The sequence below is a fragment of the Phoxinus phoxinus genome (genome assembly GCF_949152265.1).
Source record: "Phoxinus phoxinus genome assembly, chromosome: 13".
Classification (NCBI taxonomy): domain Eukaryota; kingdom Metazoa; phylum Chordata; class Actinopteri; order Cypriniformes; family Leuciscidae; genus Phoxinus; species Phoxinus phoxinus.
Genome location: NC_136888.1, coordinates 28,463,458 through 28,535,546, shown reverse-complemented (window position 1 = coordinate 28,535,546; position 72,089 = coordinate 28,463,458). Strand labels below are relative to the sequence as shown.

General features: G+C 37.9%; 1 protein-coding gene across 1 annotated transcript; it reads right to left on the bottom strand.

Moving 5' to 3' along the window:
• Positions 1 to 14,077: 14,077 nt before the first annotated feature.
• Positions 14,078 to 53,238, bottom strand: plekhh1 (pleckstrin homology domain containing, family H (with MyTH4 domain) member 1). The gene is made up of 30 exons (XM_079632995.1): positions 52,926 to 53,238; positions 44,402 to 44,571; positions 36,088 to 36,150; positions 34,867 to 35,016; positions 34,697 to 34,780; positions 34,524 to 34,605; positions 34,296 to 34,439; positions 33,167 to 33,963; positions 32,062 to 32,140; positions 30,265 to 30,356; positions 29,988 to 30,135; positions 29,695 to 29,831; positions 28,941 to 29,051; positions 28,742 to 28,828; positions 27,820 to 27,978; positions 27,006 to 27,086; positions 26,741 to 26,920; positions 25,459 to 25,570; positions 25,143 to 25,255; positions 22,221 to 22,397; positions 22,030 to 22,127; positions 21,164 to 21,341; positions 19,245 to 19,400; positions 19,059 to 19,156; positions 18,809 to 18,950; positions 18,581 to 18,720; positions 17,817 to 17,946; positions 17,575 to 17,658; positions 15,331 to 15,477; positions 14,078 to 14,916 (listed from the first exon to the last, which is right to left on the bottom strand). The coding sequence occupies exons 2-30, from the start codon at positions 44,543 to 44,545 to the stop codon at positions 14,734 to 14,736; spliced, it is 4,296 nt and encodes a 1,431-aa protein (XP_079489121.1). The 5' UTR covers positions 44,546 to 44,571; positions 52,926 to 53,238; the 3' UTR covers positions 14,078 to 14,733.
• Positions 53,239 to 72,089: the final 18,851 nt, after the last annotated feature.

Genomic DNA, 72,089 nt, shown 5'->3' with positions numbered 1-72,089 from the left:
TGGCAGCCCATAGAAGCGTATGCGGGAAAGTTGTTTTGGTTTGACATTCTGATAGAGGACAGTCCCAACATCAAATACACCAATTTTGGTGTTTCTAACTCATTCCCTCTAGCGCCACCACCTGTCCAAAGTTTCAGAAATTTTATGCTAATAACTTTTGAACCGTAAGGCCTATCAACAAAATTATTTTTTCCTCTGATTCCTGAGCTCATGGCGATTCGATTGCACCCTATGACGTCATTTTCCGTCATAATAGTTTTCCCGCCATTTTGAATTTTCCGAAAAACCTACTTTTTCGAACTCCTCCTAGGCCGTTGCTCCGAATTTCACGAAAATTGAACCAGATCAACTCCAGACCATGACGACAAAAAGTTATGGAATTCAAGTTGATTCGAATTACCGTTCTCGAATACCGCGCAAATAAATTTTACGTAGCGCTTGCAAAAACAGACGTAAGGCCGTATCTCCACAACGCTTTATCGGATTCAGACCAAATTTGGTACATGTCATCACAAGCATGACCTGAGGCTACATGCTGCGTTTCGGCGCAGCGCCACCTACTGGTCCGGAGATATGAAGAATTTATATTTTTGCTTATAACTTCTGAACGGTTTGTCCAAAAATCACAAAAGTGGTCTCGTTAGATTCAGGGCATCGTGTTGAGTCGACTGATATCCAATTTTCCCATATCGGCCATTTTGGCTGTCGGCCATTTTGAATTATGTGCTAAAATGCTGTATTTTATGAACGCATGAACGTATCGTTACGAAACTCAGTATGGGTCATCAGTACAACGCCCTAAAAGTACTCAAAAATTTATGAGACAGCGCCACCTTTTGGTCAAAAGTTATAATGAAATTTCCAAAAATGCTAATAACTTTTGAATAAATTTGCCTATAGTAATGACACTGATCTCAATAGATTCCCTGGGTTATGCTGAAAACATAGATACCAATTTTGCCATAGTCAATCAAAGTTCCTGTCCGCCATCTTTATTTTCTTTTAAAACCTACTTTTTCGAACTCCTCCTAGACCGAACGTCCGATTTTCACCAAAATCGGATCGTGTCATCTCCAGACTGTGCCGAGTAAAAGTTATGGATTTCGTGTCGATAGACAAAACCGTTTTCGTATACCGCAGTGGCAAAGTTGAGGCATGATGCCAAAATGACTATTCAGGCTTTATATCTGCAATGCCTTGACATATTGACACCAAACTTTGTATGTGTCATTGTCACTTCACTCTGACCACATCACATCAGTTTCGTAACTGCGCCACCTATTGGTCGAAAGTGATAATCATATTTTTAGTTATTGTATGTGATTTTTCAACCATTTTGCCAAAATTCATCTTCAAATGTCTTTAATTGCTCCTTGCTGCAGTGGGTCTCACACTCCCAGCCACTTTGGCATGTCTTGTCGTCTTGCTTGCGCTTGGCCCCGGTGATTGCTGCTTGCAGCTATATTTATTATTATTATTATTCTGCTTCTTCCGACTGGGCGTCTATGGCAGCCCATAGAAGCGTATGCGGGAAAGTTGTTCCGGTTTGACATTCTGATAGAGGACATTCCCAACAGTAATTGCACCAATTTTGGTGTCTCTAACTCATTCCCTCTAGCGCCACCACCTGTCCAAAGTTTCACTTATATTATGCTAATAACTTTTAAACCGTAAGGCCTATCAACAAAATTCTTTTTTCCTCTGATTCCTGAGCTCACGACGATTCGACTGGACCCTATGACGTCATTTTCCGTCATAAAAATATGGCCGCCATTTTGAATTGTCCAAAAAACCTTCTTTTGCGAACTCGTCCTAGACGGTTTGTCCGATTTGCACCAAAATTGCACCAGATCATCTTCAGGCTGTGGGGACAAAAAGTTATGGAATTCAAGTTGATTCGTCAAACCGTTTTCGATAAACGCGCAAACAAATTTTACGTAGCGCTTGCGAAAACAGACATAAGGCTGTATCTCCGCATCGCTTAATCGTATTCAAACCAAACTTTCTACATGTCATCACAAGCATGACCTGAGGCTACATGCTGCGTTTCGGCGCAGCGCCACCTACTGGTCTGGAGATATGAAAAAAGGCTATTTTTGCTTATAACTTCTGAACGGTTTGTCCAAAAATCACAAAAGTGGTCTCGATAGATTCAGGGCGTCATGTTGAGTTGACTGATATCCAATTTTTCCATATCGGCCATTTTGGCTGTCGGCCATTTTGAATTATGTGCTAAAATGCTGTATTTTATGAACGCATGAACGTATCGTTACGAAACTCAGTATGGGTCATCAGTACAAAGCCCTAAAGGTACTCAAAAGATTATGAGACAGCGCCACCTTTTGGTCAAAAGTTATAATGAAATTTCCAAAAATGCTAATAACTTTTGAATAAATTTGCCTATAGTAATGACACTGATCTCAATAGATTCCTTGGGTTATGCTGAAAACATAGATACCAATTTTGCCATAGTCAGCCAAACTTCCTGTCCGCCATCTTTATTTTCTTTTAAAACCTACTTTTTCGAACTCCTCCTAGACCGAACGTCCGATTTTCACCAAAATCGGATCGTGTCATCTCCAGACTGTGCCGAGTAAAAGTTATGGATTTCGTGTCGATAGACAAAACCGTTTTCGTATACCGCAGTGGCAAAGTTGAGGCATGATGCCAAAATGACTATTCAGGCTTTATATCTGCAATGCCTTGACATATTGACACCAAACTTTGTATGTGTCATTGTCACTTCACTCTGACCACATCACATCAGTTTCGTAACTGCGCCACCTATTGGTCGAAAGTGATAATCATATTTTTAGTTATTGTATGTGATTTTTCAACCATTTTGCCAAAATTCATCTTCAAATGTCTTTAATTGCTCCTTGCTGCAGTGGGTCTCACACTCCCAGCCACTTTGGCATGTCTTGTCGTCTTGCTTGCGCTTGGCCCCGGTGATTGCTGCTTGTTTTTCTTTTTAGGGGCCAAGCACTGAAGGTGCGGGCACCTATTGTATCTGTTCCGGTTCTTTTTCTTCTTCTTTTTCTTTTTCTTCCGACTGGGCGTCTATGGCAGCCTATAGAACCGTTTGCGGGAAACTTATGAAAATTGGCACAGTGATAGAGGACAGCCTGAACTATCAGCATAGCAAATTTGGAGTCTCCAACTCATTCCCTCTAGCGCCACCAACTGTCCAAAGTTTCACTCATATTTATGCTAATAACTTTTGAACCACAAGGGCTAGAAACAATATTCTTTTTTCCTCTGATTCCTGAGCTCACGACGATTCGACTGCACCCTATGACGTCATTTTCCGTCATAATAGTTTTCCCGCCATTTTGAATTTTCCGAAAAACCTACTTTTTCAAACTCCTCCTGGGCCGTTGCTCCGAATTTCACGAAAATTGAACCAGATCATCTCCAGACCATGACGACAAAAAGTTATGGAATTCAAGTTGATTTGTCAAACCGTTCACGAATACCGCGCAATTTAATTTTACGTTGCGCTTGCGAAAACAGACGTAAGGCTGTATCTCCACAACGTTTTATCGGATTCAGACCAAATTTGGTACATGTCATCACAAGCATGACCTGAGGCTACATGCTGCGTTTCGGCGCAGCGCCACCTACTGGTCCGGAGATATGAAGAATTTATGTTTTTGCTTTTAACTTCTGAACGGTTTGTCCAAAAATCACAAAAGTGGTCTCGTTAGGTTCAGGGCGTCATGCTGAGTTGACTGATATCCAATTTTCCCATATCGGCCATTTTGGCTGTCGGCCATTTTGAATTATGTGTTAAAATGCTGTATTTTACGAACGCATGAACGTATCGTTACGAAACTCAGTATGGGTCATCAGTACAAGGCCCTAAAGGTACTCAAAAGATTATGAGACAGCGCCACCTTTTGGTCAAAAGTTATAATGAAATTTCCAAAAATGCTAATAACTTTTGAATAAATTTGCCTATAGTAATGACACTGGTCTCAATAGATTCCTTGGGTTATGCTGAAAACATTGATACCAATTTTTGCCATAGTCAGTCAAACTTCCTGTCCGCCATCTTTTTTTTTTTTTTTTAAAACCTACTTTTTCGAACTCCTCCTAGACCGAACGTCCGATTTTCACCAAAATCGGATCGTGTCATCTCCAGACTGTGCCGAGTAAAAGTTATGGATTTCGTGTCGATAGACGAAACCGTTTTCGTATACCGCAGTGGCAAAGTTGAGGCATGATGCCAAAATGACTATTCAGGCTTTATATCTGCAATGCCTTGACATATTGACACCAAACTTTGTAAGTGTCATTGTCACTTCACTCTGACCACATCACATCAGTTTCGTAATTGCGCCACCTATTGGTCGAAAGTGATAATCATATTTTTAGTTATTGTATGTGATTTTTCAATCATTTTGCCAAAATTCATCTTTAAATGTCTTTAATTGCTCCTTGCTGCAGTTGATCTCTCACTCCCAGCCACTTTGGCACGTCTTGTCGTCTTGCTTGCGCTTGGCCCCGGTGATTGCTGCTTGCAGCTATATTTAGGGGCCAAGCACTGAAGGTGCGGGCACCTATTGTATCTGTTCCCGTACCAAAAATAATTCTTCTTCTTCTTCCGCTCTGGGAGTCTATGGCAGCCCATAGAACCGATCGCGGGAAAGTTGTAATGGTTTGACATTCGGATAGAGGACAGTCCCAACATTAAATACACCAATTTTGGTGTGTCTAAGTCATTCCCTCTAGCGCCACCAACTGTCCAAAGTTTCACTCATGTTTATTCTAATAACTTTTGAACCACAAGGGCTAGAAACAAAATTCTTTTTTTCCTCTGATTCCTGACCTCGTGACGATTCGATTGCACCCAATGACGTCATTTTGCGCCATGAAAAGTTTTCCGCCATTTTGAATTTTCCGAAAAAGCTACTTTTTCGAACTCCTCCTAGGCCGTTGCTCCAATTTCCATGAAAATTGAATCAGATCATCTACAGACCATGCCGACAAAAAGTTATGGAATTCAAGTTGATTCGCTTAGCAATTTTCGAAAAAACCCACAAACAAATTTTACGTAGCGCTTGCGAAAACAGACGTAAGGCTGTATCTCCGCAACGCTTAATCGTATTCAAACCAAACTTCCTACATGTCATCACAAGCGTGACCTGAGGCTACATGCTCCGTTTCGGCGCAGCGCCACCTACTGGTCCGGAGATATGAAAAAAGGCTATTTTTGCTTATAACTTCTGAACGGTTTGTCCAAAAATCATAAAAGTGGTCTCGATAGATTCAGGGCATCATTTTGAGTTGACTGATATCCAATTTGTCCATATCGGCCATTTTGGCTGTCGGCCATTTTGAATTATGTGCTAAAATGCTGTATTTTATGAATGCATGAACGTATCGTTACGAAACTCAGTATGGGTCATCAGTACAACGCCCTAAAGGTACTCAAAAGATTATGAGACAGCGCCACCTTTTGGTCAAAAGTTATAATGAAATTTCCAAAAATGCTAATAACTTTTGAATAAATTTGCCTATAGTAATGACACTGATCTCAATAGATTCCTTGGGTTATGCTGAAAACATAGATACCAATTTTGGTGTAGTCAGTCAAACTTCCTGTCCGCCATCTTTATTTTCTTTTAAAACCTACTTTTTCGAACTCCTCCTAGACCGAACGTCCGATTTTCACCAAAATCGGATCGTGTCATCTCCAGACGGTGCCGAGTAAAAGTTATGGATTTCGTGTCGATAGACGAAACCGTTTTTGTATACCGCAGTGGCAAAATTGAGGCATGATGCCAAAATGACTATTCAGGCTTTATATATGCAATGCCTCGACATATTGACACCAAACTTTGTATGTGTCATTGTCACTTCACTCTGACCACATCACATCAGTTTCGTAACTGCGCCACCTATTGGTCGAAGGTGATAATCATATTTTTAGTTATTGTATGTGATTTTTCAACCATTTTGCCAAAATTCATCTTTAAATGTCTTCAATTGATCCTTGCTGCAGTTGGTCTCACACTCCCAGCCACTTTGGCATGTCTTGTCGTCTTGCTTGCGCTTGGCCCCGTAATGGCTGCTTGCAGCTATATTTCTTTTTCTTTTTCTTCTTCCGACTGGGCGTCTATGGCAGCCTATAGAACCGTTTGCGGGAAACTTATGAAAATTGGCACAGTGATAGAGGACAGCCTGAACTATCACCATAGCAAATTTGGAGTCTCCAACTCATTCCCTCTAGCGCCACCAGCTGTCCAAAGTTTCACTCATGTTTATGCTAATAACTTTTGAACCACAAGGGCTAGAAACAAAATTCTTTTTTCCTCTGATCCCTGAGCTCATGACGATTCGACTGCACTATATGACGTCATTTTCCGTCATAATAGTTTTCCCGCCATTTTGAATTTTCCGAAAAACCTACTTTTTCGAACTCCTCCTAGGCCGTTGCTCCGAATTTCACGAAAAATAAACCAGATCATCTCCAGACCTTGACGACCAAAAGTTATGGAATTCAAGTTGATTCGAATTACCGTTCTCAAATACCGCGCAAATACATTTTACGTAGCGCTTGCAAAAACAGACGTAAGGCCGTATCTCCACAACGCTTTATCAGATTCAGACCAAATTTGGTACATGTCATCACAAGCATGACCTGAGGCTACATGCTGCGTTTCGGCGCAGCGCCACCTACTGGCCCGGAGATATGAATAATTTATGTTTTTGCTTATAACTTCTGAACGGTTTGTCCAAAAATCACAAAAGTGGTCTCGTTAGATTCAGGGCGTCGTGCTGAGTTGACTGATATCCAATTTTTCCATATCGGCCATTTTGGCTGTCGGCCATTTTGAATTATGTGCTAAAATGCTGTATTTTATGAACGCATGAACGAATCGTTACGAAACTCAGTATGAGTCATCAGTACAACGCCCTAAAGGTACTCAAAAATTTATGAGACAGCGCCACCTTTTGGTCAAAAGTTATAATGAAATTTCCAAAAATGCTAATAACTTTTGAATAAATTTGCCTATAGTAATGACACTGATCTCAATAGATTGCTTGGGTTATGCTGAAAACATAGATACCAATTTTGCCATAGTCAGCCAAACTTCCTGTCCGCCATCTTTATTTTCTTTTAAAACCTACTTTTTCGAACTCCTCCTAGACCGAACGTCCGATTTTCACCAAAATCGGATCGTGTCATCTCCAGACCGTGCCGAGTAAAAGTTATGGATTTCGTGTCGATAGACAAAACCGTTTTCGTATACCGCAGTGGCAAAGTTGAGGCATGATGCCAAAATGACTATTCAGGCTTTATATCTGCAATGCCTTGACATATTGACACCAAACTTTGTATGTGTCGTCGTCACTTCACTCTGACCACATCACAACAGTTTTGTAACTGCGCCACCTATTGGTCTAAAGTGATAATCTATTAAATCATATTTTTAAGTTAATGCATGTGATTTTTCAACCATTTTGCCAAAATTCATCTTTAAATGTCTTCAATTGCTCCTTGCTGCAGTTGATCTCTCACTCTCAGCCACTTTGGCACGTCTTGTCGTCTTGCTTGCGCTTGGCCCCGGTGATTGCTGCTTGCAGCTATTTATTCTTCCGTTTCTTCCAACTGGGAGTCTATGGCAGCCTATAGAACCGTTTGCGGGAAACTTATGAAAATTGGCACAGTGATAGAGGACAGCCTGAACTATCACCATAGCAAATTTGGAGTCTCCAACTCATTCCCTCTAGCGCCACCAGCTGTCCAAAGTTTCACTCATATTTATGCTAATAACTTTTGAACCACAAGGGCTAGAAACAAAATTCTTTTTTCCTCTGATTCCTGAGCTCACGACGATTCGATTGCACCCTATGACGTCATTTTCCGTCATAATAGTTTTCCCGCCATTTTGAATTTTCCAAAAAACCTACTTTTTCGAACTCCTCCTAGGCCGTTGCTCCGAATTTCACGAAAATTGAACCAGATCAACTCCAGACCATGACGACAAAAAGTTATGGAATTCAAGTTGATTCGAATTACTGTTCTCGAATACCGCGCAAATAAATTTTACGTAGCGCTTGCAAAAACAGACGTAAGGCCGTATCTCCACAACGCTTTATCGGATTCAGACCAAATTTGGTACAAGTCATCACAAGCATGACCTGAGGCTACATGCTGCGTTTCGGCGCAGCGCCACCTACTGGTCCGGAGATATGAAGAATTTATATTTTTGCTTATAACTTCTGAACGGTTTGTCCAAAAATCACAAAAGTGGTCTCGTTAGATTCAGGGCATCGTGCTGAGTCGACTGATATCCAATTTTCCCATATCGGCCATTTTGGCTGTCGGCCATTTTGAATTATGTGCTAAAATGCTGTATTTTATGAACGCATGAACGTATCGTTACGAAACTCAGTATGGGTCATCAGTACAACGCCCTAAAAGTACTCAAAAATTTATGAGACAGCGCCACCTTTTGGTCAAAAGTTATAATGAAATTTCCAAAAATGCTAATAACTTTTGAATAAATTTGCCTATAGTAATGACACTGATCTCAATAGATTCCTTGGGTTATGCTGAAAACATAGATACCAATTTTGCCATAGTCAATCAAAGTTCCTGTCCGCCATCTTTATTTTCTTTTAAAACCTACTTTTTCGAACTCCTCCTAGACCGAACGTCCGATTTTCACCAAAATCGGATCGTGTCATCTCCAGACTGTGCCGAGTAAAAGTTATGGATTTCGTGTCGATAGACAAAACCGTTTTCGTATACCGCAGTGGCAAAGTTGAGGCATGATGCCAAAATGACTATTCAGGCTTTATATCTGCAATGCCTTGACATATTGACACCAAACTTTGTATGTGTCATTGTCACTTCACTCTGACCACATCACATCAGTTTCGTAACTGCGCCACCTATTGGTCGAAAGTGATAATCATATTTTTAGTTATTGTATGTGATTTTTCAACCATTTTGCCAAAATTCATCTTCAAATGTCTTTAATTGCTCCTTGCTGCAGTGGGTCTCACACTCCCAGCCACTTTGGCATGTCTTGTCGTCTTGCTTGCGCTTGGCCCCGGTGATTGCTGCTTGCAGCTATATTTATTATTATTCTTCCGTTTCTTCTTCTTCTTCCGCCATTGAAGTCTATGGCAGCCCTATGAACCGCTTGCGGGAAAGTTGATTTTATTTGACATTCTGATAGAGGACAGTCCCAACATTAAATACACCAATTTTGGTGTCTCCAACTCATTCCCTCTAGCGCCACCAACAGTCCAAAGTTTCACTCATGTCTATGCTGATAACTTTTGAACCGTAAGGGCTAGAATCAAAATTCTTTTTTCCTCTGATTCCTGAGCTCACGACGATTGGATTGCACCCTATGACGTCATTTTCCGTCATAATAGTTTTCCCGCCATTTTGAATTTTCCAAAAAACCTACTTTTTCGAACTCCTCCTAGGCCGTTGCTCCGAATTTCACGAAAATTGAACCAGATCAACTCCAGACCATGACGACAAAAAGTTATGGAATTCAAGTTGATTCGAATTACCGTTCTCGAATACCGCGCAAATAAATTTTACGTAGCGCTTGCAAAAACAGACGTAAGGCCGTATCTCCACAACGCTTTATCGGATTCAGACCAAATTTGGTACATGTCATCACAAGCATGACCTGAGGCTACATGCTGCGTTTCGGCGCAGCGCCACCTACTGGTCCGGAGATATGAAGAATTTATATTTTTGCTTATAACTTCTGAACGGTTTGTCCAAAAATCACAAAAGTGGTCTCGTTAGATTCAGGGCATCGTGCTGAGTCGACTGATATCCAATTTTCCCATATCGGCCATTTTGGCTGTCGGCCATTTTGAATTATGTGCTAAAATGCTGTATTTTATGAACGCATGAACGTATCGTTACGAAACTCAGTATGGGTCATCAGTACAACGCCCTAAAAGTACTCAAAAATTTATGAGACAGCGCCACCTTTTGGTCAAAAGTTATAATGAAATTTCCAAAAATGCTAATAACTTTTGAATAAATTTGCCTATAGTAATGACACTGATCTCAATAGATTCCTTGGGTTATGCTGAAAACATAGATACCAATTTTGCCATAGTCAATCAAAGTTCCTGTCCGCCATCTTTATTTTCTTTTAAAACCTACTTTTTCGAACTCCTCCTAGACCGAACGTCCGATTTTCACCAAAATCGGATCGTGTCATCTCCAGACTGTGCCGAGTAAAAGTTATGGATTTCGTGTCGATAGACAAAACCGTTTTCGTATACCGCAGCGGCAAAGTTGAGGCATGATGCCAAAATGACTATTCAGGCTTTATATCTGCAATGCCTTGACATATTGACACCAAACTTTGTATGTGTCATTGTCACTTCACTCTGACCACATCACATCAGTTTCGTAACTGCGCCACCTATTGGTCGAAAGTGATAATCATATTTTTAGTTATTGTATGTGATTTTTCAACCATTTTGCCAAAATTCATCTTCAAATGTCTTTAATTGCTCCTTGCTGCAGTGGGTCTCACACTCCCAGCCACTTTGGCATGTCTTGTCGTCTTGCTTGCGCTTGGCCCCGGTGATTGCTGCTTGCAGCTATATTTATAATAATGATTATAGTCCACTGCTTTATAGTTTGTAGTAAAAAACGAAAAATAAGATAAAGAATTTAATGTTATGTTAGCGAGCATAGCCCAGAGTTCATATTGTAAAAGCACAATCAGTCTTTGTTTGCATTAGCCCGATGCATAAACATAACGTTTTTACAAAAAAAAAAAAAAATGCAGTTACGTTACTACGAGGTATTACTCTATTCTTTAGACAACTCCGAAAACAACGACAAACACTTCACATATCTCAATACAATTGTCATTGAAGACCTAGAAGCTAAACGGTGCTTACACAACAAACAAAATAATTATTAAGCATGCTACATAAAATATAAAAGCAAAAATTATTAATAACACTTACAGGTTGTGATGCGGAGGAGGAAGCTGATGCAAACACTTGGAACTGAACCTTCCTTCAATATCAGCCAGCTCGCGAATCCAAGTTTGATTGCATTTAAAAAGCAATCGTCTTCAAAATGACGCGAGCAAAGCTCAAGGCTCGGACTATACTTCTGTGGTATATATGAATTGTAGCCACTTAGTCTTCAAATGCTCCTCCTTGGGCAGATGAAAAAAGTTTGCTTTTGAGAACTTCAGAACACAGCGTCTCGTCGCCATGATATTTTCCCTGGCCTTGGAGCGCAATAAGTGGGCGTATCGTATTCAAATAACTTGACAAGTTGACGTCATCTAGTCAGAGAAAAAGCTTCGGTCTTCTAACGATTCATAAAAATGACTCAGAGTCGACTCTCACTTTTGAAAGACAATAACTTTATATACGGTGCACTTTCATATTTCAAACTTTGCAGGATGTTTTTGTTCACTTAGATCTATGTTACACACTACATGAAAGGTAAATTTCAAAATTCCATAATAGGTGCCCTTTAATCTTTGTGTGAAATATGCCATAATTTCACATATTATATAATATTAAATGAAATACTACTTACAAATGGTTATTTATTAATGTAGATAAATTCATAAATCAATTGTTGATGGACAAGCATGGGTATAGGTTTTCTCTACAATCTAATACAACAGCTTATTGTTTATTAATAGCTTAGGGTTTTCCACATTATAAAGTCATAAAAATAAGCTCTGCAACTAACATGAGGTGCATTGTGGGATTTTTTCAACAGTTCAATTATTTAAATGTATGATATATAAAGTTTTTATTAGATTAATAATATATTTATGTATAACTACACACAATACGTCTTCAAAAATGATTTTAGCACTGACTGATATGCTATGTTATAGCATAGTGTTAACAAAGTAAAGAAAAATCAAATGAATGAAATATTACATCAGATGACATTCAGATATGTCACTGTATTTTGAGTTTTACAGCAGCTTAAAATAGTTTACTTGATGTCTCATAAACTAAAAGCTGTCATTTAAAATGTGAAGAGAAACATAAAAATACATCCTTGAGAAAGTCTGGGGTTCTTCCAAACCATGTAGTGAGCCACACTTTTTTTTCCCCTCCTGCAAAAGGCAACAATGAAAAGCATGCTTTCCCTAATTCACTTAGAGAGTGTGTGGCTGAATAATGAGCATATTACCGTATTAGTTTAGAACATACACATTTTCCCCCTGTTTAATTTTCAAATGTGAATTTATAGCAGGCTATTGGCAGGGAAATGCCATTAGCACTTTGACCTGCCTGGAGTGTGAGAGCAGAGAAAACCCCACCCATGTCTATAAACACGCTGGCCAGCAAATCTGTCATCTTTTGCAGTTATGAATCAGTGTTTTCTGCAATATAGAAACAAGTAAATCTAAACAAACTGTTCTGTACATTTTTCTGAGGCTTTACTGTGATTGCTACGGACACACAGAAAGCCTTTAGCCTAAACTAAAAAGGTTTTCTTGATAAATATAGTTGAATGGAGACATGTTTTTCACATAAGTTATATAAGTTAGTCCACAAGCTTTTCCTTGAAATGAAAATGCAAGAATTAAACATCGTAAAGGAAAGAGCAGCACAATTAACTTTTTATTTGCAACATTCTCTATGCATATAAAATCTAAAGCTCTCACAGCATCACTTCTGAATGTCTGCTGCCACGGTTTTGGCCTTGAATCTTAACAATGACAAAAGTGACATTATTTCTGATTGGCTGCTTGGAACACTAAAGTTTCTAGAAAAGTCTGACTAAAGAAAATAATTTGGTTAGACCAAATGTTTTGTTTTAAATGACAAAATAAATATTCAAAATTCAGAGAAAGTGGTTTGATTCATAGAATAATTCAAGTCATTACAGCTTTTTCAAAACTCATCCCTACACCCTCAAATCTTTCAGAATCTGCCATATTATGGGTACAGTGTGTCTTTACCTACTTTGTTAATGATCCATTTCTGAAACACAATTGATAATTCTTTGCATTTCTTTCTTTTACAATGTAGATGACACTAAAAATGTAGATAATAACACTTGTATTTGTGGCTAAGTTTTATGATTTATGGTGGAAAAAAGAAAATGAAAGAATTTTCTATGGTTAAAAGCATGCAATGTTTTTCACTGTGTCATAACTATGCTACGATTTTAAAATCTAATTTCTAAAAACTGCATATTAAAAATTCACGTGTCATGATATCATCAGTGCTGGGTAGTAACTAATTACATAATTTTTGAAATCTGATTATGTAATCCAGATTAAGTACTTGTAATTCTTTTTAACACGTTTTTATTATTAGAATTTTTATTTTAAAATTATTTATTTTTATTTGACATTTTATGATTTATTTAATTATTATATTTTCAATAAACTCACAAACCCCAGTTTGAGAATCCCTGACGTTATGTAATGTTTAATACACTTCATGTTGTTGATAACAAAAAATTTAATATATTTTCTTTCTCTTTGTATTTTTATATCAAAAATATATAAAAATATATATGTTGGGTCAAAAGTGATCAAAAAGTAGTCCGGTTATATTACCTAAATTGTGTAATGTGATGGATTACGATACTAACTACAATTTTTGTAATGTAATTTGGAGTCAGAAATGAAATACAAATTGGTAAGTAATCTACCCAGCACTGGATATCATTATATAATTATGACCATTCTCAAGCTACAAACTTCACGAAAATATATGATCCTGCACATATTAACGTAATGTTGCGAAATGTGTGGGGTGTGCATACATTTTTTTTCTCTATACAAAAGGCAAGGCTATGGCTAGGATAAGTAAATATGAAATATGTGTGTGCCTTTTTGCAACTACTGTATTACACAAAACTTGTCACTATGTTAAGATGAAAATAGATTGGCTCAGATGAAGCATTATGTTTGGTAGTGCAGTACATGGCACGTGATATGAGAGCATAAACTAAAACTTTTAGCCCAAACTCTGTAACTTGCTGATGATGTCATTTCCTGTTTGGATAAAAGAGAAGAACTCATCAACCCTGTTACACTACCATAGACACACTAACAGTACCATTCTTGAGTTTTGTACCACATAAGACTGTCCTTTTTATACTGGTTAGCTAGTTTCCACATATGTGCTAATATGAGATGATCTGTTTCTACGCATCCTGATGAAGTATTCACTGTATAAACTCGATGGTATAAACTGTATATGACTGATGGTACCATTAATTAATGTACCGTTAAACAGTGGAAATGTCCTGAACAAATATAAACATAAAACTAACTAAACAATAGAAAATTCAAACAAAGACATAGATGAAACAAAATCATGTTACGCACAAATGAAAAAGTCAAACCATGTCTTTAACTGGACGTCCAGTTTAAAAGCTCTAATTCCTTAAAAATGAGCGCCAAAATCTTTTTGCACTCAAGAATAAAATACTCTTGGATCTACTCCGACTCGGTGGGTGATCTTCTCAGGGTGGGTTACTACGAAAACCCACTTCGTGATGTGTTTATTTTTTGTATTTGGACTACGAACAGTGTGCAAGTTGACCGTTTCGCACAATAAATAACTTTTTTCTTCCAGTTTATTGTTTGAACCTTCAAACACAAAAAGTTTGAACTCTATCCCAAATGTAATCATCTAAAGCTTCCCAAAATGCGTTTTTGTTTGTGTATGCGGACCACGCGATAGGTTGCGGATGTGTCCAGACACCTGGAGACTGAGGTTTTAAAGGAGAGTGGGGCCTTTGGTTGTGTATGTCATTGAGGGGAAGTGTCGGCTGTCGATGTCCCAGAGCTTCCGGTCTCTTTGAGGCCCCAGCACTGACCCTTGAGTCTGGTTACCGGCCCCTGGTAAGCTGGAGGTCCAGTAGTTAATATAACTAGCCATGAGGAGCGTCAGTTCCAGGATCTACAGCATTGAAAGAGAGAGAGAAACAGTTTGCACCTCTGATTCTGCTGGTTCATTGACTTTAGTAGATGGATATTTCTATATTTAACTTGCTCTTACTGTATCTAGCCAACAAAGACTTGAAGCACAGAAATGCGAATAAAGATCCTCACTCAGTGGAGCTCATTAGCACTTCCTGTATCATGTAATGCTGTATGAGTGAAACCCCAGATGTAATTCAGATGGGGTGTATGAGTTTTTAAGATCTGTTTTCAAGATCTGATTTTACCCACACACACTTTAGATTCGATTTCTAAGATGGGTAATAAAATGTAATGCTAAAAGCACCACATATATCAGAATTCTGTCTTTACTGGCAGCATTTGGAAATGCCGTTAAACTGCGTTTTCCCTTTTGTAACTTAGCATGTCTTACCTTTGGTTTAGCCAGTGCAAATAAAAGTTTATCCACAGTCTTCTTGCCCAAAGCCTGGTCTTTAATCTGGCTGATGACTAGCATGAAATCTTCCTTGCAGCCTCCGAAGGTGATCACTGACTGGTATGGATATGTGGCGAATGGGTGCTAAAAAAATCAGAGCACACAAAATTGAGAAATTTTGTCTTATTTGACTCTACAAAAACAAACATATACACTACCATTCAAAAGTTTGAGGTATTTTTTTAAGGATTATGTGACACTGAAAATGTAGCTTTGTCATCACAGGAATATATTTTAAAATATAAAACCAACTGTTTAAAATGTAAATATGCATCACAATATTACAGTTTTTACTGATACTGGCTTTCTGTTCCCGTTTTAGTTATTCTTTTATGTGAGCTGCTGAGAATAGTGAATGGATGAAGAGGTAAACCAAAAAAAAAAAAAATAGAAGACATTAAAAATAGAAAATGACAGAGTCTGCCCTGACCCTGTTTATTCTTTCTCAAAACAGCTAGACTTCTCCAAGTGAGAATACAGCCAACTGGGCAAGATATCAGGACTACAGCTTTTGGAAACTTCCTGGTCAATAAACATTTCAAACCAGCACACCTGCCAGTGCGGCTCCCTCGGTGCCAGATAGATCTAATATTATTATTATACAGTTAAAGAAACACAAGAGCAGGATTAAGTAATGCACCGCGCCAAGAGAGGGCGCTAAAGGTCTGAAAAGAAGTGCACTTACAAACGAGGCCCAGAGGTGTGGAAGCAGAAATATGAAGCTCGTATTTTGGTTATAAAGGATTAAATTGTTCTTGTGAGCTGGGACTACGTTTCTAGGTGAATGAACGTCTGGTGGTGCGCTGCCCATGGACATTACTAAAACATTATTATATATTAAGTGGTGGGATATGTTGGAACAGCGAATGTGTATAAATGTTAATTAGGTTATGATAATAAAAGTAAAATTATGTTTTATTGTTTTGATAAATAGCTTTTGTGGAGTATTGGTTGAGATCAGTATTGGAGTATTTGTTTATTTCCAGTGATACACTAGTTCAATCGTGACAACTCTCGGAGTGAATTATTAAACCAGCATGGGATGTTTCCTTTTTATAAGGAACAAAACATACATTAGCCTACATACAAGAGTACATAAAACCAAATATGTCAATGGTAAAAACTAAATAATAATAAAAAAAATTAAAAAAGGCATTTTACATAAAAAACTTATACCTGTCAAACAACTGTGTAGTTTTCCTAGCTTTTGCGTTTTTACTTTTGAATATTGTTTCTAAATATATTTTAACATCAAATGTAAAATGTTCAAAATTTGGTATTTTTCCATTCCATTTTACTTTATGAATATAGTAACGGGCAATTATAACAATTAAATCAAATATAAACAAAATATTTTTATCACCCTCAAGTGAAAAACATTTTTTTTTAACATGACATCAATTTCTTCAAAGTTAACAGGAGTCATAACTTTTCTTTGCAAGTAATTACTAAGTTCTTTCCAAAACACTTGAGTCTTGGGGCACTCCCAAAATAGATGATTAATAGTCTTAGGGGAAATATTACAAAAAGCACACATATCTTCCATGTTTGCATGGGATGTACATACACTGCTGCTGAGCAAATACAACTATTTGTTCAGTTTAGTTAAAATAACACAGAAGCACATGCTGCTGCAAGAGTATATTAAAACCCCTATAGCATATCTCTACAAGTGGCACCAGAGAGGAGGATGAGGAGGAGGGGTAAACAAAATTATGCATAATCATGTAGCAGGGAGATCGAAATGCACAGAATATATGATTACGTAGATTAGGAAGTACATCTGGCTGGCTAATGCCACAGTGTTAGAGGAACCAATGAGTGCTCGGTTAGAGTTTCATGACCGAATCATGTATTCTAAATGTATTTCCTTTTGACTCAGCTATGGGCTTATATATATTTGAAGATATTTACAGATTACATTATAATAACATCACATACCTTGTTACTGTTATATTCTCAAAACAGCATTATAGTTGCACTGCACTTTTGACTTGTAGGTTTCAATTACAAGACCATTACTGTAAGTATGTTTTTCATTTGTTTTTACAACCTGAGGGAGTCTAAATGATTTTCTGTGGTAATTAACAACACACTTAAGAGCTTAAGTTGTAAATGGCCCGTACTATTCCTTTAACGCAGTCTTACTTTCTGAAACTATGAGTATCCACATACACTCACCATTGTGTAGTCCAGGACACTCAGCCCATCCTCATTAACAGCCAGCCACACCGGAGTTTGATCCAATGAAGAGGGAGGCAATGGCTGTGCACCAACAGAGTGGGAGTAAAAGGAGAAATTCTGTCATGTTTTAACAGCGCTCTTGTGAAAAGGTACATCTGAAAACCTTTTTAAGTGGTCGAGGTTGTGACCACAAAATGTTGGCAGTGGTTCTGGAAACTGTAGCCTACATCTGAACTCACCTTGGCACTGAACAGCTTGGCCCCAAACAGAGGCCACTTGCGGGCCACGGTCAGATAGATTCTCACACATTCGGAGGCTGTGCACCCACCCAGGACAGACCACTTAGTGGCCAAACGCTCACCGAGGTCCCTGTGGGACAAAGTTACTATTACATAGAGTGTTTGTATAGAGTGTCATCCAGTGAGCTTTTTTTAAATGAAGAAAAACAGCATATTAATGTCAATAAAGCAAAGTATAATATAATACACATACTGTGTGTGTGTGTGTGTGTGTGTGTGTGTGTGTGTGTGTGTGTGTGTGTGTGTGTGTGTGTGTGTGTGTGTGTGTGTATAATAACATAATATATTCTAACATACTATATTCTATATACTGTATGCATGTAAGTGTATATATATATATATATATATATATATATATATATATATATATATATATATATATATTAGGGCTGTCAAAGTTAACACGTTAATGCATGCAATTCATTTAAAATTGTTAACATGTTTAAGTTAACGCAAAAAAAAAACAGAATTATTACATTTATCATATAAATTATAATTATACTGAAATAACTATTATACTGATTATACTATTATATTAAAATAATTGACATTAATTATATAAATTTTATATTAAATTAAATAGTATACAATTAAATACTAAAGATAAATGATAATACAATACAATATAATACAATACAATATAATATAATAAACATGAATGTGACGTGATTATAATGTACTCAATCAAATAAATGTGAATTTACCTGAGCTGTTCCATGCTGCATTCTTGCTTGTAGCGTTTAGGGTAAAACCGCTCCAGGACCTGCAGAAGGACCTGTTGGGTCTTCGGCTGAGGAGAACCCGCGGGAGACATTGCTGGCCGGTCTAAGTCACCATGCTCGACCTAAAAGATAATTGAGTTGTGTTTGTTACTCACCACTTCAGATACACTCACCCTCAAACAGAAACATGTGATTTAGATCAACACACACCTGTGCCATCAGCGCAGCCACTTCCAAGCCCAGTTCCTTACTGACAGGGAAGTGCCCTTGTTGTACCTCCTCATTTACTTGATAGGCCAGCAGAAGGCGCTCTCGCTCAGTTTCCCCCTTAGCCTGAGCTCGGAAACACAGCCTACGAGGAAGATTGAATACTAACATTATTAAAATATTGGGAAAAACATTCGTAATTGTTCATTTCAATAGATTTTTGGCGAACGAGACAACCGTATTTCAAACGCACCTGCTTTTATAAGTGAGACGGACAATCCGTGTTCCTTCATATTTTCCAGGATGAAGTTCTTTCAGTGCCTGTTCCCACTTAGAGATCACATCACAAATCTGCACCAGAAGATTACAAAAATCAATTTTTGCAGCACAGAAAAAATTTACTTCAGAAAATCTGTAATATTTAATGTTCATATCATACTTTATTGCTGGGCTGCAGGCAGTGCTCCAGGTCTTTGCCTGAGGGGTCGTCGGTGAAGAGAGCAAAGCCTGAAATCTGTGGTTTCCTCATGCCTGCCCTCTGGTTCACTGTGTTCAGGAACTCCTCCACTGTGGTCGAACCATCAAAACCTACAACCTATAGAGGTGGAGAAAGATAATATGGTATGAAGAAGAACATCCTGTATAGTAAAACTTTTTACTGTTATATATTCTATATCATATCAGGGACCTGTTTATCCTTGGAATCAACCATTTTTTGAGACCTGGTTCAATGGACAAGTGGTCAATGCCGAATACAGGTGTAAATGGGGGCTAAAACCTGATCTGATCAGATCACAAGCAACCACATATGGAAGTAGTCAGAAACGCATGTGAGCACATTGCACATGTAGTGTAAATGCTCATCCGTCCTGACTGCAACTTAACTCTTTCCCTACTATTGACAGAATTGTCCTTCATTTATGACAACGCTTCCTGGCCACTGACCGAATTTTCCAGCAATCCGTGTTTTCACTTTTGTAAGGTAGGGGTTGCTATTACCCATCTTCTGAAATAGTCTAGAATCTCTGGATCAAAACACAGGAAGAGAAGAAGCGGAAACAAGCTATAGAAGCATTGCTTATGCACATGCAACAAAAATGGCGATTTTCTTCACTTTTTGTGCAAAATGTTGCTTTTTTTTTATGAAACTAACCTACATTCAAGTGTTGATAAAAAAAGAATGCATGAAGCTAGAATAAAATATCAGGTGTAACAGGTAAAAGTTTGCATAATGTGTTTATTGTCAAATATAATACTTTATACACTAGGCTTTTACGGCTCATATAAGCGGTGTCCCAATTCAGAGACGGCATCTTTCGAAGGCTGCATTTGAAGCGGCGTGATGAGGGCTGTCTCCATTTAAAGACTCCTTCGAATGCGGTTTATAAATGCATCCTTTATTTCCCGGGCCATGAAGGATAGAACGAGTGGATCCTTCGCAGCCTAGCCTATCCCAAGATTCATTGCGCGCCAGTGACGAAAGGATTTTTTTTTAGAGAAAATGCTGAATTTCACTTTTAAATGTAAGTATTGGGTTTAAACTTACTCAAATATCTCATGATACAAATGTGTACATGTATATATTTCAACTTTAAAGCTGTTCAAATGTTGACTTATATCTTACTAAGATGTTATCTTATATAGTGTACTCTTTATTATGTACAGAAATGGACCACGGTATACATATTTAGATTGGTTGTGAACCCTTTTGACTTCAAAAAAGTCCATTACAAACATTCCTGGCACTCGTCAGCGGCAGCTGTCACAGTTGCACCTCGGTTTTATTCAGAGGCCCAAACTGAACAAAAATATGCAATTTGGGGAAGTTGTCATATTTATATGGCAAAAAGTAAAATTCAATTTTGATAGCCTTTAATGTAAATCAATGAGATCATTTATACCGGTACCAGTTTGGCAGACTACTTACATAAAATGCATGTAAATATCAGTTGTCACTCTCTACCTCCCAATAATGTCTTAGTAAGATGATATATAATGCTTAGTTTTATTATCAAAGCTCTGTAGATTCTATTGTGGGGGCAAACATATAATGCAATGCAAATAAACGTTCCCCAAAAGAATTATGTGTCATATTTGATACTAACATTTTAACATGATTATTACAAAAATATAATACAAAAAAATATGTATGGATACTCAAGTAAAAGTTGCTAAAAGGCCTTTTACTTACTAAAAAGTATAAGCTCTAAATCAAAAGGCTTGTAGTAGATGGTGTACAGCAGTTTTTTTCAGCAAAGTTTTGATCATGTTGAGAATTTAGAGGCGTTAGAAATTTGCGTATCAAATAATGTAAGCTTTATTGGGGTAATGTAAGGGCCACTGAAAGTGTTTGTGTACCTCATAAGTGTTGTTCATGAAGTGTACAGGTATGCTGAAGGGTAGAGAGTGATGATAGGGGTTTCTCAACAGAATAGATAGGATTTCCATCCGCGAAGGCTTTGCTTCTCTCTCTCCATTCTGTAAAGTTCTCTCTACTGAGCGCTGGCAGTACACAGCATATTTCCCCACTTCCGTCCTGTGAGTGTACATACACAAACTCAGGTTTTCAAATACAAGTACATTAGACATCACTGCAAAACCCTTATTCTAATCAGTGCATTAGTCTTGTTTTCCAGTACACATAACAAAATGCCCTTCCAATCCAAACGTAATTCTCTAGTTTCATTGTCAGATTTTTCCCACTTGTTATAAGCGTAATAATATTTTTATTTCTGTAATTATGATAAAAATTTAGCTTTGCCATCCAAGGAGTAAATAACAATTTAAAAATATTAAAATAGAAAACAGTCGTTTTAAATTGTAACAACATTTCACAACATTAAGTTTTTTCTGTATTTTTTTTATCAAATAAATACAATCTTGGTGAACATAAAATACTTTCTTTTTAAAAACTTTTTAAAAATCACTTTTGAATGGTAGTATATAGTAGTAAGTCTGATAATACAATTGTGAATCTGATTTACAGATATATAAAATGTAAATTCTTAAAATATATGTGTATATATATATATATATATACATATACATACATTTTAAGAATTTACATTTTATATATCTGTAAAAAATGTAATTATATTGTAACTGTTTACAATCTACTGTATATGTATATTCAGATTTATTAGTATAGTTTACAACTGTATAGTCAGATTTATAACTATATACTTGAATTGATAGGAGGATTTAGGGCCAGTACGGCCAGTGACCTGGGATCTGCGTTCTGCTGCAGGTACTGCCTCAGGTACCACAGGAAATGATGCTGAGGCAGGAAGAGAGCCACACACAATGACAACAGCTGCCAGCACTGAGAAAGAAAGAGAGAGAGAGAGGAGAGATATACAACACTTGATCTGATGATTCAGTGTGAAGTGTGTGTCTGCACAGATGTGACACTGACCTGTGTGAGGGCATAGTTGTGAGGAGTGCGGCAGTTGGTCTGTTTGATCAGCTGACAGTACATTTCATTCTGCAGCTCTGGATGTGTTAGGCACACCTGCAGTGCATTCTGGGCCAGCGAGGTGTGGTAGTCAATTGAGGGAGACTCCACCAGCACATTGATGAAAAGCTGGCAAGACTACCAGGGCCAAAAAAAAAGAAGACTTATTGGTATGTATGTGGGTCAATGACACAACACTCACATTTTGTCCTATTTATTAATTTATACAAAAATACATTACAAAATGTTATTCATAAAAAAAGTACCTAAAAATGTAAAATATAAAAAAAGTACCTAAAAATGTCATATAACTCAATCAGGCAAAGTAAGTTCAGGTTGAAAAATATAATGTGGCGTGACAGCCCCAAAGATTATTTACAAAAAAAGATTTCATATTTCATTTTAAATGTATTTTGATTTATTTCAATTTAGATTGAAATCCTCAAAAAATCCTTGGCCTTCAAATATGTATAAAATGTAAGAAAAAATATGTTATTATTGATATTTTACACCACATTACATTTTAAGAGACGATAGTTTTTTTCTTGAAATTGGTGTAAGTTTTTGAAAACAATATCAAACCAACATGAATACAAAAGAGAACATTAAAAAAAAATAGTTTAAATTTTTTTTTGGTGAAACTCTCCGATATACATTCTACTAACTAGAAGTAACTTTGCAACTAGAAGTAACTATTAGTAGTGTATTAGACTTAATATATACAAACACTTTATTGTGATGCTCCCCCAACAGACATTCTACTGACTATAAGTAACTTTGCAACTACATGTCAACTTATTCTACTAACCCAAACCCTCACACCTAACCCTAACCTAAAAGGCCCAATGAGATAGGGATTTATGGCACTAGTGTCTCTGATGAGAACAGAGCAACCAGCAGATGGCGAACACCTCACACAACACATCACCACACACAGCTGCTACAGTCAGCGCATGCAACAACACGCTTTACTTTCTTATTAACATTCCGTTTCTGTTCTTACAGAAATTCTTACAATGCAAATTAAATCAAGTCAGGATGTAGCTGTCGACCCCCCATTCATTACTTCAGAGTGGGAGGCATTTTCTTTCAGTATCAAATGACTACCTAAATAGTGCCTCTGATCTTCAAAGAGCACCGAGGGCTGCGTATGATGCTAGCTCTCGAGGATACGCCATTGAACCGTCAATAGGGCATAATGTCTGTAAACCTCAGGAGAACAGGGTTCTCAATAGAAAACGGGAGCCTGGGGAGAAACCACGAGCGACTGGAATGAGACTATCTCTCCAAACACTGTCAGCGATCCTCTTTGAACTCAAAATGAAATGTTTAGGCCTGTCCTCAAAATGAGACGTTACAGGGCTAGTGCCATTTCCCACACAAAGTGCTGAGAGCCACTGCTGAGGAGTAACTATACTAACTATATTTTTCTGCATTGTGAATAACAGTAGCAAAACACTTTGTAGAATGTAGCTTTAAAAATGAGTGATCTGAGGTACAATTAAGTGAGTATGTCACATGCACTCTTGCGTATGCCTACTACTAGGAGTTCTGAGGTAAGGATCTTGATTCATCTTTGAGACTCAAGTCTTTTTAATCTATTTAACAAAATGATTCATTCATATATTTACTGATACGTTTAGTGACTCTTTCTGCAGGTTAAGTGCCGTCAAGTGATTTTCTTTTTGTGTTATGAGTCACTGAATCATTCTTTCAACTGAATCATTAAAAAACAAAGTTATTCACAACCAAAAAATCGTATCATTTATTAAAATTTGATAAAATTGATGAAATTAAAATTATTAAAACATCTACAAATCTACTAAGAAAGTGTTTCGCCAACAAGTGACAGCAGAGCAGTTTTCCTGTTTTGTGAAAGGCTGAGCATTAAAATTTGAATTATGATATGGAAAATACAATAATCAAAATACATTAAGAGCAGTGTTGAAACTTTTGAAAAAAAGTTGTAAAAAAATTGTTAAATGAAATAAAGCTGAAATAATATGAAAAATAAATATTAGGTGAAAAACTTAAGCGAACCAAATCAACATTTCAAATTTTGTAAGTTTAAGTACTAAAATTACTCAAACTAAAACTGAACTAAAGGCAATTAAAGCTAAATAAAAATATTAACCACATAACAAAATTACTGAAACAAACTAAAAGTAAAAGTGTATAAATATATAAAAATATATAAATTAAACTCAATCCAAAATAGTATATAAATTATACTAAAATAAGACAGATTATGACATCAAGTCATTTTAATTGTATCAATGGCCATTTTTATACATTCATAATTTTTACACCACTTTTCTCTAATTGTTGTGAATGAGACTCGCATGATGAACTGAACAAACAAAATGCCTTCTCTCGTTTAGTCGGTCAGCAGATGACCATTTATATATAATACTTGGTTCGTTAAATTATTTTTTTAATTGAGAAGGCTTGTTTGAGTCTTGTTCAGACTCAAAATAAGATGAATTGAATTCATTAACATAAACTGAACGAACAAGCTAGTATCTTGTTAAGCTATAGTTTCAAAGCAGCTTCCCCAACATGACTACACCACAGAGAGGTTTTATGTCAATCAGAGCCAAATCCAGCTCTTTATCTCCAGTGCCATAATGAGCACCAGGCCTCCCATCACTGCCTTTGATCCTGCTGTGGGAGTCCACATAGGGACAGGACGGCACCGTTACCTCTCAGGAGAGGAGGATGAGGACAACTTAGAAGTGTTTGAGAGATGGGAGTGATTATTCAAGGGAGATAAAGACAACAAGACGACATCAAGACTTGAGCGTTTGTGTGAATGTGAATAAAGCAGAAAGGAGGATAAAGGACACTGAGAAAGTAAGAGAAGACACCGACGAGAGCGTTCACCTTAAAGAGCTTGAGAGCTTCGGTTTGAAGTGCCTCGGAGGGCAGAGTGGTGAGGGGGTAGCGCAGACCCTCCTTACTGAAGCACAGCACTTCACGTTTCCACTGAGCAGAGTCTGCACACATCAACACACAAACACAGATTGAAAAACAAATGAAAATGGCACAACAGCTGCCATCAGAACCGGTCATAAACACTGTCTGGGGTCTAGATGGAGTCATTCTATCGGTCTATCCCAATTTAAAACCATCCAGTCTGTCGTGTGACTTGAGAAGCGGTGTATGTGTTATAGAAGTAGATATTTAAGTAACCTCTGACCTGGGTCTCCATCGACATCCAACAGCTTGCCAATCAGCTGCTCGTACTCGGTGCCCACCCTCAGGCTGGCACAACTGCCCGCCGCGACTGTCAGGTGGTACAGCCAGGTGTCCTGTGAGAAAGACAGAAAGAACCCGAGGCCCTGTTTACACCTGGTATTAAGATGCGTTTTGGTCGATCGAATTACAACTAGACGAGGGAGACACATTCCCGTTTACACCTGTCTGTTTTGTCCACTTTCAACCACTTCTGTCCTGATTTCTTCGAGGGGAGGGTCTATCTAAATCAGGAATGGCTAGAGAACATTGTGCTTGGTATGTTTTTCGTCTTCAAACCAAACTTGGGTATTCAGCCGACAAAGTTTATATCCCCTCTGGCTAGTGCGCTTCCCATAATATGTATGCATTAGGTCAGTAGGCGGAGAGTAGGCATTTTTTTGTGACTGTTCGAACGCATTCGACCACATGAGCATGAAATTGAAACAGTACTCGTGAAATTGGACATAAACTCCCTCTCAAATCATATTTCCTACTTGTAAACTCTCTTTGAGAGGCAGTATATGTCCAATTTTCTGAGTAATGGCAATAAATTACAATAATTTCCTACTAGGAAACTCATATTTTCCAACTAAGAAAATTCCCAGTAGGAGATTACGAAAAAGCAATCCTATGAAAGCAATCCAGTCGAATGCGTTTTCGACTACCTCTAAAAGTGGTCGAAATTGGGCAAGCTCAAAACTTTTTAGACCCCATTTAAACCAGTATTTAGCATCATCCACTTGTAATTGGATTGATTAAAAAAAAACTTACACTTCAACTTGAAAAACTTAAATGGACATTAAAGGAATAAATTACAGGAATAAATTACATTTTTAGATATATTAAAAATAGAAAACAGCTGTTTTAAGTTGTAATAATATTTCAAAATTTTATTGTTTTACTGTATTTTTTTATCACATCAGTGTAGTCTTGAAAAGAGTGCTTTCAAAAACATTACAAAATCTTAACGAACCCCCCAAAAAATCTTGTTTTATTGATGGTATTAGTTGATAAGTTGATCTCTCAAATGTTGTTTAATGCTGTTATCCTAACATAGTCTTTGTACTGTAGCTTAACAAGCTACAGTAACATTGTTCCCCAACACTTGTAATCACATACCTTCACGGAAAATGTATTTGCATATTAATAAACTAATTTACATATGGCATTCTATTGAACATAATACAAAGCATTAGCGTAAAATTGTGGCAAAATTCAGATTGTGTTTGTGGTGTGAGTGGTACCTTTTCTTGTTTAGTGCCGACAAGCAGGTAAGTAGGGCTTTGCTCTTTGGGATGGACCACTAGCGTAAAGTGAGAGGAGAGGAAGCCCCGCCCCCCTGCTTCATAATCTTCGTCAGAATCACACGATCTGTCCACTTCTTCCACACGCGCTTCTCGAACACGTAGCTGACCCAGTGGGAACTGCAAAAAAAACACATATTTGATAGCAGCATAGCAGCACCCTCAGTTTTTCTGAATTTAAGGAAGCTGCAAGTACTGTATCTACCTTGTCATCCAGGTTACGGTAGTAGTAGAAGACTTTCCCAATCAAAGCACACCAAACAAGCTTTGAATGACCATGTTTCACCTGTAGTCAAATGTAAAACATCATCAGAAAAACGGAGAGAGAAGGAATAAGTGAAAAAAACAATAACAAATGGAAAAACCATGCCATTAACGTACCGATTTGACAGGACATATTGAGAAAAAAAAAAAATCAAAACACAAGCACAGATACATACAGGAAAAAAGCATTAAAGTCACCATGAAAACAAAATGACAATTTTATGGAATATTATTGTATTTATTATAAATATTTTATCCGTGCACATCACTATTATTTGTTCAAAATATCTTGCAGCTCATCTCTTCTCTTCTCTCATGAAGTGTTTACTGGCGCGAGGGCAGGGAAACCTGTCACTCACATGAGATCACAGCAATAGAAAACCACAACCATCTAACCATCCAATTAAGTCCCAAAGGAAGACAAAATCAAGTCCTGCCTTACTTTTTTTCTCATTCAAGAAGCCATTTCACACTCAGATAAACATCGCAATAGAGAAGAAAAGACTATCGCAACTTCTGTTTCATGCTGACTTTAATTACAAGTTGACCTGTCTATCAACACAGATATGCACAGTCTGTGATCAGGGACTCCCTATCAGATACATTCCAGGCCTGATGACCTCAGCTCTGTCCCATCATGCACCAGCCATCCAGGAATCTCCCCACCGCAATCCTCACGTAGATATACTGTTCAAATACTTTTTTTCAATCATTCTCTAACTCAAAACCTCACTTACACTCCTGTGAACTCTTACCTTTGTTAGCCAGCCTCGCACCGTGGCCTTGAATTCTTTATCCATGGAAACTGGTCCACTGGCCTGGACCTTGAGAACATTCTGGAGAACTCTGATCCAGTCCTCCAGGATATTTGGAGAGTCTGCAGCCAAGTAAAAGGTCTTCTTCTCTGTAATTAACTAGACATGAGAAAAAGATTGACAGAGATTTAGCCAACAAAACTGGTTATGGAGGGATACACTGACATTAAAACTCTGTCTGATTCAGATAAGCGGATAATTATTTTAGTGGCCCACAGCTGATATGTCCATCCCTAACTATAACTCTGAGAATCTTCACTCAATAATAAATAAAAAAACTCTGATAATCTTCACTTAATAGAATACCTTTTACTGGAACTTTCATCATGAAATGTCCAGTAAAAGGTATTACAAGCCATTTAACAACAGTAAAAAATATGCCCAACAATGAATTCAACAAGACATGATTATAATATTCAATAAACAACCCTCTACAATTCGAGTCAATCACTCGCATATGCAATCAAATTTCAGTAAATTTGACATGATATGTGAAGATTCTGAATAATCTTGGCCATCATGGAATGTATTGTAATATTTATTCCAATTCATGTGGTAACAGAAAAACACTCCCATATGACCTACCGTAAATTCTACCAGATATTTGACGATTATGATCATCAATTCCTCCGAAATTGTAACAGATGTGATGACACGGATTCAAGTTTGAGGAAATTATAGATGATACCCAATTATTGCTATTATTACGACTTTGAAAATCCAATAATGACAGCAGTTGAGAGCTGTACATTCCCTCAAAACGCAAGCGAAGCTCATGTGATACCCATATCAGGCTGTTTCTGAAAGCCTCAGGCTGACAGATTTGTTAAAGGCTGTTTAGGTGTATCAGTGTGTCTCTCACCTGGAATGTCTGAGCTCCCTCTCCGCGGGCTATATGACACGAGGAGTTCAGCTCCATTTGGCCCTGAGGTTTCCGGATCACGTCACTCTGAGAACAGAGCAAAGGCAGATATCATCAGCGCTGTAACTCTAAACTTCCTTCCCTCACTCTCTCTCTCTCTCTCGAACACCGCCGCAGAGTTGTGGAAAAGTCTACTCACCGGCGACTTGTAGTACAAGATCTCCCCGTTCTTCAGAATGAACCAGCGCCTCTTCCATGCCTTTACCTGACTGCCCATTTTCAGCAAGTAACCTGTCTTTTCTAGAGTCTCCTATATAGAAAGACACATAGAAAGCATTTAACCATGGACAACCGGTCTTCTAACTTAGGATCGAGATGAATGGGAATGCTAACTCAGCTTTCTAGAGGTATTACAGACCTCCTTGGACTAAAACTAAAACATAAGAAAAGATTGCCTAACACACTCACAAATGTCATCTGAAGAACCTATGCACTATAATATACTGTATGAATATGCATTATTACTGAAAGGTTTGGGATCACTTTTTTTTTTTATTTGTTATTAATACTTTTATTCAGAAAGGACACATTTTATTGATAAAAAATGGCAACAACAAAAAAGAATTTATAATGTTAGAAAAGATTTCTAGTTCTAGTTCTTTCACTGGGTCAAGAATCACCATTTTCAACATAAATAATCATTCATAGTTTTCAGTCAAGTGACTGACGCAGAGACCTGGAGGGTAAAGCATCCATAGAACTGAAGCACGGCCTGTAGATATTGATATTGTATCAATTGTGCCGTTTTTGCTATATTTTTGATACATTAAATGCAACCTCAGTGAGCATAAAAGACTTATTTCAAAAGCATACAAAAATCCCACATTTTTGAGCAGTAGCGTAGATGAGAAGACAATATGGAGACGGCTCAAAGGAGGAGTTCGGAGACGTACCTGCCCAACACTCTCACAGGAGTAGGAGGAGGTGCGCTGAACCTTGTGCTCGGGTTCTGAGCAGTCGCTGTCCAGCGAGTACGCATCCGGAGGAATGGCATAGTCACTCTCTGAACTGATGGAGGACATAGAAACACCTGCAGGACAGTTTAACAGTTGATCCTGGGTCAGACTTCGAACAATTTTAAAGCTACACACTATTATTATTCACAAATTACAGGGGAAAACAGTTCAAATGTTAAATAGAAATATTTTGAAGGTCATAAAGTTGGTTGTTTTACAGATTTCCTCACCTCTTTTGACAGCCCGAGGGCTGCCAGGGGTGCTGCCCTTTTTATCTGGCCCCAGTGTGGACGTGTGCAAGCTGGCCAATGAGCTGCTGTCGTCTTCTGAACCGGAGTCATCATCCGGGAGAGGGACGTTGCTGATCTGAGTTGCCTTCTAAGGGCAGAAGAACATTGTGGGAATGATGAGAAAGACAAGTAGATTTGACCTGTTATGTACAATAACACTTTAGCATGACACTGGTAATATAATGACGAGTTAACTATAATATTGATGTAATCTTACCCCTTTAAATGTGGAGTACACAGGCACACTGATGTTCTTGTAAATGAGGTGAGTGAAGGGGCCAGTTGTTGAGTGCTGAGTTTGGGTGGATACTGGAGACACAAACAAACAACACATGGGCACTTACATAAAGTCCGCAAAGTTGTAAAAAATTAATAAGGCCTGGGTGGGCGCTTCCAATATAATTTCATATGGCCATTTAATTTACAGACATCAGTGAAACAGCCAAATATGGTGTTTGTTTGTACATTTAAAGGGATAGTTCACACAAAACAAAAAAAATACTGTCATCATTTACTCAGCCTTGAGTCGTTCCAAACCTGTATAAATCTCTTTGTTCTGCTGAACACAAAGGAACATATTTTGAAGAATGTTTGGAACCAAACAGTTGTGGGGCACCATTGACTTCCATAGTATGGAAAAAAATCTTCCTTTGTGTTCAGCAGAACAAAGAAATGTATAGAGGTTTGGAACAACTTGAGGGTGAGTAAATTATTACAAATTTCATTTTTGGGTGAACCATCTCTTTAAGTTGCTTATTTTTAATTGAATTGTGTTTCTAGCAAGTATACACTACAGTTCAAAAGTTTGGGGCTATGAGTAAGATGTTTTTGGATGTTTTTCTGCATTCATTTGGTAAAAAATTATTACAATTTTAAATTGCTATTTTCTATTATATATTTAAAATATAATCTATTCCTGTGATGGCAAAGCTGGATTTTCATCAGCCATTCAGTCTTCAATGTCACATGATCCTTCAGAAATCATTCTAAACTGATTTGCTGCTCAAGAAACATTTCTTATTATTACCAATGTTGAACAGTATTTATTTGACGGAGGAATTTTCCATTAGAGAAAGAAGAGAGATTTCCAAGGAGAGATTTCCAATGTCTTCACTGTCACTTCTGATCAATTTAATGCATCCTTGCTGAATAACAGTATCCATTTCATTATTAAAAACAACAACAACCTTTTTTTTTTTACTTTTGAACGGTGCAAGATTATTCGTTGTTCCCATAGTACTTTTTGACTAATAAACTTCCAGGAATTTCCTTGTTGTTTTACTTATAAGAATAAAGTATTCATAATGTACATTATATTGCATTATATATTTTGATAAATAATGTTAACCAAAGATAAAATGCATTATAATATTTGGAGATTGCTTTTACATCTGAAATTGTTTTTTTTTTCATTGTGATTTGATGCATTATACTTTCTAAAATCGTAAAAATAAGAACTATAATGTTTTATAACTGTGGATACAATTATTCGTGAGACCATACAATGCATTATAAGGTGCCTTTTGTGGTATGATTTGTCATATACGATTTTCAACAGTAGCTATCAGCATGGAAGGGTTAAATGCAACTGTCACTCCCAAATCTTTACACTGATCAGACATTTGGTTTTATTTCTCAGGCATATACTCAGACTTGTGTCTCAAAGCAGAATACAGCACAGTTCCACGGACGTTTGTTGTAGAGTTGAGGTGAGAGGTGAAATACTCCCTGATGTAATTACACAGCGGTTTTAACCTTTCATCACGGCATATTGAAAAGCAGGGTTTTCATTCTCACCCTCAGAAGATTCTCATTCTCAGCCTCTTAGAAGATTCAAAGCACGGAGATCACACCTGCACAGGTGTGTTCCCGTTAGGTAAGAGGAAGTGACATTAAACAAGTCCTTACCTCTAATTGACAGATCTAAGGGCATGTGTTCATATGGTGCTATAACAATTGCTGGTGACAGACCTAAACTGAGTGATCAGTGATGACTGCTGATTGGTTGACTGACCTCTCCCAAGAGTCTTGGCTCCAAGACAGGCCTCCGAGACTCTCATTCCTGATTTAGCCACCGCATAGATCCGGCTCTCCTGAAAAACACACACAAATAGTGGTGTCAAACATTAATCATACCATACAAAACTTGCCACTATAGTGTTAGGGTGATGTGGGTGGTTGCTAAAATATTTGGAGTAAGAGGTTTGAGTTTAGGTTTTCTGTGTGTTGTTTTGTGAGTTACAGTACTAGGTAGTTGCTTTCTGGTCCAGTCAAAAGATCTCCAAAAGCCCACCCCAAGCATTCTGGGTAAGGATGCACCAACCGTTTAAGTAACTTGCACTACCAGCTTAGTAAATACTACTTACTTTGGAACTTGCTCTTTATTATTTATACTTCAATAAAAAAATAAAGAGTCAGCAAGGATGCATTAAACTGCTCAATAGTGACAGTAAAGACTTCTACTTGGAAAAAAAAAATCAGTTTCCACAAAAATATTAAGCAGCACAACTGTTTTAAACACTTATAATAATAAGAAATGTTTCTTGAGCAGCAAATCGTCATATTAGAATGATTTCTGAAGGATCATGTGACACTGAAAACTGGAGTAATGATGCTAAAAATTCAGCTTTGATCACAGGGATACATTACATTTTAAAATATATTGAAGTAAAATATTTTAGATTGTAATAATATTAAAATTTTTACTGACTTTTTTGATCAAATAAATGCAGCCTGTGCAAGCATAAAAGTATTTATATATGAAAATGTACATTACAGTCTGAATAGTACATATGTAAATAATAAAACATTTAAAAACAGTTAGGAGCAATACATAAATACTAATAAAACATACTATAAATGAATTACATTTAAATATATATTTTGTAGTGAATTATTTTTGTTTACATGTCAGGTTATATTTCAAATTTAATGTTTAATAAGATTAAAACATTTAGTATTTTAATAAATTTAGTAGCAAGCTGCAAGCCTGCAACTTAGCCTATTTGTAATGTAAATAAGCTCTAAGCTGTCACTTGCAATTCACAACTTACAACACATTTTTCTTCAACAAGCTGCACAATTTGAGGTACAAGCCGTAGCATTTGTTCCTGTCTTACCCAAGAGGGAAACCGGTGCAGAGGTGGTGTAGGCGGTTTAAGAGCTTCTGGGTCCATCATCTCAAACTCTTTAGCCAACCCTTCGAATAAGCCTCCATCAGTAGCCTGCCCTTCCATCTCTGACCCCTCCACCATTCCCTCCATTCTTTCAGGCGGCCCTTCATCAATGTCCGTCTCCTCTAACCCATGTGTGGGAACTGAACCAGGGACCAGACTGTTGCAGGATGGAGAGGTGCAGCTTCCGATATCAATGTTGACGTTGACCTGATGGAGGCGCTCTATGCCGGGTTGCGGCTGACTGTGGTGTTTCTTCACAAGTTGGATGCTGTCACGGGGGGTTAGAGGAGTGCGAACTTTGGGCAGGGTCATGCTGGTGCCCAAGGGCAAAGCCAGAGGGAAGGGGCACAACAGCGGTAGGCGTACTAATGGGGGTGAGAGGGACACAGGAGGAGGACTTTTAGGAGTGGGGGTAGGAGTGTCGAAACCAACCGGACCATGAGTCTCATACGCTGAAGTGGATGAGGAAGAGGATGAGGAGGAAGAGCGGAGGCGCTGGGAACGAAATTTGCTGTTGAGCTCATCAGAAGAGTGATCTCTGTCTGAGGCTCCTCCCACTTCTCTCTCACATGGCACTCCAAAAGAAGGCTCCGCCCCCACTCCAGTTTCTTTTACCGAGGTTGTGGTGTCAACACCATCTTGACTAGACTTATGAGAGTCTCCTTTGTCTTGTAATGTTGGAAGTAAGGATGCACTATGAAAAGCAGAATCACAACCCTCCGTGATTTTTCTTTTGCTTTCTGAAATTTGAAACAGATATTAACGTATATTTAGATACAAATTTAAAATGAAAGATGATACATCCAAAAAGTGTTGCATAGAAGTTAGAGGGGGGAATTAAGGACATTGTATGGGGTTTTATTGTTTAATATATTACTATTACATGTTTTAGTGATGCACATACATTTAAATTTAGTTTTGGAAGGCCAAAATCGTTGACGGAAACATGACATTTAATCAGCACACAATAAGCTACAACTAGTAAATGTCAGCAGTGTGGATGCGCTTCATTGTGACAAAAAAAAACTAGAAAGAGCTTCAAACCTTCTGAAGGTAGAAGATGATTATGTACCTGTAGAATTGGCTATGCGAGATCCTGTCAATCTCCAGCCCTCCTCCTGGGCAGGGGGTGTCCCGGGGCAGCTGGGAGGGTGGAGTGGACTGGAGGGCACCAGGTGGACATCCACGGCTGGAGACAAGGGCCTCTCGAGAAGAGCTGACAGCAACAAAGTGAGAGGTGTACAAAACCAACAAAAACAAATGCTATAAGGAAAGAAAACAGGAAAGGAACTATGTTTACTCTGAAGCTTGTCTTGCAGTATGAGGATCTGCTCGGCCTGCTTCAGGTTTGCCTTTTTCAACTGCTGGTTTTCTGTTTCCATCTACAAGACACAAAAAACAAAGGACACTCTGTTTCCAAAAAAAAAAAAAAAAAAAAAAAATTATCCACAGCACTTCCACGTTTCAACTCACCTCTCGCAACTTAAACGTGACCCAGTCTTTGATTTTGGCAGCCTTCTCTTCAATAATCTTGGCCTCTTGGGCTCGAACCAAGTTCTGCAGATAAGGAGGGCAGTTGAGCAACGTTTCAGTCCTTATGTGGGAGTTTAATAGCCATCTCTTCCTCTTTGTGAGGTCTTTACCTGCTTCTCCAGCTGTCCTTCAAGACTCTTTATGATCATATCTTTCTCCTGCGTTTGACTGCTCAACTCTTGATAACGCCTGTACAAGGAGTTTTCCGATTCGCTGGGCTGCATGTTTGCAGACTTCAGTTTCTCCTCCATAATATGGACCTACAATATTCATTTTGATTAGGTCCTCAAAGAGAAAAGGGTTCAGTAGTGGCCAAAAGTGATCCCTGGAGGGAATATTTGTTTCTATGGACCATACAAGTTTGATAAACAATCAAAATATGAGGAAACCATTTTGTATGTTTCAAATATTTTAAGTAGTAGGAAAGGACAATACACTAAAATTGGTGAAGGTATTTATCTGACAAAATTATTTGGCAAAAAAAGGCAAACTATGGGGTTTTATTTTAGCATGCAAAAAATAAAGGCACAAAAAAATACAAAAAGCTCACAGGTAAAAGCATACATTGACTACAGAATGTGTTCGTAATTTCTTTGTATGACAGCCAATCAAAAAATTATGTCTGAACAATTTGGCATGTTTCATTGCATTATCTCAAATAAAACGATTGATGCCAAGCATGCAATGTGCTTACAAAATCTTTAACACATTTTTAATAATATTTGAAATAAGGTGGAAGATGTCAATTTTCCTAGGTTGGCATCACTTTTATCCACTACTGTATGTATCATTATGTTATTAAAATAATAATAAATAAATAAAAACAGATCATTTTCCAGAAAGAGTATCATTTGTGCTCCCATGATTTATTACTTAAAAGGTAAAGTAAAAGGATACTGAAGTTAATTCAATAGAACATTTATTTTTATATTAATGTTTTGTTTTTTCATCTGAATATCAGCGAATTTCTGTAAAAAATACAATTCATTATTTAAATCCAACTATTTAAAAATAAAATAGTTTTATATTGTCTATGTAGTTTTAATTTTTCTAAAATGCATTGTCCATTTTCTGAAGAAAAAAAAACAAAACTTCTGACTACTGACTTTTGACTTGATAATATTTGCACAATTACACGTGTTTTGAAAGAAAGAAAAAAAACATATATTATTATTATTTTTTTAATGTGTGATTTATTTATTATATGGCACACTAAATGAAATTATACAATAACAATGAAATATTCCTTTTAAAAAATATGGCACATAGGACACCATGTCCTGAGTATAATTCTAATAAAAAATAAGAAACCGCTGGTACAAGAGCAATACCTGTTTTTCAGCGTTCTCTGCCCGCTGGTCAGCCTCTATCACTCTCTGTTCCAACTCCTGCATCTATAGAAAGAAAAAGAGAGAATAATGGAATGTTCCATCGGGGCTAGGATGTGTGTGTGTGTTGGTTATATAAACTATAAGTGTGAGATAAACTGAGAATAATCTACTGTATATCTGGCTTTCAGTGTCGCTACCTGACATGCTTAAATGATTTTGATCATAATCCGGCACTAAATACTGAGGGCATGTTGTACTGGTGCGGGTTTGGGCACGCTTATACCACAAACCACTGTGGTTATCACCAGGACCACCATCATGGCCTGACAGCGCAGGGAAAAGATTAGAGTACTGTGCATTCTGTTCAGGACAAGTGTCCTGCATCGAGTGATGTTTCTGCTCATACTGAAAGTGAAAGTCTCGCTGCACATCATAGCCAAAAACTGTGATTTATCACTTGAGTGTAATTTGTAATTGCTTCTATTTTGTTTTGTTTCTATTTAGATTTTTTGTTTAGTTATTTGAATTTAAACTAATTATTTTGATTCGTTAAGTTTCTATTTTAAGAAATCTATTTTAATTAAATAAAATGTAATTTGATTTGCTTTGTTTGATATCTAATTTTGAAACTATGCGAGCATTTTGAGATGTTCATCTTGGTCAGGACACAAGCTTAAAGTGTGTGTGTGTGTGTGTGTGTGTGTGTGTGTGTGTGTGTGTGTGTGTGTGTGTGTGTGTGTGTGTGTGTGTGTGTGTGTGTGTGTGTGTGTGTGTGTGTGTGTGTGTGTGTGTGTGTGTGTGTGTGTGTGTGTGTGTGTGTGTGTGTGTGATAGGGATTAGGCCAGGATTAGGGCTTAGTTCAATTAGGGCATTAAAAAAAAAAATTACTGGTGCATCTTGAGACGAAACTGATATATTTTAAGGTATGTCAGTGCAAGTTTCTTTCAGTTAAAACAGTTCATACATGGATTTTAGTCTTGGACTAAGTTTAAGCATTGTATTTGAAACCAGGTGTAAAAGTCTTATTTCAGTTTTTTTTTTTTTTTTAAGTGTTACAGATATAGAATAGTTACTATGTATGCAGAGAGCGATGAATGGCTTACAGGAGAGGCTGTGTGCAAATCTTTTATATGGAGATGTTTGGGCATGTCTTATGCAAATTACTAACTGCAGGCACACACTTCTGGATTTATCAACATTAAAATGAAAGCAAACTCGAATTTTTGTGCATTTGCTCCTGTTTTTGAAGAAATTTGGTAAAACAATCTTTTCTGCTCACACAAGTACTGTATGCAACCTTGGTAACACTTTACAATAAGGTTAATTAGTTAACATGAACTAAGAATGAACAATTCTTCTTCAGCATTTATTAATCTTAGTTCATGTTAATTTCAACATACGTTATTAAAATCAAAGGTTGTATTTGTTGACAGTAGTTAATGCACTGTTAACTAGCACGAAACAATGAACACAACAGCTGTATTTTTATTAACTAACATTAACACAGATGAGTAAATACTATAACAAATGTTTTGCTCATTGTTAGTTCATGTTAGTTAATACATTAACTAATGGTAACTAATGAACCTTATTGTAAAGTGTTACCGCAATTTAACTTTCAACTAAAAATAAGAGATGAAGGGGAAAAAGGCTGTTGGAAGGAGTGCTAATCTGTGCATGGATTATATCTTCTCACATAGATATACTGCGGATAGATAAGCACAAGCTTGTAAGAACTCACACAAACAGAGCTCCTGGCCATGATGTGCTTTGTGCTCACTGTTTCATGAGCTCACTGACCCAGTAAAAAGGAGGACAAGTATACTAATGAATTCCCACTGTATGACAGAGCTCTCCTTTTGTTCAAACTTCTTTGTTCTTTCCGCCCTTTCTCGCTCCTTAAGCCAAAAGTCCAGGGATTCCCAGGAGTTACACGCTCCATGCAAGAATTCCCTTACGTCGAGGCCAGAAGAGCAGCCTGTGGGGTCATTGTGTGGAGGTGTGACTCTTCACCTCAGGGTCACCAAATGTACAGAAATGAATAGACGACACAGCGACAAATATGAACAAGGACATGCTTTACGCTGACACTTCATCAATCCGCATTACTATGGGAATAGTGTCCACTCACCCAAGCTCAGCACTGACCTCAGGTTAGCCTCACCCACTCAGCAATGATTCACTGAGCATTAAGAGCTATTCAACAACTATGTCGTAAAGTTTACTGGTGGTGAGTGGAGTGTTGAGCTACCAAGCCTCAATAGAGTTAATAGAAACATCTCAATGACACAAAAAGATGCAAATCCAAGAGACTGTAATATAGAGTTTACTCAGAAGACGTTGAATTTCTCACGAATGAAAATTAGGCTGTTTAATTGATCAAAAAAAAAAAAAAAGGTTGGTCATGGTTTCGGCCAACCAAACCTATTTCGGGCAAATATTTTTAGTTGTTGGAATTTCACTGCATCACTTGTAGAAAGATGTTGTTGTTTTTTGGCCGAACAAATGAACCTACTGGGTACTGTATGTAGGTGACATACTCAATGTATATACAGATTTAAACGCTGAGTTAACATGATCTTCAATGTGATCATAGCACTAACAAAACAGCAGTTCTCAATATTTCTTTGGCTCTGCCCCGCACCACCTTGTTGTCATTCTTGTCAAAATTATATATAGCATCTACTCTGACAAAAGTCTAAAGATCTAAACGTTGAGTTTGCATCATTATCAAGTGTGGCAAGCAGGGCGAGGCCGAGAGCCGCGGGAACGAAGCGAGACCGGTGCGCAAGTGTTAATGAGTGACACAATATTATTTATCCGTGCACATCTTTTTTTTAAAATCCACGTCCCCTTATAATCTATAATCATAACTTCCCCTCCATTTTGCAACAACATTTTTTCTGTCACTTACATGAGATCACAGCAATATGCAAACGACAACGATGCAATCAATTCCCAAAGAACAAAATCAAGTCCCGCCCTACATTTTTTTCTTGTTCGAGAAGCCGTTTCACTCAGATGAGCCACAATAGGAAAGAAAAGACTAATGCAACTTATATTTAATGCCGATTTTAAGACTAATGCTAAGACAACGCATCATCATTAAGCAAAAGAATAAGGATGGACTGACAGTTGACTGTATGACAGGCCACAGGTTAAACAGGTGAAGACCAGGCAGCTGCTGAGGCACCGGACAACCAGGTATGTGAAACATTTAACAACTGTTCTCCTGCAGTTGCTATGGGTAAATGCAAAGAAGGTTTCCTCCTTGGTTGAACTCTAGAACTTAACCAGTTGACTGCAGCGCCTCAGAATATGGAAGCAGAGAATGTGAACTATGCATTAATGACTCTGGAAATCACCAGCATAGCATCCATCTGCCATGATCAAGACTCTTACTAAAACATAGCCTTTTTCACAGTAAAACTGTGTTTCATCAACCTTTTTTAGTGCGTAGGACTGTTTAGTTGCTAAAATAAGTGTCCATTGTTAAAGAAACATCAAAATACTGTCTGAAAATGTAATGATTAACCATATTAGATATAGACACCAAAAGTCTGAAACAGCCAACAGCTCAATAATTAATTTGAGAACTATGCAAGAAGATAAAGACTAACGAAGCAGAGATGGTGTTTTTAAGGAGAAAGATTGAGTTTGAGAGAGCGAGAGATAGCAAGAAAGCATTATTGCTATTGCAGGCTAATCCTCCAGTCTGGCAGCTCATTAGAAACAAGACAGTTCTACAGAAAGCATGAAGAACTAGGCCAAATCCCACATGAGGACCAACTTACGGAGTCTTCTACATTTACTTTCTCATTTTAAATGCAAACACATGTGGCACTCACATAAGGAAAGGATGATTTCTGTGTGAAGTTAAATCAACACAATCAGAAATTAAGTACATCTTACAAATACTGTGAGAGGCTGTGCGGTTTTAAACTAAGTTTGGGCAACAAAAGAAATTGCTCAACCACATATCACATATACTCTTTTTAACACAGAAAATGTGTATAAACTACGCACAATACACATACTGGGCCTCGTTCATGAAACACGAGCAGAACTGATTTTTGTGTAAAACGTTCATAAAGCCGTTCTGACGTAAATTTTCAGATTTAATAAAATGTTTATTCTCAAAATGTTAGTTGGCATGAAATAAATTTTAACCTGCTCCCTACCACGTGGCATGTAAAACATTCATAAAATGCAGCGCTTGTCACTTTCACTTTTCATCAAGCCGTCCAATCACAGTGGAGGAGGGGTGGGGCAAATACTACACTGACCAACCATCCTACTCATAGGAGTTAATATTGCTGGTTACTATGTTTTTATATTCAGTAATATTCTTCAAAATGAGATACTAGTAACACGTTTCTGCCGTGGATATTCCAAATCACAGCAACCAAAACGTTTCAACTGAGCCTCCAAAGTGCTCTCAAGTGCCACCAGCTGGTCGTTTTCAGAAGAGTAGCTACCAGGCATTTTTTCAGCTGGCTAAAACGCTTTGGTGGAGACAAGTTAACTAAATATTTTTTGTTAGGCATATGTCTCTTTTGCATTTATGCAATATACTGGAACCAAACCCAAGAAGGAAGTCCGGAAGATTCCACAACGTTTCTGGACACGTAATTTGCGTAGTTTTAATTCATAGACGGGGATTATGTTAATTGTGAATGAGAGCGCACACGCGCCTTATTTACAAATGATTGAAATTCATTCATATACACACATTTAACTATCAATTCTGATGTTTACAAAGCGTTTGTGAATCCAGAGGAGAGTTTTCGGGGAGGTCAGTTTTACGCAAAAAATACTCGGAATGTACTCATATATTTACGAAAGTTTCATGAATGAGGTCCATGATTTTGTGCAGAAATAAGGTAGTGTGCTATTCAAACATAGCATATGTGCACTCACAATTTAAATCTTATTCTACTATGGGATGAACTTTTACAACTGTAGGGCATGCGTACGTGAACCGAATGGAAAATGTATTCCCTCGCGCCAGAATGAGAGCTCACACCCTTCACACAATTCTGTGTCAAGCTTTTCCTCTGCAAAGTGGGTCAATGTGTAAAACACTCCTAACGCCACCCAGAGAAACAGATGAGAAGCATATGAATCTTTTTTTAAACCGACACCAGCAGCAAACACTCAACACTTTCTTTTGTCCGCTTCTTCAAAGCTGAAACCCATGAGACACTGAGCCCTGATATCCAGCGAGAGGCAAAAATGGGAGATCGGGAGAGAGTGGAGGTCAGGGTGAGCGAAAGGCTGTTTAGAGACAATGACCAGAGTGGGAAGAAACCTGATGGAGGACGTTTGGGAGCCATCCAAGACTTAATGTCCCTGTGGTCAGCGTGTTTGGACAGTAAACACCCTAATGGCACCACCACAGATAGAAAAAAAACACAACAACAGACCTACCACTTAGACCAAAAAGAAAAACTAAATTTATGTTGTTTTTGGACCGACTTATTAACATCAAGAAGAGCAAGTACACACATGGTCTACAGACCCATCTAAAATATTGTTTATATGTTCCTCCGTGAGGGGATGTTTAATCCCCAGTGTGTTTATTGAGACAAAGTTATGCGTGCAAAATGGTTAGAAGGTGTTCTGATTCTTCAGTAAACGGTTTTATGGCTGAAAAAGAAAGGTTTGAGTTTGACTATAGCGCAAAACCTCAAACCGTAAGTCCTGAAACACACTTTAACCAAGCATGTAAAGCACATATGCTTCAGGCTATGCTAGCTCCCTCACTCCCTCTGAAATGTGTCTGATACAATTCACAAACAACGCAAGTATGCTTGGCATTCTCAGTGTTGCCACAAGGGGCGCTACATCAAGTATTAGCATAAATGTCTTTTTTTTATAGTCAGTTTCCTCTTTCAGGTCAACTACTATCATGGCAGTGATTGGCTATCACAAAACCCCTAACCATTAGTTCCAAACATACTTTAGGCAAGCTAATGAATGCAGATGCTTCTAGCTACGGAAGCTCAATTTTGTATGATGATGCATTCCGAAATGTGCCTGACTGCAATTCACAATGCAATACAAGTATGCTTTGCATTCTTAGGGGCAGATTTATTAATCAGGGCAAATTAGCGTGAGAGCGCAATCCCATAAAAGTGCCGATGGGAATGGAAAGATATGCGTGTGATCTACTGACGACGCACACGTTAAAGAACACAGACGCAGCCGGATCCTTTCCGTAATGACCAACACAATCTACCAAGAGCGTCTGGTTTAAGACATGCTGTTTGGGAGTTAAATAATGGTGCAAATACCAGTAAATTGACTAGTGCAAAGCATTGTGTTATTCATTTAAATACTCTCCTCCTATAAATGTAGTTTCTGAAAGGAAAATTTCTACAAGTGCATATGCAATAAGGTCAGCCGCAAAAACAACTGTATCTACGTCTTTTCAGCGTAAAATATTCACAGCATGTCTTTAGTCAATTTTGACAGTAGTTTTTTAATGGCAAAAAAAGGGTTTACGCTGGTGCAAGCTGTTAGTAAACCAGGCCCTTAGTGTTGCCACAAGGGGCGCTACTGCAGGTATTAGCGTAAATGTCTTCCTTTACAGTTAGTTTTGCTGTCAGGTCAGCTTCTATCATGGCGGATCAACAGTTTGAAGAGAATCTTGCTAAGCACATTGGTTAAAGTCAAAATGTTTATAGCGACCAGTGGCTGGTTGCATAAACTGCTAAGACTAGCCTTAAAAGTTAGTCATCAAATGTATTTTTCTTCAAGACTGGTCCTAACTTTAAGTCAGTTACTAGAACGGTCGAACTTGAATCTGAAAAGTAAGACTGATTACCTCTTATCTAAACTGCTAGTTGGCCAAACTAGCTCTTAAGACAGTCTTAACATAAAGGCTAAGTTTTTGCAACTGGCCCCTGAACTAGGCCCAGGCATAGACTTGAAGGTAACCCCTGGAGTACTAAGGTTTGTCACCTCCAGACTTGGGAGCCCTACGGCAGAAGGTCAGGACTCTTACAGTTTGCAGTGCCCAGGAGGACGTCTGACTGACATTTAAAGCAACCAATCGCAGTTAATTTTGTTCCGCGTCATGTTTGGGGGATGAAAATGTAAAGTCGATGTCCCTACAATAACAAACCGGTATGGATCTAATAAATTACTCATTCATGAACGTTGTGCAAGTTTACAGCAACAATGGCACTACAAACTTCACACACACACACTTGTAAAAATCCAACGTTTAGTTGATCCTGGTGAGTGCTTATTGTCATCACAAAGACTTTCTTCTTCATGAGGGGGTTTGGCATCAAAACATCCAGTTTCCAGGCAGACCATAAAATAATGTGACACACATCTCATAGAAATCTGGTACAATTCAACCAATTCAGCTAGCAACTTCGAAACTCCTTAAGTGTTTGAGTTCCTTATGCATTAAACGTTCAGGCGACAGTCTGTGTGTGTGGCGTCTGAGGCTAAGACTACCTCCAGACTAATGGTGGTTGTTCACCCAGGCATGCCACTGGTTGTGATTTTTTTCACAATAAAACAGGCAGACAAAATCTTGTAGACATGAACCACAATATCATAGAACCTTGACAGTAACCACCCATAACACTAAAGCTACCACATAGCAACACGCGAACAACCACATAGCAATGCCCTGGCAACCACCCACAACACCCTATGTGGCCATAGGCAAGCAACACCATTTTCTTAAAATACTTTAAAAATACTGTTACTTTTGCTAATCTGGTCATTAATAAAGGAATCCTTCCCTTTGTCCATCACACACACACACACACACCTGTATTTCCAGTCAAGCATTCACACGAGTCATTGGTTTTTCCCTGCAGGGCTGCCTGCCAAGTTTAACAGTTAACCTTTTCTTGCAAGACAAAACACTGAGGTCAATGCAGCATGACCAAACTGTAGATGAGGAGGAGAGAAAAAGAGCAGAAGAGAAACTAAGCAACTTTTTCCATTGTGACTAAGGCAAAAGATTCTTTAAAAGAAGTAAATGTAGAATTAGCTAATATCACCCTTACAACGAATTACTTTGGCGGTACAGCGATGAAACAGATTATAATGCCATGGGGTGTTTTGATATATATCATGTTTACTAAATTATAGAGTGATGTTTACAGTCAATGAAAGTGGCTTTGTTATAATTCAACTTGAGGGGATTGATGTTTGTTTTGGCTAGATGAATTTATGCATACACAAGCTGTGCAAAATGGCCAGAAAATAAACAAATCATATGCGCAGCTGGAATGCAGTGGGCGATTTTGTAGACCCTGTGTTACCCATAATACCCCTCTTTTACCCTCTCAGCAAGTAGGTGGCGGATATTTCCCGCTTGCAGACGAAACCTCATAAGCTGCGTCTCCAGAGCGATGCATCGATTCTGCCAGTCCACACTGGTGTTGGGCACTGCTGCCGTGGCCATACCCTCCATCACCTCTGCCATCTGTGCCTGTGTGCCAGTCTGCCAACCTGCAGGAAACAGTGATGGACATTTGTCAGAGAACACAATGAACTTTTACATGAACACAAGGCAAATAGAGGACAGGGTTAACAGGTTTGCCTTGAAGCTTGTAAAGGAGGAGTGGGACCTTGGACCCGGGCTGGTTTAGAGAGAGGGAAAACATTGAATTAACCACTGTCTCCTTAAATTAGATTGTCAATTGGACGGTGCAAATAAAAAAAGACTGAAAGAACAAGATCATCATAACCAAAGCATTAATAGTACTGACCAGAACCATTAATCTGGCAATGTTTGTCAACTTGAAAATACAGACACAGGCTTATAAATGTCCTTGTATGAATTCCAAAATTTACTAACAGCCAGATAATCCAATGCTTTATTTCCAGGGTTAATCTCCACACATTGTGACAAATTGACACATTGTGACACAGTCATTCTTGATTATTGGATAAATATTTGAAAATTGTATAGAGATTGCACTGAAGGAGGAAAAAAAATTAAGAGTTAAGCATAACTAGCATAATTTCCCAATTTAATAAAATCCTATTTATTTCTTTTTCAAATTCCCTGATATCACGAACTTTTCAATTATCTGGATTTTAAAACGTTTGTGTAAATTTGATCTGCATGGAAGTCTGTAAAAAAAAAAAAAAAACGGTGATTGTGAGATAACGTTGCATTTATGAAAAAATTAAGTTCCAATTAGGGGGGGGGGGGGGGGAGATCGGAGTTAATAGTTGCAATTGAGATATAATGTTTTGTGAGATACAACGTTACAATTATGATAATTAAAGTCGCAATTTTTATATATAAAGTAATAGTGATATACAAAGTGGTATTTACAAGAAATTAAATAGCAATACATTTGCAAAAAAAAAAACTAATTACAATGAGCTGTGCTGTCGCAATTATGAGAAGGGTGCAATTCTGAAAATAAAGGCACAATTTTGAGATACACGGTCTTCCATTAGTTATCATTTTAGTTGTATTATTATATCAGACCACCCTGCTCTCTTAGAAATTGGAATGGGCACTGGCCATTAAAAACCCTATATTAGTGGACCATTACTAGTAACTGACAGGAACTTTACTGGAGTGTTTTTAGTGGAGTTTAATTCCACTAGACAGTCTAATAAAAGAAAGAGGCCTGAATCTTGGTGATCTAAGACTGACATTTCCCATAAGATGAGAACACACTGTTGACATCACAGGTCTGGCGGTAAACGCTCTGGGCCAAGGGTTTCTTTTCACCTCTCTTTTATTGTTTCCCTCCCTTCAAATGAGCTCACTTTTTAGTGATCACCTAGGTAACCACTGAAAAGCAAACTTGAGCTGTGAGCTCATAGAGATGACACAGTTTAACAAAGGCTACCTTCTCTCGTTCTCTCTCTCTATATACAATGTAGACACTAATATACACATGCATATATCGTTTGAAGGCCGTGTGCATGGGGTTAGTCCAGTTATGCATGTGTAGACAGTTTACCAAGCGGCCTAAGCAATCCCTACCCTATATTCAGCCACCTAAATATCCCTGTTCAAGCAATCCCTTCTTAATTACAGGCCCAGGGAGAAACAGGATCCTGGCCCACACAATGGAGTCTTTCTGCATGACAGTCCCATTACCAATATAAGGGAGGGGGTCTTTCTCTCTTCCCCTGAAAAAGGGATAAAGAATGTGGCGGCTCAAAGGAGACAAGCTCTTGAATAGTGGAAAGCGCTGCTTATTTTTACCTGCACAAAGCTGACAGGCGACCGATAGTTTGTAGCTCACATTTTAAAAGTTTGTAGCTTCTGTGATGTTAGCCAGTCAATTACACTTTTTTTTCTTATCAACAATTTTGATTCAAAAATACATTAGAAATGCAATTCATAAATACAATGTCTTGAATACACATTTTCTATGATGATCAAGTTTTGATTATCTGTATTAAAATAAGATGGTGGAAAAACTGTCCTGTTATACATTTTTGGTTACTCTGAAATGTTACAACTTTTAAACGTGATTACACCACATCACAAAACATTAAAGCGGCCATGAATTGAGATAGACATATAAGAGGTCATTATAATTTAAAAATAGCAAATTTCAAACTTCAAAACTTATAAGTCCAAAAACAGCTTTTATTGAAACCAAACTCCCAATTATCTGTAACGAGTCATGTGTCTCGGTATGACGTCATGGTGCGACGAAAGACCGCCTCTGTAGAAGATCGAAGCCTTCTTCTACATCATTTCCTCTTTTGCCCCGCCCACCAATTCATGCATGTCATGTAGAAAATATGAGAGGGATGCAAACAACACAGGATTACTCCAGTAACTGCAAACAACACAGGATTACTCCAGTAACAAAAAAAATACAGATGCCTCTGAGGATTACAAGACATTTTGAAGTGCTCAGTTGTGGGAAAACACAGTCTGTGCATTGCCTTCCTTGTGAAGCGTGGATGAAATTAATTTTTAAGACACTGTCTGTATGTTCGCTTCATTTTACTTTGGATTCATTTATAAACAAGAGCGTTTCACATAGGCTTTTCAGAGACTTAAAAGAAACGATGATGCAGTGACTGTGAGTAAATATTTGTATCATGTGTCACTGTTGCTTTGTCTGTTACAGATCATTTGATATACTCACTACTTTCACTTTACTGAAAATTATAAATCGATGAATATAAGAACGACAAACCATGACACATATATTCATAATTTGTTTACACAAAACACCGCAAGTTATCCTATAACTGTGGTAACTAAGAAAGAACCTAAACTTTATTAGTCACAACCAAAACTTATACAGCATATAACAGATAACACGCAAAAAAGTTTCACAGTTGGAAGGAATACATATAAATGATTAATTACCAAGCTATCGCAGACTTGAGTATCCTTGGTACTTGAGTTGTAGGTTTGTCTTCTGAATCGGGATCAGACTCTGACGAACATTGGAAGCTTTCAGCAATGGCGGGAACGTTGAAAATTATTTTAATATGCAAAACTGTTACCCAATCATAGCAGTGGGCGTTTACTTTGAGTATTGAATACGCGCCTATCAAAATTGAGTGTTGTTTGAAAGAGAAGGTCAAAAACAGGATAAGAAATTGTCTGTGGCGATTACTTGTAAATTTTAATGTTTTTTTATGTAAAAATCTTGCTAATATAATTGGACCTCAAAGAACATTATACATTAAAAAAATGCAGTTCATGGACCCTTATTAAATTTAAACCACGAATATAATAACTTGCCATGTATGTTTTAAAGTAGTTAGATAATCTTATGTCACCGACCCTATATCCCAGTTTGCACAACTGCTGTGACAAAGCCTCTCTCTCTCAGGGTCCTGTGGTGTATCTAATCAAAGCGCCGCGGCTGTATGAGCTTGTAGATCATTTTTTTACTGGATTTTAAATGTAGCCTGTCACAAACACTCACTGATCAAGAAGTCTGAAAAAAAGCTAAAGATAACATCTCGATTCAGATGGTGGGAAAATAAAACCTCAAGTCAAAATGCAGAATGCAGGATAACTAAATAACAGAATGTTTCAAAAAATTCATGTCCCAACAATAAACACAAGAAGATGTTTTTGACAGACTACAAAGCCATCAAGGTTCACTCCTGGACAATATAAGGGCCCTTGTAACAGACAAAAAGGAAAACTGTCTGTGGCGTTGGAAGTGGAATGGTAAATGAGACGGACTGACACCAGAAGTCTCCAGACATTCAAACTGCAGAGCGGCACAACTGTGCCATGTCGCACTCTGCAATTAGCATGGTCGTAACTACAGCCCTACTGACAAATTACAGAAGCGGCGCACAGAGAGATTCCGCTAGCTGACCAAAATGCTATAACTCTCTGTCCCGTTATGTACAGACTTGACTGAAGTCAGAACCTGAGGTTTGGGAGACATGGCAGAGGCAGACATGGCCATCAGAAAGAGAGGTCAAATTAAGCCAATGTTTCTGCTAGCTCAGCCCACGTCCACTTGTACTGCCGAATATGACAGCAAGATGCAAATAATCCAATAGCCCCTGAAGCCTCTGTGCTAATGCTGGGAGGAACAAGGCATTTTGCACCCTTGGCTTGTTTGGTGGGGGAAGGGAGGAAGAGAGGAAGAGAGGAGGAAAAGTAGCCACACTCTTTCCCTATGGGCCTAGAGTAGGACATATCCGATATGCACAATATATAGACTAGATTTATCAAACATTCCCAGTATATTCGCTATATCAAATTAAGATTTCTGTTTATAATCACAACAAATATTACTATTAAAATATCACACAGTCATGGTCACAACCGGAAAGTAAGAAATTGTTTAGTCAATGATGTGTAATATATGATTTTGATTTCCGTAGCAAAAATCATGAGTTGGCAAGTTACACCCCATGAATCATAATAAACTTTCTTTTTAAAATATAAATAAACTGATTAACAATACATTTTAATAATTACAATAAATGTATTATTGATCCGTTCAAGTCACCTGTCAAAAATGTTTACAGAAGTCTCTTCAGTAATAAACCGCAATATATGCTACCTAATGCATAACATTATAAAAATATATAGCCTGTGCATTATTTGTAAGAAATTTTTTTTAATAATTTAAATAAACAATTATTATTATTATATTTGTATTTTAAACTTCATTTTTATATTTTCATATTATAATGTTAACTTATTTTAGTTCTTGCATTTAACATTTGATTTTCTTTTTTACTTTTACCTTTTATATCATGGCAGTTTGGTCAAATTTAAGTAATGAAACATTTCAGAAGCCACAGCACAGCATATAAATACTTATTAATTATTAAATAAATAAATTCATATTTATTTGCTCATAATATTTATTTATTAATGATATTGACAAAATATTTTTGAAAGAAGTTTGATTTTTTCATATTTCGCTCAGTTCTAGGCTTCTCAAAAGATCAAGCTGTCCCAATAGCTCTCATATAACACACATCCACGACAACAAGTGTAAAAGCCAAAGCTGTCACTGTATAGCTTTCAATGACCGAAGTCATCATTATCAAAACTCAATATACTCTTATGAGACACAAGGAGAATATGATCTCTGTTAAACAGCATAGTAGTGGAAAGAGTAAATCTTATGAACCAGTGAACAAAACAAAAAAAGCAATGTGAAAAAAAAAAAATAGTAATGTGGGTCATTAAAGGCCAGTTGGAAACCAGGACAGGTCTCTGGTGCATCATTCAATAAAACAGAACCTCATCTGTTGTTCCAATGAAATGAATATAATTTTGAAATGTACCCCCATGCACACACACCCCAGATCTCATGTACAGCTGCGGTGATGTAAGCGATTAAATGATATCATCGCAACAGACGTGTGAAATCTGCTCTGTTGTTTTTCTGGATCGTCTGTGTCAAGACCAAACTGGTTTTCCAAGGCTTTGGCATTTCATCCGAATTAATCAAATCAGCAGAAAAAAAAATGTGTGCCTGGGTCAGCTTGCTGTGTGTGTGTGTGTGTGTGTGTGTGTGTGTGTGTGTGTGTGTGTGTGTGTGTGTGTGTGTGTGTGTGTGTGTGTGTGTGTGTGTGTGTGTGTGTGTGTGTGTGTGTGTGTGTGTGTGTGTGTGTGTGTGTGTGTGTGTGTGTGTGTGTGTGTGTGTGTTTCTGTAATGCAATCAGTGACATTTCAGTACTATTACGGCTGCATTTACATTCTAATAAACCTTTGTGTGTGGCTATATGATATCATGTCTGCGTGTGTGATCTTCTAAATGAAAACTTAAAGTGGCTATTACAGGTTGGAGCAAGCATTCTGTGAGCTTTCCAACTCTTTTCTCTTGCACAGACTATATATCTTAAAAGAAAGGCCACCACACGCAACTAAACAGAGTCTGACATCTTTTGTTTCAGCCTGAAACAAAGTTTCCATTTGGTGTCTGTGCAACAATTTATGGCCACCCATAACATCAGCTTTGGAGGTCTGACTAATAACGCCTGCTCGACTAACTCAAAGTAGCTGTTCGTCAGAAAACAGCAAAATAAAATCCATTCCACCATGCATGCAGACGCGTTCTGACTCCATTGTAGTTCTCTGTAGAGCTCTAATCAGTACACTCGAGAAGGTCAGACAAGGTTGGTTCCTCCCAAGGTTTCTGGTGAGAAAAAAAAAGAACTGAAAGCCAATCAGCTGCATCCAAAAATGTTTGATGGTTTTATAGGGGTTTGGGGTATTTTTAAATCAGCTGCTTTGGCAAGGAGAACAATTACACCAGCTCGAGACCAGCTTGGCCAGGGTGATCATCTAATCCAGCTTAAAGTTGCGATAGTCTTTTCCTCTCTGTTGTGACGTATATCTGAGTGAAACGGCTTCTTGGAAAAGAAATTTTTTTAGTGAGGGACTTGGATTGTTGCTTGCTTTTGCTGATGTCATGGGAGCAAATAACGCAATATTCCATAAAAAAATAAGAATGACTCCATTGCACTTCTCTATAGAGCTTTAATCAATATGCGAAGGTTTCTCCAAAGGTTTCTGGTTAAAAAAAGGAAACATAAAAGAAAACGTAAAGAACGCCATCTGGTCTCCAAGAGTGTTTTGATGGCTTTGAGGTACTTTTAAATCAGCTGGTCAGGCAAGGAGACCAGTTACACCATTTTAAGACCAGTTTGGCCAAGCTGCAAAGCCAGCTAAGACTAGCAAACCATGCCAATGAACCATAAATTGAACAGCCATCAATGACGCCAAAAGGCACTACTGAATATAGCTCATCGCCATAGCCCACGCCTGAAGATATGTCATATTTAGGGGTGAGAACATCTGCTGCTGAATACAACACCCATTTAGTGGTGGTATAAATAGCTGGGATTACACAGCGTTTCTAACAGCTGTAGATGAGGCATGGAGATCTCCTGTAGCTCATCCTCAATATTATCTCCTCTGGTCTACAGGAAGCTTTGTATTCAGCCTAATAACAGGCTTCTGTAAACTAGCCACACTCATTATCAGCTGGAGCAGTAAATATAGCCTATGATATTCCTCTATTCTAGGTGTAAACATCACCTACACACACCGCAGCTGCCCTTTAGAAAGCATTGACTGATGCAGGCTGAAGAGAAAAAGGAAAAAATGCTGCTTGCAAGACAGCAATAAAAGTTTTAGGCATGCTTGGGTTTTACATTTTGGTTCTACAAAGCAAAATTAAGTGGTATTTGTCATTATGAGAATGAACCCTGACATGACGCTAAGGCTAGAAGATGCGGAATAGGGTCAATGACAAATAAAGATGACTGAGATAATAAGAAGGCAATTATTCAAAAGTATGTATGAAAAATTTCAGCCAATTTTGATTCCTGTCATGTGGTGTGACTATTTTCCTTACACCTTCAATACATGCGAATAGGCATGTACACACATCCTGTTCTTTATTTTTTATTTTTCAAATAAATAACCATTATAATAAATATTATATCTTTTTTACATATCATAATAATTTATATGATTTTTTTTTAATCCTAAATCATTGTTTTCTTTTTCTTGTTCTACCACTTGACCATGGAGATTACCATTTCTGATATATATATATATATATAGCGCTGCTTCACTCCTTAATAAAGCAGAAGAAAAGCTTTTAATAAAGCTTTTCTTCTTTACGTTCATCCGTAACATAAAATTAACAAACTGAAAACGTACATCATAAAAGAGGTTAATCCAAGCCATTGAATATACTGCATAGATTAATATATATGAACAAAAAAATGTATTGGCTGAGATTGCATGTTTGAATAATATCAACAGTGATATTTTGCAAGCACTGTAATGTGTTTAAGCATCTGAGAGAGGGAAGAGAATAACTAGGGTTTATTCTATAAGCATTTACTCATGACTGTTTATTGTGCAGAATTAGATGGGGTGTGTGTGAGGTCAAACTCATTATAATAAATAAAATAAAAAACTCCACGTGAGCACAAATGCACATGCACTGGGAATGTTACAGACATAAACACTCTCAAGAAACACTTCATAATCTGTTTTATTAACAGCACGAGTATCCAAAGGCGGGTTGCAAACATCACCATTACTCTTCCTTTTCTGTTTGTTCATGAAACAGCAAAACAAAACTTTATTAGTAAAAACACAATGATGGCACATGTAGGATCTGCTGTCGTTACTTTCGTCCAAAAAATGGGCACAACGCACAGGTGTGTCAGACTGGACAATGTCAACATTAACAATTAACATATGAACATCCCAACTAACGCACGCTGCAATTTGAGAGATCTAAAGCATGAACACATTAAACATGATCACACATGCTATGATCCACATATTTTCTAAACCGGAGTCAAACTATCCTCGTGTCCCACGTACATAGGCTACCCACCGTTGAGCTTACCTTGACTGTCCTTCTCTTGACCGCCCGAGTTTTTACTTTAATGTTTTCAAAGCCGGTCTCACATCACATCGCATCACACCGCTGCGCTACGCCTCCAAAGTTCGTGAACGCTCTCAACAGTTTCTCCTCCAAAACTTTCATTCTCCTATAGCGCCGTCTTTTAGAGCTCTCGATCCTGCTCTGAACTCAGCAGACGTTGCAGCGGATCTCCATTCAGTAAATTCATCCTTTATTCCTTTAAAGAGCCGAGTGCTGGGGTCAGATTACGCCGGGAGCCAAACCCCCGTCTGCTAGCCCTGACCGATTCATAAACGAATCGTTCGGTTGAGTCGGATCTTTTCAATGAATCGTTTGAACCTAGAACGATTTCATCACGATTCGGACTGGATTGGTCCGAGAGGTTCTCGAGCCAAGACTAATCAAACCGATTCTCTTTCAGACATGTTTGATTCGATTATAGAACATTACTAATGGGAATGTAGTAATGTAGCTAGGCCTACTTTGTAGCTAGCCAAAATGTTAGGCTACAGGATATGAATAAAACGTGTTACTAAAAACACATTTTGGGGTTCAAGATTAATTAAATCATGCCCCATAACAAACTGAACTGGGACATATGGAATTATTGTCGATGTCCTGGACAACGTGATGACGTAAAAGAACCACCGAATCTTTTTTGAGCCGATTCATTGAAACGAATCGTTCGAAAGAACCGATTTGCTGAAACGATTCCCTACTCTCAGCGTGTCTGTGTATATGCTCTGCACACACAGGAAATTGCATCAGGGGCCACTACTGTCCAACTCTAAAGAGTTACACGTTTTCTGACTCACTCCTGACTGTATCATTTTGTTAAAGAGATTTTGGATGGAACGTTGAAGGTGAATCTCAAGACATGATCATATATATATATATATAAAGCCTATTTTATATTTAAAGCCTATTTGTTCTGTAGTACCATTCAAATTGCACTGTGACATTTTCATGAACATTAAGCATTTTGAGATGAAATATGACCTAAACTAGATTTGTTGGCTTGAACAATTTGAATTCATTGGCAAATAGGCTATTTTACCTCCAAATTATTAAAATTATTAAAAAAGGTCCATAACATTAGATCTCAGAAGGGATTGTTAAGGGAAAAAATATCGCAAATTGTTGTAGACCTGATATCCTTATTTTTTTTTATGATGCCGAAATGTTCACAATGTTAAAGTAAAGTATAGTGTGAAAGCTGAATCTTTACAGGCCAATAAAAAGTTTGTAGGAGTGCAATTATTGAAGTTTGTGAGGGGACTCATGCATGCTTTAATTGACCTTAACTGGATTCCTCAAAAAAAAAAAAAAAAAATGAAATTACTTCCTGAGCACTGACATTATCCTGTAGCTCAAGAAACACATTAGCAGCCAATTACATCTGTTCATTTAGCAGAAACGTTCTAATTTTCAGTGTGCAAAAGAATCAGACTTTATAACCTGAAAAGCTGAATATTGAGGAATATCCTGATATTTTGAACATTAGGTTTGTTTGATCATAAGAAATTATATATCTGCATGTAATGCCATTATCAGCTGTATTACATTTCCACTTTCCCCTTTACTATGGTTTCACAGAGCAACACGAAGTATATAAAACTTTGGGCCTGCTGCAGATGTTAGAGGACAGGCAAGGCACCCCCCCCCCCCCCCATCTCTCTCTCTCTCTCTGTCGCAATCTCTTTCTCCTTGCCTCCAGTATGTGTGTAAAGTATGTAATGTTGAGGTAATTGTTAACCACACCCTGTTGTGTTCAGTACAGAAACGTGACCTTTCTGTTACGAACCGCTGCAGCCGATGGTTAACCGAAGTCATGCTTAGACAGTTATAAACGTTGATTCATCCAATATTTCATTGTCAAATGTGTGTTTCTGCATTAATGCACAGAAATGTATACACCTACATAGCCTACATAAGAGCAAATGCATACAAAGATGAATTATAACTTTATTGATCTCCAAAGGTAAATTTGTATACGGTCATATGACCTACACAGCAAAAGGACCCAATTCACACAGAATATAAACAATAACAGAACAGTACATGTGTATATCAAAAGATAAAACAGAACAATAAAGGAGAATAGATAGAAAAAATATATAAATAAAATAATATCAGCATTGACAGTTACAACCAGGAACATTCCTTAAAACAAAAGAGAGAAAGTGTGTGTGTGAGAGAGAGAGAGAGAGAGAGAGAGAGAGAGAGAGAGAGAGAGAGAGAGAGAGAGAGAGAGAGAGAGAGAGAGATGCTCCACTGCCCTCAGTCAAAATAAACCATGTCAACTCTGAATGTAATGTTTCACTTGACTGCGGACTACCTGGAAAGAGAGCGAATAATTAAAATAAAGTCTGTCCACATGCAAGATGTGTGCATGAATCCTGTAGTTTGAGTTAAAGCGATTAAACTCAGTCAAACACAAGATGATGCCACCCACCAGTGGACTGACATACACTCCACTCACACTGTCATCACCCGGCATAGTAACTTAAAAACCACATAGAGCGAACTACATTTGAAAGAGAGCATGACTAAGCCTACGTACTCAAAAAAAACAACATGATCCAGTCCAAGTCAAAACTGAGTCCTCATGAGTCAATGACATGTACAAGAAAATATGGTTTTAGACTTGGACTCGAGAACAAAGACCATGAAAATATGGTCTCTGACTTGAAGACTAGGACCATTAAAATATGGTCTTGGAATCAGACGGCTATATTTTCATGATCTTGGTCTTTTCAGGATCACGTGGACTCAGTCAAACATTCGGACTCAACCTTCTTCTGGTCTTGACCCGAATGAGCTTGTCTCGACTACAACACTGGCTAAGGGCTTGGATTCTGACACGAGGACCAACAACAAGAAAATATGGCCTTAGACTCTGACTCAAAACCAAAACCATGAACTATGGAATTGGATTTGTTTTTTTGCCTCGAGGACCAAGACTAAGAGCATGAAAATATGTCCTTGTACTAAGTCTGTGACCGCATTTTCATGGTCTTGGTCTTTTCAGGACCATGTGGACTCTACATTCAGACTCTGACTCGCAGACCAAAACCACTGACATGATATTGTCTTGGACTCTGCAAAGACCATGAAAATATGGTCTTGACTCGGACTCAAGGTCAAGTCTAAGATCATGGTCTTGGTCTTGTAGGAGCATGTGGACTCGGTCTTGACTCGGACTCGACTCTCTTCTGGTCTCAGTCTAGACACAAATGAGCTGGTCTCGACTACAACTCTAGCTAACAGCCACACTTTCGTTTGCAATGACCCTTCGGGTGGGTCTAGCAGTGACTTTTAAGAGTGCAAAAATGCCATTTGGAATTCACCCATTCTCTTTCCATCACTTGTTTCTGTGTCTTTTACTCCCTCTCTCTGCTGTCCTGTTAGGACTTTATTGCCATTTGGCCAGCCTCTCTGGAAAGGGAGTGGATCATGATGGAAACTCCTTTTTTAAAAATGGAGAATTTAGTGTAAACCATGTTTAACAGCAACAGCCCAGGCCTAAAGAATCTGAGGATTGCCATTAGCAATGATGCATTCATAGGTGATACATTCATGTGTAATTCCATTTGAATTTGTTAAATCACGATATATGTTCCTTGTTATCTATTTTTTCTTCTCTCTGGCCAGCTCAGGCTGACTTTCTCTGAGCGTGTGCTTTGTGTTCGGCAGATAACTGAGGAGTACAGCAGGTGAAGGTCAGCTGCAGTTGCCAAGTCACATTTATACATTCTTTAAAAAAAAAAAAAAGTTCTTAGAAACAAAATGGATTGTCCAGTTTTGTCACACAAGTTTTTATGTTCCAATAAGTCACTTTTTTATTTTTTTTACTAGAAAGCAATGTAATTATTGTTGTACTGTACAGCAGATTTTTAAGTTTTTTAATTGTACAAGAAAACTCACCACCATGTTGTTTTTTTTAGCAGGCTCCAATTTGCTAGGATGTTAATAAATTAACTTTATTATTTCTTTAATTTCTTAGCAATGAAAATGCTAATATATTTGTATTATTATTTTCATTATTCTGCCAGTTTTTATTTCTGTTTACAAAAACAATTTTAATTTTGTCTGATCTTAAAAAAAAGAAAAAAGAAAGTAATAGCACACCTCTCATCAAAGCCACATTGGTACAGTATAACAGCACATTGGCTTAGATGAACATTTGTATGAGAATGCATTATCTTAAAACCATATTTGCCTGCTGGGATTGATGCTGGATAATATAAGGATCAGTACAGGTCCATATCATCTGGATGGAGTCCATGGAATTGTGGCCAGACACTTGTCCTCAAATCACAGACTGCAGAACTGATGGCTGTTTATCACCTTCACACAAGCCCCTTATTTCAGAACCTTCCACTGTATTTTACTGAGCTCTGCTATTGTATCCATGTTTCTGTGGGCCTTTTTGTGTTTGTGTGTGTGCGTGTGTGTGTGCGCGTGTGTGGCTTATGTCTGAATATCTGAATATCTCCCTAACTCTCTTGTATAATTATAGTATACACACACAGAGCTCAGCCCGAATGCTCTCCTAAATCTTGTGGATTAGTGTCTGACTGACTGACTGACTAAAGGTGTCTTAGCCAACCCCCCTAACCCCCCCCCCCCCCCCACACACACACACACACACACACACACACACACACACAAACACACAAACACACACAGTTAAAATGTTCAGAACTTTAACAGAAAAATATCGGAAAATGCTAAAGTGCTATAAGTTATCTATCTTACTTAACATTATGTTATTTTACTGAAAATGTTTACTGTAAATGTTTGAAAGAAAACAATTAAGTCAGGTTAGGGTCCAATTCACACTATTAACTGTGATTCATGCCTCAATAAACTCCTAATAACTGCTTATTAATATAGTTAGTAAGGTAGCTGTTATGTTTAGGAATTAGGTGGATTAAGGCATGTAGAATAAAGTCATGCAGAATAAGCCATTAATATGATGAGTACTAATAAACAACCAATATCCTAATATGCATGCTAATAAGAAACTATACTTAATAGTGAGAATTGGATCCTAAACTAAAGTGTTACCAAAAATTAATTAGTGTAATGTATAGTGAAAATATACATAAAACAAGATATTTTATGTATTTCCAATGAAATATTGTTAAAGATATGTTGTTTGCAGGTAAACATTTTTTATATTAAATATTTTTTTTTTAATTACTCTCATAATTCATATAAATTATATAAATATACAATTTACGGCAATAAAAAAAAAGTCCCTGTAATGCATCACATTTGATAACATTCGATTATATTTTATCAAACAGTAAAATGTAATAAATTATGTTTGTATATTATGGTGTTTTTATATTTAAAAAAAAAAAAAACTTTAATCATGTGACCTATACTTTACCACCAATTATTATTGTACTCATTCAGTATATTTTACAATACAAAGCTCGCTATACTGTATATTAACAGTATTTCAGTAAATTAAATACATATGAATAAAAAAATATTCAGGCACCCAATTGCCACCAAATTGCTTGACACCTGAACCTTTCGAGACCTTCACACTCACGTCCCCAAATGCTCACACATGTTCCTTTAGTGGTGTTGTGTGTTTATGTGCTGATTGAGTGTGTTGAGGTGGGGTTGTCTTTACACATGCACACCATGACTATCCATCCATCCATCCATCCACCCATCCATCCATCCATCCATCGCACTGCTACCTTTAGACAAAACACATTGCTCTTCTCAGCCCCTCAGGACAGATGAGATCTCTCACTAAATAGCAGACATGTTTATGTTATAAAGAATGGAAGTATGTGGACAGACATTATAGGGGAAAAGAGGGTATTTTCTGAGATTTGACTTAGGACCACTTTTGGTAATGCTGAAGACAGGCTAATGAAATCATTGAAAAATGGCATTATTTATAAATTCCTTTATTTATTTAATAGAAAAGTCTGTTCATACCAACAGCAAAATGTTGAGGAAGTCAAACACAACATTTGACACAATATACACTAAGCCTATTATAGCCTAAGTGTTTATATTTAGACCTAGAGGGATGGGTTTCACGGGAAATTGCGAACATTCGTTACTCGCCCGTGCATCTCTCGTGCACCGTTGCAAGTTGCTCCGGCTACTTTGTACTAGTGTACGGTGTGGGTGCGAGTACCGTTAGTTCACAATGGGAGAGAAATGTTGCCATTGAGCGGCTAAATCTACAAACTCCAGGGAATCAAGAGAACATGACAGCACTCATAATAAAACGAGAATCAACATTGGTTTGGCATTTTGGGGATTACAAGAACTAAGGATTTGAAATGTTGTAAAAGCAACGTGGAGATGCGGTTTGTATTAGTCAATAGCTGGGTGAGGGATTTTATTGAACAGATAATATGTAGTTCTCTAACAGTTCATTGAAAGTCATTATCTATTGTGAGGGGTCAATTCAGTATGGTTGATAACAATCTTTCATTTGAAAGTCACGTGTCTAGTATCTGAAAAAACACATTTTTTCATCTTAAAAATATATCTAAACTACGTGATGAGTAGTTGCTCATCAGCATGAGCCATGCTCTCAATGAAAAATGCAGAACAATTAGTTCATGCGTTCGTGACATCAAGCCTAGATTATTGTAATGCTATAATGGGTGGTTGACCTGCACGCTTAAAGGGACAATATGTATCTTTTTAGGTATTTTATTATCTAAAATCAATATTATTATTCATAAATATGTCCTCAATGGTGTACAAATACCTCGGCCAATTATTTGACTTATCCTTATAAATGAAGAATGTATTATCTTTATATACATGGGACGGGTATAGTCCACGGAGGCTTCCATGTAGTTCCGCCATCTTGCAAAACTATAATAGCAGAGAGGGACAAAAAGTACTAAGTGGTTATCTCTTAGTAGTGAATGTTTTATGAGTAGAAGGATAACCATATTCATCTGCACAGTCAAGCAGAGCAGAAGCACAAACAAAAATATATATATATATAATTAAAGCTGTAAGCAGCGATTGCGGGCCCAAGCCGGTGGCACCGCCACCCTGGTGCCTTTAGTTGCACTAAAGGCACCGGGTGGCGGTGCTACCGGCTTGGGCCCTCCATCGCTGCTTACAGCTTTAATTATATATATATATATATATATATATATGCTTGGAAACATCACAGTGGAGCGGTGCTTACTGTGAACGGTACGAACTGTACAACTGACTATTTAAACAGAGCAGTGTAATTTTTTTATGTTAGGTTGACTATTTTATTATTAAATTTTATTAAGGCTATGATGAACATGCTGCGATGTCAAGATTGGAATGCTGTGTGTGTGTGTGTGTGTGTGTGTGTGGCTCGATCGAATGGAGACATAAAAACATACTCCGTCATTTTGTTCACACAGGACATCATTCAAAGTGTTTCTCTATATTTGTGTACACTCGCAATAAAGCACAACATTGTGCTTTTGTTAAACTATAAACTCTTGTCAAACTGTAACCTACAACTGTCACCCAACCAAAATATCACACACACACACACACACACACACACACACACACACACACACACACACACACACACACACAGAATGGCAGAGAGACAGAGAGAGACACAATCCACATTCAAACCACAATATCTGACTTTCTGTTGGTCGGAGCTAATGACTGTAAATTAGAAAGTTGTTCGGCTTGATAAGATCAATATACACGCTGAGTTTTGTAACTGTAGGTAAAACTATAACTAAGTTATAACACACTTTATGCATCCTTTTTTAATCATAAATTTGTTTCCTCGCCACGGCCAAACCGTTCGAGATATCAAAAATCCCCTGGCAATTTATCATCTTCCATGTCTTGACTTCATGCTGACCGAGTTTCGTGGTCATCGGATGAATTCTCTAGGAGAAGTGTTTCAAATGCGAGAGCAAGCGTTCTCCAATCAACCCGTAATAGCCGACTTCCTGTTGGGCTGGCGTAAAACTTGACCCAGGGAAAGTTGTTCGGCCCGATTAAATCTATAAGTGTACCGAGTTTCATATTAATTCATGCAAGCGTGTTTGATATACGGACAAGTGTTCGAATCCCATTCCAGGGGGTGCTGTCGAGCCCCCCTGCCACGCCCGGGTACCAGCTTCAGCCTGGCCCTAATGGCCGCGGGTTCTGACCTGTGTGCAAAATTTCAAGAGTTTTCGAGCACGTTAAGGCCCTCAAAAGTGCCAGAGATTTTGCACACAGCAGAGAAAGGGTTAAACTAAACTAGCCCCCCTCCTCACACACACACACAGAGGGGCAGAAGGAAAATGCTCCAAACAGTACACATTCAAACCAAAATATCTGACTTCCTGTTGGTCGGAGCTAATGACTGTAAATTAGAAAGTTGTCCGGATCGAAGAGAAGAATATACGTACCGAGTTTGGTTACTGTAGGTAAAACTAATACCCCATTTTTGACTAAAGGTGGCGCTACTGAGCCCCTTACCACGCCCGTTTCTGAAACTTCGCACATGTCTATTACACAATAAATGTCAAATGCATGTTGAGTTTCATGCAATTTGAAGCATGTTAAGAGCCTCAAATGCATCCAAAAAGAATATAAAAGTTTAAAGCGTTGCCATGGCGACAGTATTAAAGATATCAATAATCCTTTCACAGGTCTACATCTGTCGTGTGTTTACATTATACAGATTAAGTTTGAAGCAAATCGGGTAAAAATAAGAGGGTGATTTCAAAGCATTTTGAAAGTGACACACTTCCTGCTGCCAGTTGGTGGCGCTATAACTTTGACTCACAATAGTCACATCCATGTGATCGGCCTCTTACAGCGAACACACTGCTGAAGTTTCATCCAGATCAATTAATGTATGAGGATGTTATAACACACTTCCTGTTTCCAATATTCGCCATAAATTCGTTTCCTCGCCACGGCCAAACCGTTCGAGATATCAAAAATCCCCTCGCAACTTTTCATCCTCAATGTCTTGACTTCATGCACACCGAGTTTCGTGGTGATTGGTTGAATCGTCTAGGAGGAGTATTTTAAATCCCATTGCATGTGTTTTTTAAACTACGCCAAATAGCCGACTTCCTGTTGGGCTGGGGTAAAAAGTCAGAGCGTGAAGGATATATGAACCGATGAGATCTATAAGTGTACCGAGTTTCATATTATTTCATGCAAGCGTGTTTGATTTATGGACCAAGTTTTCGGACCCCGTTACAGGGGGCGCTGTCGAGCCCCCCTGCCACGCCCGGGTACCAGCTTCAGTCCGGCTCTAATGGCCGCAGGTTCTGACCAGTGTGCAAAGTTTCAAGAGTTTTTGAGCACGTTAAGGCCCCCAAAAGTGGCAAAAACCTTGAAAAAAAAATTATTATAAAGAAGAAGAAGAAGAAGAAGAAGAAGAAGAAATATATATATATATATATATATATATATATATATTAATAAATATAGCTGCAAGCAGCGATTACGGGCCCAAGCCGGTGGCACCGCCACCCTGGTGCCTTTAGTTACACTAAAGGCACCGGGCTGGCGCTGCCACCGGCTTGGGCCCTCCATCGCTGCTTGCAGCTATATTTATTAATATATATATATATATATATATATATATATATATATAAAAAGCCGCCACCCCCGTTGCCTTTCGGGTTCCTGTGCACGACGGGCAATAACGTAACCCGCTTTGACTGTCGAGAAGAAGTCTGCTTTAGAGCTTGTATCAGTGTGAGTCTTTCTGCTCCCCTCCAAACACACACAGAAAAGGGGGGGGGCTGTCTGTGTGTGCCCCCCCTCCACCCCCCCCCCCACACACACACACACACACAGAGAGAATGGCAGGGGGAACTCTGTCAGAGAGAGACAAAACCACATTCAAACCAAAATATCTGACTTCCTGTTGGTCGGAGCTAATGACTGTAAATGAGAAAGTTGTCCGGATCGATAAGCACAATATACAGACCGAGTTTTGTGACTGTAGGTAAAAATAACCCCCCCACTTTAGTCAAAAGTATCTTGAAAGTAACACACTTCCTGCTGCCAGTTGGTGGCGCTATACCTTTGACTCACAATAGTCACATCCATGTGATAGCCCTCTTACAACAAACACACTGCTGAAGTTTCATCAAGATCAATAAATGTATGAAGACGTTATAACACATTGTGTTTTTCTTTTCTCGCCATAACTTCGTTTCCTCGCCACGGCCAAACCGTTCGAGATATCAAAAATCCGTCCGCAATTTAGCGTCCTCAATGTCTTGACTTCATGCTGACCGAGTTTGGTGGCGATAGGATAATTTTTCTTGGAGGAGTATATCAAATTCCAGGGGCATGCGTTTTCATACAACCCATAATAGCCGACTTCCTGTTGGACTGGCGTAAAACTTAGAGCACGAAAGTTGTTCGGCCCGATGAGATCTAAATGTGTACCGAGTTTCATACTTATTCATGCAAGCGTGTTTGATATATGGACAAGTGTTCGAAACCCATTCCAGGGGGCGCTGTCGAGCCCCCATGCCACGCCCAGGTACCAGCTTCAACCCGGCCCTGATGGCCGCGGGTTCTGACCTGTGTGCAAAGTTTGAAGAGTTTTTGAGCACGTCAAGGGCCCCATAAGTGCCCGAGAAGTCGCACACAGCAGAGAAAGGGTTAACATAAAGCCCCCCTCCTCTCTCACACACACAGACACTGAGAGAGACTGGCAAAATTCTCAGATCTTCTCCCATTCAAACCAAAATATCTGACTTCCTGTTGGTCGGGGCTAATGAGTGTAAATTAGAAAGTTGTCCGGATCGAAGAGAAGAATATACGTACCGAGTTTGGTTACTGTAGGTAAAAGTAATACCCCATTTTTGACTAAAGGTGGCGCTACTGAGCCCCTTACCACGCCCGTTTCTGAAACTTCGCACAAGTGTACTAGGCAATAAATGTAATGTGTCTGTCGAGTTTCATGCAATTTCAAGCATGCTAAGAGTCTCAAAAACTTTTAAAAAGAATATTAAAGTTTGATGCGTTGCCATGGCAACAGTATTTAAGATATCAATAATCCTTTCACAGGTCTACATCTGCCGTGTGTTTACATTATACAGATGAAGTTTGAAGCAAATCGGGTAAAAATAAGAGGGTGATTTTAAAGCATTTTGAAAGTGAGACACTTCCTGCTGCCAGTTGGTGGCGCTATAACTTTGACTCACAATAGTCACATCCATGTGATCGGCCTCTTACAGCGAACACACTGCTGAAGTTTCATCAAGATCAATTAATGTATGCAGAAGTTATAACACACTTCCTGTTTCCAATATTCGCCATAAATTCGTTTCCTCACCACGGCCAAACCGTTCGAGATATCAAAAATCCCCTCGCAACTTTTCATCCTCAATGTCTTGACTTCATGCACACCGAGTTTCGTGGTGATTGTTTGAATCGTCTAGGAGGAGTATTTTAAATTCCATTGCATGTGTTTTTTAAACTACGCCAAATAGCCGACTTCCTGTTGGGCTGGGGTAAAAAGTCAGAGCATGAAGGATATATGAACCGATGAGATCTATAAGTGTACCGAGTTTCATATTATTTCATGCAAGCGTGTTTGATTTATGGACCAAGTTTTCGGACCCCGTTCCAGGGGGCGCTGTCGAGCCCCCCTGCCACACCCGGGTACCAGCTTCAGTCCGGCTCTAATGGCCGCGGGTTCTGACCAGTGTGCAAAATTTCAAGAGTTTTTGAGCACGTTAAGGCCCCCAAAAGTGGCAAAAACCTTGAAAAAAAATTATTATAAAGAAGAAGAAGAAGAAGAAAAACAAAAAACCCTTAGAAGAACAATAGGGCTCTGCGCCCTTTCAGGGCTTGGGCCCTAATAACAAAAAACCCTTAGAAGAACAATAGGGCTCTGCGCCCTTTCAGGGCTTGGGCCCTAAATATGTTCTTCTGCAAAACGCATGCAGTTTTGTTTTTTAACCGCCAGAGGGCCAAAAGTTACATTATGTACATTTAAATAGTAATTTCCGACTGTAGAAAGCAGAAATGAATTTTTTTATTATTTTCCACTTCACTTATTTTATTTTTCCACTGTTTTTCTTTGGTCCTTTTAATGGACCCGCTTCTCATGTGTGTCCTCAGGAGATCCCCAGGCGCAGCCATCAAATTAAAGATTTTAAAAGTTTTATCAGTTCAAGTATTTTGAGCATGAATCTCTGATGTAATTACATCATATGGAATGTCAGATGATGGCAACAAACTAAAACCTCTAAATAAAATCTTAAACCTCAAAAATGATGCATAATGGAGATGAATGTTTACTTTTCCAATCTTACAGCCTCCAAGAGTCCCTTGAGTTGTTAATTTTGTGTCTGTTTAACAGATCTGGTGATATGCTAGTTACATTCAGTTTAAGTGAACAACATTTCCTTCTTTTTAAAGCCAAATGTCTCAAACTTTAAACATTTGTGCTATGTATTACTCATCCATGTTTCCAACATCACTGTGAGGATGTAAATCTAATGGAGAATGTTAATCAAGTTACTTGAGTAGCCCTGGGAATATCATCTTTCAGGATAGATTATTTCCACATATTTTGCCATAGGATACAAGAGGAGTTACATTTGAAATTTTTGACTGCACACTAATCTTGATATTAGTTATGTCAAATTCCAGAAATGCACCTTAACATGAATTTGGTGGAAGATGTCCAGCATCTGCCAACAAGGCGGTTGAGATTCAAAAAGATGAAGCAACTTTTACTGATGCCAATCAAGCACTGTGGACAGGAACTGGAAGTGATGATTTGTCTGCATAATGAATTATAGTATCCATACTGCATAGAAGCAGTGTCCCAAAAAAATATTTCGATCCTGTATCACACACTTAGAATACACTACCGTTTAAAAGTTTGGAGTCAGTAAGATTATTTAATGTTTTCACATACTGACGGGTCTTGACCATACGGCAACATACGACGAAAAGGGTACCCTTTAACGTCCGTGTGTGACGATTCGGGTATGGTTGGGTTTAGGTATGCGTTAGGGTACCGCTAGGAGGCGCTGCTGGTGCGCTTATGTCTGCGTCTCATATTGACGTTATAGGGGTACCCTTTTCGTCGTATGTTGACGTATGGTCAAGACCCGTCAGTATATGACGTTTTGGGGTGAGACTGTGTTACTTTGAAAGAAGCCTCTTACAGTAAAACAGTAATATTACATTATTACAATTTAAAATATCCATTTTCTATACAAATATTTATCAAAATGTTATTTATTCCTGTGATGTCAAAGTTTCATTTTCAACATCATTACTCCAGTCTTCATGATCCTTCAGAAATCGTTATGATGCTGCTTTTGGTGCTCAAATCAACATTTCTTATTATCATCAATGTTGAAAATAGTTGTGATGCTTACTATTTTTGTTTGAAACCATCATACATTTTATTTGACGAATAGAAAGTTAAAAAGAACAGCATTTTTTTGAAATACAAATCTTTTAGATTCTTCAGCAATGTATTATATGACAAAATATCAAAAGTATCAAAAAGTATATGCATAGAATATGCATTTATTACTTAACCAATACTTTTCAAGCAAATAATTTCACAATCAAGTAATATTTTAAAATATACATTTTAAACAACAATTATTTATTTATAGTGTCTGCATCATTGCATCTATTAGTGAATTCATTATACAGTTACAAGACTCCCAAGTTTCCACCAACAGTTAAGGGATGATCCCTGTTGTTATCAACTGAAGGCAGTAAAGAGGTATTGAAGGCACATTCGTTGAGTGAGAGAGACAGCGCTGGTGTATTTGGATGGATGGGGGTAGCGCAGTGATGGCTTTAGCAGACATACACAGATGGAATAAGCACTAGGGGAGGAGACAAAAAACAGCACACTTTACAGTGCAAAAGGGCTAAAAACAAGTCTGCCCGGTGTGCGTGTGTAACAGTTCAGCTGACCTCGTAAATGTCTGAATGTGGCATAAACACTTTGCTTGTTCTGAGACTTTAGCATGCAACGTGGCCTTTAAAACAATTTCTCTCAGACAGTGGATACTTCTGACTGCTGTTTTTTATTATACTGTCAGCTTTGTGTAGTTTTAGCTTGGTGACATTATTTGTTTATTACTAATTGTGCTTTAGAGAAATAATTTGAAAGTAACTGTGCCTCAAAGGCAAGCAGAAATAACTGTCTAATGCAGTTTGATATGGAACGACATTATGTGGGTATTCTGTATGTGTAGCATTTTCTGATTTATGTTTGGGACTGGCTGATGTAACTTCGCATCAGGGATGAGACACTGACAAAAACACTGTTAAACCACTAAAGAAAACATGACTGGATTTTGATTCAGTGCACCTCAATTGAGTGTATCATTATAGGCTAAGCACACCTGGGGTTCATCCAAAGCACAATGTAGGATGATCTACTGCCCTCTGCAGTTACATTTAAAATATATCATTTATTTCCAAAAAAAAACAGCCACAAGGAGGCGCTAAAGCTGTTTGGGATTTTTTTTGTGCATACTAGACTTTTTATTTTATTTTTTTTAGTAGTAGTAGCCTATTGCTAGTTTTTCCACTTTCTTCCTCACAAGTTCACCTCAAGCTAGGTGAAAACGTACATATATATAAACTACAGGATATAGGTATTGGAACTGTACTTTTTCAAGATAAACAAAACAAAAATGAAAAACATCCTTCCCTCCCATAATGAACAGGCATAATTGAGAACACATACAGGTCTACGTAAGATTCTGCCAACTTCATTTTAAAAATGGATTGTTTTTGGAAAATGTTCCATATTGTTATGGAGACTTAATCATATTTTCATTACCAAATAACTGTTTAAAAATATTTTTTTCCTCTACCATGTATCTTCCATGAACGACTTAGGCCAAACCAGCTGTGTTTCATTCTTTTATTTATCTCGAAGTCTGTTATTTGTAGAGCAATGATAATAATATGGAAAAGCATGATGTTTGTGCCCATTTTAGGGTAGTTTAGTATAATTACTCTCTCAATCTACCATCAAAACCTCTATTGTGTTAATTTGCGAGTATGCCATATAGAAATCACTTTGACAGAGATCTGCAGATGTTTCTCCAGAAAACAGATAATGAAGTTATATTAAATGTTTTAACTGCACAGATTAAAGTGCGTCCCCTGCAGCTATTTATATGAGCAGGATGTTTGACGTGGAAAGGAAAATAAGTATGAACAGGCTGACATGTTTACTGAGAATCAAAAACAGTCTTTCTGTCCCGTCTCTCGTTTCCTTTCTTTTGTCAGCTGTGGTTATATTTTCTTTCTCTTTTGTAGTCAGTAGTATTTACTCTTGAATTCTACTTCCAACTTTGACTCAAAGAAAATAAAAGGACCCTCGTCATCCCATAGCCCTCCTTCACTCATCTCTAAACAAGAAAAGAAACAAATACAGTTCTTGAGAATGGATTCAAACGCCCAACGTTTTTTGAGAGATGGCCTTCACGTTGTACCACCGCGACCACTTCATGTTGGGGCCCCAGCATCAACCGGCCCCATTCATTTTCAATTGTGTGAAAGAATGGAAAAAGAAAAAGAGCACTCTCTCTTTCTCCATACATGCTGCCCCCCTTCCAGTGCCGCTTCGTATTGGGTAACGGACACTTTGATCAAAGACTAATTACTGTTTCCTGCCTGCCACTATATTGCCCATTGAGTGTAGAGGACACATCAGCATATTGTCTTTATAACAATGGAGAAACCTGCTGTTCAGTTTTATTGAAAATGAGGTATGTGTTCACATGTAGGCCTACTGTACACTCGCACAAACATCCTCACTCATAAGTTATTGGTGATGCTTTCTATGACAGGCATCACTATTATTAATACTGCGAGAGAGAGAAAAGAAAAAGAAAAAAAGGCTAGATAATTAATTTTATTTTTAACGACTTACCACGGAAAAAGTATGCTTAACTGTATTGAATGTGCACTTGCGTACTTCAAATCTGTAAGTTGGAAGAAAGCAACTTACAGAGCTCTAGTTGTACCACCTGACTTCTGCAGATTCATTGTGTTGACATAGAGACGCATAACTCCGAGGACATGAGCAGCTCTGGGTAGAACTTCACGGGTTGCCATCTCGTAATTGCGTTTATGACATAGCGTGAAAGTAGCATAAGCTGTTGTTTTGGTTCAGGAGGAACTGTAAAAGGCGGCTGCTGTTTTTGGCGGTGACTGCTCTGTCTGTGTACAACTCTGAGGAACGTGCTGATGACGTGTGATGTTTGCGCGAGCAGGGTGCGCGGACGTATGGAAACACATGTTGAGAGGCTGGTAGGACATCATTTCATTGCACTCGGACCTAACAATTTATGGTCCTGTGACTTCCATAGTAGATGTATACATGTTTTATTACATAGACCACTTCTATTATTTATTGCTATCTATCAAAATGTGAAGATTTCTCTTAAAAAGTAAAAAAGTAAAAAATCCTTGTTTTTAAGTAGCCTATAATATCTAGAATATAAGTGTATGTCTAACTGTATTTAAGATTTTTCGATTGTATTCGGTTTCTATTTAAAATAAGTGTAAATAATATGTAAATGCATTGACAAAATTAACTTAGTTTATTTAACGTAGGCTATTAAAACACATTCTTAATATCTTATACAGGCTAACTGTATCATGTTTCAAGGATTTCTATATAATTTAACAACAAAATTAGACAATATTGTTAAGAATATGATTAGGGGTAATTTGTTCTAAATATTTGTGCAATATTTGTGGACATGAATGATTGATGACTCAAATAGTCTATGTGAGAGTGCAGGAGACACCACACTCAACACCCTAGCTTCGCAAGGACAGCTTGCTTTTCTTTTTTTTTTCTTTTTTTTGTTGTGTGAAACATGCTCTTGAATGCAGCATGCTCAAACTGCATTCACACGCATTAGCGGTTAATTCCCAGCAAGCGTAACTAAAGTCTACAGTAGACAGCTGAAACATGGCCATCCCATATAAGCCAGATTTTGCAACCTCATTTCTGCTTCTCATGGAAATCTAACTCTCCAGAATGTCCCATTTATAAACATACATGTTGTTGATTTCCCAGCCAATCCCAAAAAACACAAGCACTGCTGTCAGCTTCCTTTAGCACAAATAATTCCATTGATAGACGTCTCAGCGGTTCAGAATCACCCATAAGTATAAAACAAAACCCTGAAAGATTGGGGAAAATATGTTTGTGGGTTGATGAGGCACTGTACTGTGGTAAACCTGTTCTCATATGCAACCGTTTTCACATCTGCCCCGCAGCTGCTGTGCTGGCCAGGGGTGCGAGAGAGATGAAGAGGAGCAGAGAGAAGAAATAGAGTGGAAAATGGGCTGAGTGGGTAACGTATAATACAGCAGAATATAAATGAGTTCTGTTCTGTACTGCTGAACTACTTAATAAGAATATAATGGCCAACGGTATGGGTGTGGGACAATATTTGTCTTTGTAACAAGTAAGAGCCAACTACTGTAAACATAAAAGGTCAAAGTACATACTAATGTATTTACAAAGCTTATAATATAAAGACCTTTAAATAACAACAGTGACCTGACCCATATACCGGTACTGAGGTTTTAATGTCAAATCCAATCCAAGGAAAATTTCTGGGCTAAGTGTTACGAAGAACAGTGAATCCTTTATAATGTAAATGCAGCCTGGCAGTTATGAACATGCTCTGATGCATTGCAAGATGACAATCTAGACAAGTGTGCCCCTTTATGTCACTATTTTTTCCTGTGTCCTCTTCAACTCCATCAATGAAATGGTGAAAAGACCAAAAAAGGTTGAAGTCAATGTAAAATTATAGCCTGCAGTTCTCATTGTGTCCAGCAGGTGACATATGAGTTCCATGATCTTTGACACACATCTAAGATTAGCCTCCGAACAACCAGCTTGTAATGAGTTAACTTTCAACACTGTTGTAAAGCTAGCCACAACTCAACAACAAACTCAATGACTTGACAGTGATACACTACCTCGCTGTGAATCAAACCCAGGCACATAACCATGCACACTCACTGCTCCAGGATTAGCCGTTCCATTAGCAAAGGGCAAAATTAGCATCTGTAGAGTTTCATGGTCGGTTTTTACAGTGAAATATAGGCTCAGGTATACGCTGTATCATACACATAATGTGGCAGGGCAGTGTGGCTTAGTCTTTGTGATCTAGGCTAGGGCGCATGTCTCACGTGTATGTATTCGCGCAACAAGCAGCACTGCGGTGCGAATATGAAATGCATGCATAAGGGGATTTTACTTGCTGCAGAGCACTCTGAACATGTGTGGTTCTGAATGGTTGTAATTGACAGACAGAGACAAACTGGAATGCTGCTCAGTAGGATAACGAACTGCACGTTGTTGCTATCTGACACTGAAGAGTCAGCTCGATACACATCTTTGTCAGAATGAGGATATATGACAGAAAATAATAAACATAGCCTACTTATGTTATTCCTGTTTGTGATTTTCAATAAAATAAAATAAAACAAGTAGATAAAGACTTGTCAGAGGCATTGAACAATAAGTCTTGAATAAGTCTTCTGTATTTTAAACCACTTTGTTTAGGAATACATTGGGGAACCCAGCAAACAATCCATTATAATCTTAAAGTTATAAACACATAAACTAAGTTATTGCATCCTATATGGAAAGTGTGTTTTTGTCTCAGTTTTATACCAGGTTTCCTAAAGATAGCACCTTGTGGGAGCATGCTGAAGGTCTGAAAACAGAGCCTTGTGGCTCTCCATAATTTTATCTGCATCAGATTATAGTTATAATTTTACACTCACAATGTGTGCAGTGCATATATATTAATATATATTTAGTACATTATTATTAATTTGGTACATAAAAAAAATAGTTTCTTAATAAGCCAGAAATGTGAATATTCTCTAAACGACACAAGGAAGTACTGAACAGAAAATTGGCTAAATACCAATTCTAACAACAACAAAGCTAAAAGACCAAATAAGGTTCAGTAATGAACCTGAATGATACGTACATCCTGAAGTGATAATATTACTGATATTGTGTGTTGTAACTGTGAAGGTGAAACTGAAGTTATGAGATAAAAAATATCTGTCTAAATAACATTTGTGTATGCAGGTACTCTTGCGTGTGGGAAAAAATAT

What these genes read in the sequence shown, in the direction of transcription:
- plekhh1 (XM_079632995.1), bottom strand. Translation starts at nt 44,545, where the DNA reads ATGGCAGAGGTGATGGAGGGTATGGCCACGGCAGCAGTGCCCAACACC. An exon ending in GCCACCTACTTGCTGAGAGG is followed by an intron (nt 36,151 to 44,401) that starts GTAAAAGAGGGG and finishes TTCTTTCTATAG; the next exon opens with ATGCAGGAGTTGGAACAGAG. An exon ending in TGTACTCCACATTTAAAGGG is followed by an intron (nt 30,136 to 30,264) that starts GTAAGATTACAT and finishes TTCTGCCCTTAG; the next exon opens with AAGGCAACTCAGATCAGCAA.